Consider the following 72,089-nt stretch of genomic DNA (forward strand, 5'->3'; position numbering starts at 1 on the left):
TCACCTTACAACATATTGATCTAAAAATGACTTCTATTCCACACCAATTTTTTGGTCAAAACTCACCTCACCCATAGTGGGACAATAGCACTTCTATTCTGGGTGAATGACTGTAAACCAGGTGCCTAGCACACAGGTTCTGTTCTCATTATTTCTCTAAGGTTGTTTTCAAGCATGGAAGACAAACCATTTTCCCCAATGGAAGCAATGCCATAAACACCCACATTAACACCTGACCTTGTACAGGGACAAGGTGACAAAGGGACAGTCCATAGGGAGCACTGAGGTCTTGTAGGTGTTCATTATCTTGTAAATCCATTCAGGAGAGCAAATTTTCTTGAAATACTCAGGCAGCCAAGGAGAGCTGTCAGTTCCCCTTTGACAAAGCTGTATGTTCCACATTTGAGATGTTACACCTCTCTCTGCTATTTAATGATGACATTTGCAGTTTAAGTGCTTTCACCAGAGCCTTGTCTGTCACATTTATGTTTCACTTTCAAATCCTTGAAAAGGTAACTGCTGCGTTTATGGTATTTGAAACTTATGAGGAGCTATAGGAATTTGAGTTCTTCAGTCCTCTTCTTATCATAGAGGACCACATTAAAACTTTAATTATGGAGCATTTTTGATATCATGTATGTGGAGGATTAACAGTATTCCCACCACAGCCAACAACAAACACTTCACTCACATTTATAATCTCCCCCGTCCCTGTCTGATTAATTTGTTTTTGTCTATACCAAAACAGGGTCTAAAAAGACAGTTGATGCCAGGAATTAACTTAATGATTTGATTTCTCAGGAAACAGAAATGAAAACTTACTAAAATGGAAGATGATGGTTTGACTTACCAACATCTGAGATCATGTATTTCAGGATTTCACCGTCACATCTATGACTGTGATACAAATATCTCTCTTTAAAACCCTCAGTGTGCTCCCACATCTATTGGTCCTGAGCAACTTGAATGAAGAACTCATGCTATTTGCCAGTAGCTCACACTACTATCTTAGCTATTCAGAAGGCTGAGATCTGAGGATCAAGATACAAAGCCAGCTCAGGTAGGAAAGTCTGTGTTACTCAACTCCAGTTAACCAATAAAAAGTCAGAAGTGGAGGTATGGCTAATGTGGTAGAGCACCAACGGTAAAGGAAAGAAAGCTAAGGAAGAGCACAGGACCTGAGCTCAAGCCCCAGTACTGCCATGCCACAAAAAAATCATATCAGAAAGGATATTGTGTACAACTTTCAACATGCTTGGCTATTCACCCAAACAGTCTTGGAGATATCTTCCAGAGAAAAGCTCCTAGCAAAAATATTTAGAACACAAGTGGAATAAGAAATCAACATTCTACAGATTTGATTACTATAAATAAAAGATACTTCCTTCAATTGGAGGCACTGATACATATTTACTTATACATTAGTATTATGTCATCTAAATATGTAGTCTTTTTCTTGCATAAAATTCCTACTGGAATGTGAAAAATCTTTTCAATTTCTATAATTAATATTACTATATTATTTTTAAGTTGATATGTGAATATCACAATAATTCTATTTGCCTAGACAACAAAGAAATAATTTTACATTCAACAACTACTAATTGGCCAATAATTTAATGCCAGAAGTAAGATTTTTCAATTTCAGATATTTTAGAATAATGTTTGCATATACATATACTCTAAGATATCCTGGGAATGGGACCCAAGTACAAATGCAGCATTCATTTATGTTTCATTCACATATACCTTATTACATCCCTAGCCTGAAGGTAAATTTGACACAGTATTTATATTAAGCATGTGTTTGAACTGTAATCCATCACACTAGATATAGAATTTCCCACTTGTGGCATCATCCCATTTCCTGATACATTTTAGAGTTTGGAGCATTTCAGAATTTAGATTTTCTAATTAGGGATATTCCATCTGTATCTGACCTAGTTAATTGCAAGTCAGTGAATTATGACTGGTAGCAATGAATGCCAGCAGCAAATAGTTTTCTGGAGTAAAGTGCATAGATGAGGTTTGCTTCTATTGAGTGGCTCACATACGTTGGGGTAACCACTTTTACCTAAATTACAGAACTTAGCTACACAGACTCAGGCACTGGTGATTCATGCCTATAACCCTAACTATTCCAAAGGCTGAAAACTGAGGACTGAAGTTTGAAGCCAAACTGGACAGGAAAATCTGTGAGACTCTTACCTACAACAAACCACCAAGAAGCTAGAAATAGAGGTGTGATTCAAATGGTAGAACACCATCGTTAGTGCCTAGGACCTGAGGTCAAACCCCAGTACCAGCACACACACACACACACACACACACACACACACACACACACACACCACCACCACCACCACCATCAACAACAACAACAATAACAAACATTAATAATAATAATAATAATAAGCTGGACACCAGTGTCTTATGCCTGTCATCTTAGCTACTCAGGAGCTGAGATCTGTGGATGGCAGTTCTAAGCCAGTCCAGGCAAGAAAGTCCATGAGACTCTTATCTCCAATAAACTACTCCCAACAAGGCAGAAAGCGGAGTTCTAGCCCAATTGGTTAGAGCATTAGCTAAGAACAAAAGAAGGTCAGGGACAGTGGCCAGACTCTGAGTGCAAGCCCCAGAACCAATACACACACAAAGAATAATAATTACACAAAGCAAATTTGAATTCCATTACTTGGTTTGAATGGAATGACAATAATTTTAAATGTTGATTTGTTGTGTAATCAAGGGAAAGGAAGAAGAATGCCTGGCAGAGTCAGGTGCTGGATATCACTGAATATTCTTGTAGAAAATTTAAGATATCAAGTGAAGTGCTGATGACTTAGAACATTCAGGTACCTTTTAGACCCCAAACTCCCAACAAACCTAATCTCCATGTTGAGTGTAAAATTCCTTCTGATTACCTCAGCCATGATTAGAAATCCTGTGTTGGCCTCACTCAATATGTGCATTGAACAGAATATCCTTGTGAAATGAAATGCTCAAAGTCATCAACCTTCAATCTATATCAAATTGCAGTGTCTCTTAAGGAACAGATTTCAATGTAAAGTTAGAAAAAGTATATAAATTAAGTCAGATGTAGTAGTCCATGCCAATAAACCCAGTATTGGAAGTGGGAAGGGCATGAGTTTGAGGCCAATTTGATCTATTAGCAGGCCAGATTGGGGTGCATAATGAGTCCTGTCTCAAAACAAAAAAAACCAAGCCCCCTATAAGGCACAGAAATTGAACAAATTGTATTTTGATGGTTGATATTAACAATGGAAAAATTAGTGGGAATAGATAATTTGATCAGTTTGTTAATGGAAGTGAAAATAATATTTATTTTGAAAAGAATATGCTGGTCCCAGTAACTAAGGACTATAATCTTTCTTACTCAGGAGGATGACATCTGAAGAATCAAATTTCTAAACTAGCCCATGCAGAAAGTTCCATGAGATTTCATCTTCAAAATAAAAAAGTTAGGCTGGAGGAATGGCTTAAGTGGTAGAGCACCAGCCACAAATAGGAGGCTCTTAATTGAAATTCAGTACCACCAAAGTAAATAAATAAATACACACTCAGTAAACTGAAATCAGTCATCTCTTAGGGTGAAAATGATTTGAAATAGATATTGATAGTACTAAAATAAAGACAAAAGATACTTGTAATTTGGGTCAGAATTATTAAAAAATAGAAAAACGTTTTCACTTCAATATATAAAATAAAAAGATAACCTTGTCAATGATAACAACAATATAAGCTGTACAAAAAAGGTCTCACCTGATAAAAGACTTCTACCAACAAAACAAAATGTGAGAGGAGTTTTGCACCTTTGTTCATCAATAACATTTCCTTTAAATTCCTTTGGTGGGTGTGTCCTTATCTAGTTTTAATTTTAGAGTAATGTTGGCCTCCAACAGTTTGGAAAAACTTTACTTTTATTCTTTTTTTTTTGTTTTACTTTTTTAAAGATATTTTTGTTGTAAAAATACTGTACAGAGGGGGTACAGTTACATGAGCAAGGTAATGAGTACATTTCCTATCAAGCATTGTTACCTCCTCCTTTTTCTCCTACCATTCCTTCCCTCCCACCTCCACAACTACACTCCCTCCCCCCCTCACTCACTCCCTCCTCACTAATTTTTTTTTTTTTTTTTGGGTTCAGTCGTGGGGCCTGAACTCTGGGCCTGGGCACTGTCCCTCAGCTCTTCAGCTCAAGGCTAGCACTCTATCACTTGAGCCATAGCGCCACTTCCGGCTTTTTTCTTTTTGCTTATGTGGTACTGAGGAATTGAACCCAGGGCCTCAGGCATGCAAGGCAAGCGCTCTACCACTGAGCCACCTTCCCAGCCCCCTCCTCACTAAATTTTAAAGTTTGTTTTTCAACAAAGTGTCTTGTACATCTTATTGTTACAATGGTCAACCTGTATCCCTATTTAAGCATGTTGTTTTTTCCCTACCCCTCTCAAGGTTAGAGAAGTGTATATATAAGATGCAGGGCACCGACATCAAATATGGTGAAAACAGGGGTTATACCGTGGGAGAGGAACATACAAAGAAACAAAAAAAAAATCACATGGTACATTATAAATATGTTGGAACAATAGCAAGAAAAAAAAAACACTTGTGTCCCTATCTTGGGGTTCATTTCACTTAACATCATCTTATATGGTAATATGTACATAACTTTTGAACTTTTCTGCTTGTTCCAGACATATATTAGTCATTGCAAATAAGGGAAACCACAGGACCTATGTTCCTTTGGGCCTGCCTTACTTCACTTAATACAATTTTTTTCAAGTCTTTCCAATGCCTAACAAATAGGGCTGTGTCATTCTTTCTTATAAAGGCATAAAATTCTATTGTACATATATACCACATTTTCTTGATACATTCATCTACTGAGGAGCATCTGGGTTGGTTCCATATCTTAGCTATGGTAAATAATGCTGCAATAAACATAGTTGTGCTGGTAGTTTTAGTATGGTCTTGTTTGAGATCATTTGGGTAAATGCCCCAAAGTGGGATTGCTGGGTCATAGGAAACTTTATGTGGAGTATTTTGAGGAAAATCCATACTGCTTTCTAGAGTGGTTGAACAAGTTTACACTACCACAAACAATGCAGTAGGGTTCCCTTCTGGCCACATCCTCTCCAGCATGTGCTGTTATTAATTTTCTTGATTATAGGCATTCTAACTGAGGTGAAGTGGAATCTGAATATTGTTTTGATTTGTACTTCTTCTATGGCTAGAGAGGTTGAGCATTTCTTCATATATCTATTAGCCATTCATATTTATTCTTCAGAGAAGTTTCTCTTTAAGTCTCTAGCCCACTTATTTATAAGGCAGTTGTTTCTTAAAGTATTTGTTGTTGAAGAATTTGATTTTTTTGAGTTGCAAGTATATTTTCAATATAATCTTTTTTATGCCCAGTGAAGATCTTCTCCCAATCCATGGGCTTTCAATTGATCTTGCTAGCTATGTCCTTTGCCATGAAGAAGCTCTGCAGCTTCATGCAATCCCATTTGTCCAGCCATTCTTTGTTTTGTTGTGATTCTGGGTCTCTATTGAGAAAATTTCAGCCTGTGCTTAAGAGATTTAGCTTTTCCCCTCTTCTTTCCTGTTATGTTTCCAGGGTGTCTGCTTTGACTTTGAGGTCTTTGATCCATTTAAAGTTGATTCTGGTGCAGCATGATATATAAGGATCTAACTTTAGTTTTCTACAGGTATTTCAACAATTTTGCCAACACCATTTACTGCAGAAGTCTGGCAAAAGAACAGGCTGCCTTTCTTCCATTCTATTTTTTTAGCTCCTTTATCAAATATTAAGTGGCTATAGGTCTGTGAGTTCATTTCTGGGTTTTCAATTCTATTCCCCTGGTCATCAGGTCTGTTCTTTTGCCAGTTCCAAGATGTTTTGATTACTATGGCTTTGTAGTAGAGTTTGAAATTTGGTATTGATATTCCTCCAACAATATTCTTTCTGTTAAGGATTGTTTTAGCTATTCAGGGTCTTTTATTGTTCCATATGAATTTTTGGACTGCTTCTCCTATTTCATTGAAGAATGAGGTTGGAATATTAATAGGTGTCACATTGAATTTGTAGATAACCTTGGGAAGTATTGCCATTTTCAAGATATTGATCCTTCTGATCCAGGAGCATGGGAAGTTTTTCTACATCCTAAGTTCTGCTTTGATTTCCTTTTTCAGGTTTTTAAGGTTTTCATCATAGAGGTCTTTCACTTCCTTAGTTAATTCTTAGGTATTTTATTTCTTGTGGGGTTATTACAAAGGGAATTGCTTTCCTGATTTCAGCCACACTTTTCTCATGGTTGACATACAGAAAATCCATTGATTTTTGAGGGTTTATTTTATACTCTGCTACTTTGGCAAAATTTTGAATCAACTGAAATATTTTTTTTTTGGGTCCAGTCAGGGGCCTGAACTGTGGGCCTGGGTGCTGTCCCTCAGCTCTTCAGCTCAAGGCTCTACCACTTGAGCCACAGCACCACTTCTGGCTTTTTTCTTTTTGCTTATGTGGTGCTGAGGAATCGAACCCAGGGCCTCAGGCATGCAAGGCAAGTGCTCTACCACTGAGCCAACTTCCCAGCCCCAGCTGAAATATTTTTGGAGTGGAGTCCATGGGATTCTTTGAATGCAAGATCATGTCTTCTGCACACAGGGAGAGTTTTACTTCATCTTTCCCTATTTGGATCCCTTGTATGTTTGCATAGTGTCTTATTGCTCTTGCTAGGCATTCTAATGCTAAACTGAAGAGAAGCAGAGAGTGGACGTCTTTACCTTGTTCCTGAGTTTAGAGGATATAGCTTTAGTTTTCACCATTAAGTATAATGCTGTCTGAAGGTTTGTCATATACAGCCTTTATTGTACTGAGGAATGATCCATGGATTCCTAGTTTTTCCAGCGCCTTCATCATAAAGGGGTATTGGACCTTGTCAAATGCTTTTTCTGCATTTATTGAGATAACCATGTGGTTCTTATCCTTGTTCCTGTTGATGTGATGAATTGTATTAATTGATTTGCGCATATTAAACCAGCTTTGAATCCCTGAAATGAATCCTGTTTGATCATAGTGTATGATTTTTTTATGAATTATTGAAGTTGATTGGCCAAAATTTTGTTGAGAAATTTTGCATTGATGTTCATCAAAGTAATGGGCCTATATTCTCTTTCTTTGATGAGTCACTGACTGGATTGGGGATGAGGGTTATGATGGCTCATAGAGTTCAGTAGTGAACTTTCTCTTTCAATTTCATTGAAGATTTGGAGAAGTATTGGTGTGAGCTCTGCTTTGAAGGTCTTGTAGAATTCTGCTGTCAATTCATCCAGTCCTGAGCTTTTCTTAGATGGGATGACTTTTATTGCTGTTTGTATTTCTATGGTTGATATGGGTCTGTTAATTTGGTTTAACTCAACCTGTTTCAGTTTCTGCATGTAGATATGTGCTAGGAAATTGTCCATTTCTTCCAAATTCTCAAACTTATTAGCATAAAGGTTTGAGAAGTATTCCCTTACAATGTTCTGAATATTGGTTATTTCTGTGGTGATGTTTCCATTCTCATCTCTGAGTTTGTTTACTTGGGTGTGTTCACTTCTTTTCTGAAAAGATTTGCTAAAGGTCTATCAATTTTGTTATACTTTTTGAAGAAAAAACTTTGTTTTCTTGATTACGTCTATTTTTTTAATTCTAATACATTTAATTCTGATTTAATTTTAATTATTTGTTTCCATCTGCTGGATTGGGGTTTAGCTTGCTGCTGTTTCAAGGAGCTTCATATGTCTCATTAAATTATTTGTTTCAGATCTCTCCAATTTGTTGATTTAAGAAATCAGCATTATGTATTGCCTTTGCTGTGTCCCAGAGGGGCTTTTCATTTGTGTGTTCATTTTTGTTGAATATCATGAACATTTGAATTTCCTTTCTAATCTCTTCCAAGACCAATTGGTGGTTCAACATTGTGTTGTTCAGACTAAATAGGTTACAGGACTTTCATTGGTGGCTTTTGGTCTTGAGTTCTAACTTTATTCACTTGTAGTCTGAGAGAATGCATGGCATAACTTCAATGTTTCTGAATCTGGACGTTTGCTTTGTGACTTAATTGTGTTCTATTTACTGTTGAAAAGAACGTGTATCCTGATGCTACTGGGTGAAATATTTGATAGATGTCTGTTAAATCTAGTTGATCTATTCAGTTGGTTAGATCTGTGGTATCTCTGTTGAGTTTTTACCAGGTTGACTATCTAGTGGGAATAGTGCTATGTTAAAGTCCCAAACAATTAATGTCTTTGGATCTATATGCAATTTGAGGGAAAGTATTGTTTCTTGGATAAATTTGAGTGCTCCGTTGTTTGGTGACTAGATATTTAGACTTGTAATATCCCTCTGAAGGAGAGATCCCTTAATTAATATGTAGCAATCTTCTTTATCTTTTCTCACTAATTTTAATTTGAAGTCTATTTTATCTGCTATTAAGATTGTAATTCCCACCTGTTTATGGGAGCTGTTTGCTTGGTAGATTTATTCCAGCCTTTCGATTTCAGAATATGTTTGTTTTTATGGGCAAGGTGTGACTCTTGATGGCAGCAGATAGAAGGATCTTGCTTTTTAATTCAACTAGACAGTCTATGACAGTTAATTGTGGAGTTAAGTCCATTAATGTTGAGAGTTAGGACTGAGAGATGTTTGGTAGCTCCTGTCATGTTATTCACCTTCTTGGGAGATGTGACAATTGGGTTCTTCCTATGGTTCTTGGATTCTCAGTTTGGGTGCAGTTTCTTGGCCTTTATGTGGTCTTGTTGGTTTTCTATGTGTAGGACATCTTTAAGTATCTTTTGTAGGGCTGGTTTGGTGGAGATATATTGTTTCAGTTTTTCTTTGCTATGGAAGTTTTTATTTGGCTTTCTGTTATGAAGAAAAGTTTAGCTGATACAGAATTCTTGGTTAATAGTTGTTTGTCTTTAGGACATAGCATGCATCATTCCAGGTTCTTCTCGCTTTAATTGTCTCTGCTGAGAAATCTGAAATTACTCTAATTGGTTTCCCATTATAGGTGATTGATATTTTCTCCTTGACAGCTTTAAGGATCCTTTCCTTGGTCTGAATTGATCCTGTGTGGATTATAATGTGACAGTGGGATGCCCTGTTCTGGTCTGGTCTATTTGGGGTTCTAAAAGCTTCTTATATCTGAATAGGCCTTTTTGCATGTTTGGGAAGTTCTCTGCTAGGATCCTGTTAAATAAATTTTCTAGAACATTAACTTCTATCTCTAGGTGGTCCTCTATACCTATTATCCTCAGATTAGGCCTTCTGATGATGTATTCTAAATGTTGAATAAATCTATCATATTTCCTGGATTTGTCTAGGATAGTTGTGTGTTCTTTCTCTACAATATCTAGGCTGTCTTCAATACCAGAGATTCGATCTTATGCATGGCCTAACCAACTGTCACAACTTCCTTTCTCTTTTTTTTCCTTTCCTTCTAATTGGTCAGCTTTGATGGCTTCAAATTCTTTGTTGGAGCTTTGTTTTAGATCTTGTATGGACTTCTTTAATTCCTTAATTTGGTGTTCAGTGTTTATTCTTAAATCCCTTAGTTGATTGGTTATGGCTTCCTTGGACTCCCTTTCCTTCTGTCTGGCTCTATTCAGCATTCCCTTTGTGGTCTCCCTTGATTTTTTCAGCAGGCATTCCACGAATGCCTCTACTGATCTTTGTCTATTCTCATCCCACTCATGCAATACCTGTATTACTCTTTGATTAGCTTCCTCATGCTCATGCAATTCCTGTATTTCTCTTTGACTGTTCTCAGCCTGCTCACACAATTCCTGTATTAATCTTTGATTTGTTTCTTCATGCCCATGAGATTCCTGTATTAATTTTTGGTTAGCCTCATCATGCTTGCAAAGTTCCTGTATTAATCTTTGGTTAGTCTTGTCTGGCTCCCTATCATGCTCACACTGAGTACTTTGCAGGTTTTCAATCTTTTCATTTATCATATTTACCAATAGTGTTTTTAGAACTTTTTGGGAACTCTCCTCTGGATTATTAATTAACTGTTCTGTCATCTGATTATCATGAGTAGTAGTTGAGATACCTGGACTTGACATTTTTCTTGTGTTTTTCTGGTTTGTTCTGTGGATTTGGTATGAAAGTAACACTAGTTTCACACTAGAACACTATTTTAAGGCAAGTATCCACTAGAGTCCGGTAGTTGCACAGTCAAAATGGTTGCAGATCCTATCTAGTTCAACAGATACAATCTATTCAACATGAAACAACTATGGATTAATTGGCTAAGAACATCAAAGAGCAGCAGACCATAAGTTCATAGGTTTAGGGAGAATTGTGGGGTAAAATAGGATTAGAGGGATGTGGAGATGTAAGGAAAGAGTGAATTTAACCAAGTCCTAATCTCAGAGAGGAAATGGATAGAACAGAATGAAAGGAGAGAGATAAAGAAACAAGAAAAAAACGAAAAAACAAAAATTTAAATTTAAAAAATGAAACACTTAAGAATTATGTAAGTATAAAGAAATAAGAAATAATACTGATAGAAAAAAGGATAGGCTGAGAGGAGGAGAGAGATAAGGAAAATGAAAAACATATAAAAATGGAATACTTAAAAATTATATAGGTATAAAGAAATAATACTACTATTAAAGAAATTAAGCCTGGGCTGGGAAGGTGGCTCAGTGGTAGAGCACTCACCTTGTAAGCATGAGGCCCTGGGTTACATTCCTTAGCACTACATAAGTAAAAAGAAAAAAGCCGGAAGTGGCGCTGTGGCTCAAGTGGTAGAGCACTAGCCTTGAGGTGAAGAGCTGAGGGACAGTGCCCAGGCCCAGAGTTCAGGCCTCACAACTGGACTCCCCCCCCCAAAAAAAAAGAAAGAAAAAAATGAAAAAAAGAAATTAAGCCTAACAAGTTGTGAATTGAGTAATCCATTTCTGAATTAAGTATGTACACAATTAACGATAAGATCTAATAATCGACAATGATTATATATCAGGATGAGCAGAACAGCAATTAAGTCATGCAAAAAAAAAAGACCAAAAGGTTAAAAGAGATTAGCACACGAAAAAATAGAAAACAATTTTCTTAAAAATTAAAATAATACATAGTAAAACAAGTTATTTGATTTTTTTTTGGGGGGGGGGAGATCTTGTATTGTCCCTGTGTCTATTACCAGTCTCTTGGTGGAGTCTCTGGTTTGCTTGTGATGTTTGTTTTTCCTGTGGCTTGATTGGTTTCTTAAATCAGTTTGTTTGAGTAGGCAGAAAAATGCTTTCCTAGGACTTTGCCTTACCCAGGACTTTGTGATCCTCCTCCCAGGCTAGTTCAGTGGGAGGAAGATCTGTTTTGAAAATCACAAAAGAGGGAGATAGCTGTTTCCTCTATCTTGGGGTTGCTGTCATGAGACTAGGTTCTGGGTAGGGTTGAGACCTATAGCTCCTGTGACACTCACAGAGTCCAGCCTGGAGCCATTCTCAGGATTTATACTTACTGAGTTTCAATTGTTTGTCTCTTACCCCTCCTGTTGCTGGGTGGGAAGCTGCCTAGACTGTAATGGGGAAGGGCAGCCTCTTCCTCTGTTTACCCAGTGAAGAAAGTCAGTCCTCTGGCAGCAGAGCTACTTCTGCCTGGGAAGGGCCATTTTTCCCTGCGTGGAGCTGAGCCACACAGGCCAGGTCAGGTTCCTGTGACCTGCTGAATGGCTCCTATTGTTCCCTTCCAAGGTCTGAGTTTGAGCTAGCTGCTCAGCCGGGTCTTTGTCAGTATTAAAGATGTAGTTCTTCTCTGGTGGTGTGTGAGAGGCCACCTTCCCACCGTTGCTCCATGAGATGGGTTGAGAATGTCTTGAGGGTACTCTTGGTTTCTGGGCAGTCCCTGGTCTGCGATCAGCAAGATGAATATTTCTGTTCCTTGTTAGTTCTTGCTGGTGGTGAGTAAAATCCTCTGTCACACCATGTCTGGCGACTTTGTCCCGGACTCTCTCTGTTGATATGGTGGCCACTGTTGCAGCTGCCACCACAGACACCAGCAAGTGCTCAGATAGTCTCCTTGACCAAGCTTCTTGGATTTTTCCTCTCTGGCCAAACTCTCTGTACTGTGATGGCACACCTGGTGTGATTCCCTAGCCTAGGACTGTTCACTGGAACACTGAAACTGCTTTCTATGCAAGAGCTTGTGTAGCCTCCAGCTTCTCCTTTGCTATCTTCTTCTGGACTCTTTTACCTTTATTCTTTATGCAACAATTAGGAAAATACAATATTAATTCTTCTTTGTATGTTTGGTAGAATTCAGCAGTGAACTTTAGCTTAAATATTAGTGTAGTAGAAAGACCCCTACTCTGGCAGGCAAGCTCACCTAGTGGTCTGAAGTGACAGAGCCCACCACAACAAAGTTGTTAACAAAGAAGCAACTACACAAAGAAGGTTCCTACACTGACAGGTCAGGGCCACAGCACAGGCTCAGGAGCTGATACTGCAACCCCAAGCAGCCCACATACGTTGGTTTTTAAAGGCAAAATCCATGTGGTGGAGCCTGGTCATGGGATCATAACACACAAAGGATTTTACATTCATACCAGACCACAAAAATCTGGCCAATAGGCAGATTGTACCTCAAGCGTGTGCAAAAGGCAGGGTTTACCGTAAGTATGTGTTGTTGCCAGTTGGAGCCAAATTACAGTCTGTTTCCTGGGTCAGTCAACAATCAAGGGTGGGTTAGGTTGTTAAGGGGAGGGAGACCAGATGCATTTTTTCATTCCAGGAACTAGGCCCATCAAGTCTAAAATACATAAAACAAAGGCAAAGCTCAAAATGGAATCATACCAGCTGGGGCCCCATCTCAAGGTCCACTTCAATTAGAGGCTTCCTTCATTAGTGAAATGAGTCTCTCTTGGTCTTATAGAAAAAATTACAGGGGAGGAAAAGTGGGAGAAAAATGAGGGAGGGGATAACAAGTTCGACAAGAAATGTACTCCTTATCTTATATATGTAATTATAATTCCTCTGTACATCACTTTGACAATATGTTTTTAAGGGTATAAGAACAATATAGGAAAAAAAGAAAAATTGCTTGGCCTAAAGTTGGAAGATCTTTGTTCTGATCCTTGATTATTGTTCAAATGTCCACAATACTCAGAGCACTCTACAGATTCAATGCAATCCTTATCAACATATAAGTGAGGATATACCAAGGAACTAGAGGAACCATTCCAAATGTATGAGACAAAAAAAAAACAAAAACATTTAAATAGCCCAGTAAGTCTTGAGTAAAAAGAAAGTATAAAAGTAGTACTGGGCCTGGCTTTAAAACATACTATAAACATGTGGAAATTAAGCATCATGATACCAATAAAAATAGGAACATAATAAAACATAGAATTTAGACCTTAGAAAGAAACCCATATATCATAAAGGTGTTAAATAAAGCAATGAAGAAAAGTTAGTCTTGCCAATAAGTAGTATGGGAAAATTTAGCATCTACCTGCAAAAGTTTGAAGCTAGCCTCCCATGTCTCACTATATACAGAAATTTAAACAGATAACTGTTCTAAAAGTGAGACATGAAACTGAAAATCTTAAGAGAAAACATTTCAGAACATGGCACTGGAATTTCTTCTTAGATATGGGCCCTAAAACTTAGGAAACAAATACAAATACAACAAAATAGGATTTTATTAAAGAATAGTGCAGAATAGTACAAATTTCACAAACTACATATCTGACAAGGGAGATTTAGCCAACGCAAAATGATTTAACTACAGCTGTGCAACAGATGTAAACACATATTTTTCAGGAAAAATAGACAAATGACCAACAGCTTGTATAAGAAAGACTCAACATCACCAGCCATGAGAAAAATTCAAATCAAAATAAAGTGAAATATCACCTTACACCAATTAGAATGACAGATAAAAAAGGCAAAAGGTAAAATGTATTGGTGCAGATGCTGATAAGAAGGAGATCTTGCACATACTTGGTTTGAAATGTAAATTAGTACAGCCATTGTAGAAAACAATATGGAGAATTCTGAAAAATAGAAATAGAATTACCATATGATCTAGTAATCTCACGGTTGGGCACATATCCAAAGGACATTTTAACTCAGCAAATATGGAAACAATATAAAAGTCCATAAATTGATGAGTCGATAAAGAAAACTGTGTTAAATACATGCAATAGAATACTATTCCACATTGAAAGGATTCACTCTTGTCACTTACAACAACATGGATAAAACATGAGGTCATTTTGTGATATATAATAATTTAGGCAAGTACAAATATCACATAATTTCACTCATATAGATCTTATGGAAGTTAAGAGATGAATGGTAGTTTCTGGAAGGTGAAAAGTGTAGCAAGGGGAGAGGGATGGACATAGTATGATTAACAGGAACTAAGTTATAGTTAGGAGAAAGTGAAGGTAACCTAGGAGTTTTGATAGATTATTTTTTAAGAGGAAGAAGCTATTTGAATGTTTTCACCACAGAATAATGATAAATATTTGAAAAGATAGCCTCTGTCCTAATGTGGACAATGCATGTATTGAATATCACATGTGTGATCTTTATGTATCAAATTGAATAAACAACAACTCAATTATAGTTATTTATAATATCTTATCTGGTCCAGGCAGGTCAGTGTAAATGTTAAAAGTTCTTGCTGGTGGCGCTATTGGAGGCGAGGGTACAGAGGGCTCCTGTGAGATCCTGCCATTCATTATTGTCCATTCCTAGTTTATGTATTTATTTGATGGCATCACACCTATGTATCTATGTATCTAAGGCCTTGGTTTGTCTACAGTACTAGGTATTTTCTTTACTACAGGCTTGGAGAAAATAAGGAGCAAATAATGCAGAAAGTTCTATAGGGAAAATGTAAAATATAATCTATCTGGGAATATAAGTCAAAGTATAATTATCTGATACATAGTACTGAGCAATTAAACATGTTATGATTAAAAATAGAAATATTATTCAATAGTTTTTCCTTGGTTGCAGTACTGAAGACTGGAGTTAGGGTGTCTGCTGCTTGGTAAGAATTCTTCCATTTGAACTGTCTTCAGCCTTCATTTTAATACTTCGTATTCTTTAAAAAAATAGAAAACCCAGTATAGTAGTGCATGCCTGGAACCCTTAAATAAGAGGTTGAATTAGGAGAATACTGAGACCAAGATCAGCCTGACTTACTGCTGAGACCCTACTGCTATCTTAGAACCTAGTAAAAATAGAAAAAAAAAATCCACAGGTATTGCTCAACCCTTGCAATTATCTGGTTGCCCAAATACATGCAATATTGTATAAGATTAAAAAAAAGTGCAAATGACTGAGAGGCATCCACATAAATCTGTGATTTAGTATAAATTTATGATGTACATAAATAACTTTGCCAATAATTATGATAGAAATATAAATGACTTAAATCTGCTAGTCTCTTACTTGACAGGCACATCATTAGTCCGTTGTGAGTAATGCACCATATCTGTCAACTACCCTTGTGAGAGATGCTGATATCACCATGACCTACTCACATATGATAGATCCAGAGGACAAATAATTTAACCAAGCTTACACAGAGGAATTTGTGTTCAGACAGCCTGATTCCAGAGTAATGTTTCTAAACAATTACCAATGGCATAAACATATAAAACATATAAAGGAAAACTTAAAAAATGAAGCAATAAGAGCCCAAAACAGGTTTATGTCTTGATTTCTGTCTATAAGCTCTACTCTTTTTTTTTTTTTTTTTTTTGGTCGGTTGTGGGGTTTGAACTCAGGGCCTGAGCTTTGTCCCTCAGCTCTTCAGCTCAAGGCTAGCGCTCTACCACTTGAGCTACAGTGCCACTTCCTGCTTCCTGGTGGTTTATTGGAGATAAGAGTTTCACAGACTTTCCTGCCTGGCTGGCTTTGAACCGAGATCCTCAGATCGCAGCCTCCTGAGTAGCTAGGATTACAGGTGTGAGCCACCACCATCCGGCTAATAGGCTCTACTTTTATACCAAGACCCAGATTCCTGATTATTATCAAATATTGCTCTGGAAAGGGTAACCCAGTTTAAGTTTATCAGGTTGGTTTCTTTCTGATTTGTTTGTTCCTAGTAAAATATCTACAATTCACTTCATAGACTTAGTTTAATTTTCTATCAAATGTTTTGTTTTTCTTGAGGAACATAGAAATGATGAGGACCTAACCTTCACATTCAAAATTTCATTATAATACATGGGAGCAGTTATACAAATCTTTACAAAATAGACCTAAGGCAAACTTGATCCCAGCAAATGGGCATCATTTGAACCTTGAATCATTAAAAAAAGAAATGGATTTTTGCATATCTCCTTCTTATAATTGGAAATATTAAAAACAAAGAGAACTGAGATTAATTCGGTAGGTTCTGTACAGCAGTTGCATTTCTCCAGATGAATCTGAGTAGGAAGGAACATCAGAGATAGAGTAGGGAGAAGGACAAAAGCACTTATTGCAGGCTTAATCTGTACAAAGTAGTTATATATACATTACTTTTAATGAAAGTACTAGAAGTCATATTCAAATGGAAGTCAGACAATACATAAAATTTATTATATTGTCATTCCTCATGGTTTGTATGTATAAAAAATGAAATTTGATGGATATGTTGAACTAAAAATCTTTTTACTCTTGTCTTTCTGTCCCTCTTTGCCATTTTATCTTTGTCTCTGTCTGTTTACCCACTGTCCTGAGTTAGCTTACTTAAGACTGAGTTACCTGGGCACCGGTAGCTCATGCCTGTAATCATGGGTACTCAGGAGGTTAAGATCTAAGGATTGTGGTTCAAAGTCAACCTAGGCAGGAAAGGCCATGAGATTCTTATCTCCAATAAACCACTCAGAAATCCAGAAGTGGTGCTTTGGCTCAAGTAGTAGAGCACTAGACTTGAAGAGCTGAGGGACAGGATCCAGGCCCAGTCAAGCCCCACAACTGACCAAAAAAAAAAAAGACTGAGTTAGTTAGCTATAAGTAATTTCTTGGGAAGCATCATTACCCTATGTTTATAAGTAAGTATAATGTTTTTTGACATGAAGTAGAAAACATCTGCTAAAATTATGTTTTGAATAAGACATGAAAATCAAGGAAACCCATAATCCTGAAAAGAAAATGAAGTCGCTGATTTCTTTTCTTTGTATATATTTTTATTATAAAGATACTGTAGAGAGGGCTTACAGTTACATGAGTAAGGTAATGAGTACATTTCTTTTTTTTTGGGGGGGGGGTCCAGTCGTGGGGCCTGAACTCTGGGCCTGGGCACTGTCCCTCAGCTCTTCAGCTCAAGGCTAGCACTCTACCACTTGAGCCACAGCACCACTTCTGGCTTTTTTCTTTTTGCTTATGTGGTGCTGAGGAATCGAACCCAGGGCCTCATACATGCAAGGCAAGCACTCTACCACTGAGCCACCTTCCCAGCCCCGAGTACATTTCTTATCTAGCATTGTTACCTCCTCCTTTGCTTTTCCCTAACATCCCTTTCCTCCCCACCTCCTCAACTCCTCCCTCCCCTCCTCCATGAAGTTGTAAAGTTCATTTTCAACATAGTGTTTTGTACATCTCATTATCACAATGGGTCAACCTGTATTCTTATGTCATCATTTTGTTATTTCCTTTCCCCTCCCCAAATTAGAAAAATGTATATACAAGATGCAGGGCACAGGAAGCAAATACAGTGTAAACAGGGGTTATACCATGGAGAAAGAATATAAAAAAGAAACATAAAAATCACATGGTACATTATAAATACATTAAAAAACAACAGCAAGAAAGATAAAGCAAGAAAGATAAAACCCCAATCTTGGGGTTCATTTTGCTTAGCATCATTTTATATGGTCATATGTACATATCTTTTGACCTTTTCTGCTTCCCCTAAACATATATTAGTTACTGCAAATAAAGAAAAACAATGGGACCTATGTTTCTTAGGGTCTGGCTTACTTCACTTAATATAATTTTTTCTGAGTCTTTTCATTTCCTAACAAATGGGGCAGTGTCATTCTTTTTTATAAAGTTATAGAATTCACCTATATACATATATGTGTGTGTGTGTGTGTGTGTGCGTGTGTGTACATATATATATTATCACATTTTCTTGATCCATTCACCTACTGAGGGGCATCTGGGTTGGTTCCATATCTTAGCTATGGTAAATAATGCTGCAATAAACATAGTTGTGCTGGTAGTTTTAGTATAGCCTTGTTTGTGATCATTTGGGTAAATGCCCCAAAGTGGGACTGCTGGGTCATAAGGGAGCTCTATGAGTAGTCTTTTGAGGAACCTCCATACTGCTTTCCAGAGTGGTTGAACAAGTTTACACTCCCACCAATATAAGAAGATTCCCTTCTGTCCACATCGCCTCGAGCATCTGTTGTTATTAGATTTCTTGATTATAGTCATTCTAACTGGGGTGGGGTGGAATCTAAATGCATGCCATGTCTTAAAGACAAACAACTATCAACCAAGAATATTGTACCCAGCTAAAATCTTCTTCATAACAGAAGGACAAATACAAACCTTCCATTATGTACTCGTTATCTTGCCCATGTAATTGTAACTCCTCTGTACAGTACTCTCACAATAAAAAAAGAAGAAAAAGAAAACCTTCCACAGCAAAGAAAATTGTAACAATATATCTTCACCAAACCAGCCCTACAAAAGATACTAAAGATGTCCTACACGTAGAAAACCAACAAGATCATGATAAAGGCAAAGATATAGCCCCCAAACAGGAAACTGGGTTCCTAAGAGGAACCCAGTTGGCACAGCTCCCAAGAAAGTGAATAACATGGCAGGAACTACCAAACACCTCTCAGTCCTAACCCTCAATATCATTGATTTCTTGAGGTAGCATGTGTTAGCCTACTTATTATTTCTATTGTAACATTGATTGACATCATATAAATTTCATCACTTAGAGAGGGGTGTGCCTGGCTTCCGTAGTACAATATTTTTATATTTCTTTCATCAGTAAAACATGAAGTAAACAAGTTTCCAGAGTTTTGGTCTAGCCCTTGATAATACATAGCAAAGAAGTGATAAAGTTGTTTTGTGTTGGATTTGGTACTAGTTCATGCCTTTCAAGTCAAATTAATTTCTTTTCTCTTTTTTCTGTGTTGGTCATGGGGCTTGAACTCTGGGCCTGGGTGCTGTCCCTCAGTTCTTCAGCTCAAGGCTAGCACTCTACCATTTGAGCCACAGTGCCACTTCCAGTTTTCTGGTGGATTATTGGAGATAAGAATTTCTCAAATTTTCCTGCCTGGGCTGGCTTTGAACCGCAATTCTCAGATCTCAGCCTCCTAAGAAGCTAGGATTACAGGCATGAGCCACCAGTGCCTGGCTTCAAATTAATTTCATATTATAAAATAGTACTCACAGTTTCCAATGCTGTGCATAGACACATGTTAAAATTCCAAGTTAAAATACTCTTGTCTCCAATCCTTGGGATTCACAAAGCAGTACTCACAGAGCATACCTTCCACAACTCTTCCCACTTTCTAAGGAGATATGCCCAACCTTTACAACACAAACAACTTTCTACCTACATTAAGTGTCAGAAGGGCTGGGAAGGTGGCTCAGTGGTAGAGCACTTGCCTTGCATGCCAGAGGCCCTGGGTTTGATTCCTCAGCACCACATAAGCAAAAAAAAAAAAAAAAAAAAAAAGCCAGAAGTGGCACTGTGGCTCAAGTGGTAGAGTGCTAGCCTTGAGCGGAAGAGCTGAGGGACAGCGACCAGGCCCAGAGTTCAGGCCCCATGACCAGACCCAAAAATAAAATAAAATAAAGTGTCAGAAGACTTTTGAAAAGCTATCGCTATGTAGATTTACCCATAAAACAATGTGTCAATAGATAGATAAAAGAAGACAGAGAAGCACACAGAGATAAATGATAGATGCTATGGGTAGATAAGTTAAAGAGAAATGTGTATTCTACACAATTAACAAGAGAGAAAGGGTGGGTAGGAGTGGTATGGGTGATAATGTTGAAATAGGTAGCATCAATAAAGATATATCCATAAATTGCTTTTTTAAATTGCAACTCCTTTGTACAACTATACTTAATAATAAAAGGAAAAAAGAGATCCACTGAATATTTCACCCAGCAGCATCAGAATACATGTTTTTCTCAGCAGCACATGGAACATTTTCTAAAATATACCACATTTTAGGCCACAAAGCAAACTTGTCCAAATTCAGAAACTTTCAAGTTATACTTTGCATTCTTTCTGACCACAAGGAAATAAAATTAGAACTCAACACCAAAAGCCACCAAAGAAAGTCCGGTAACACATGGAGGCTGAACAACACACTGCTTAATCACGAGTGGGTCATGGAAAAGATTAGAAAGGAAATTCAAATGTTCATGCTATTTAACAAAAATGATCACACAAATTACCAGCTCCTATGGGACACAGCAAAGGCAGTACTCAGAGGCAAGTTTATAGCTCTGAGCTCCTACATCAACAAATTGGAGAGATCTGAAATCAACAATTTAATGACACATCTAAACCTTCTTGAAAAAGAGCAGCAAGATAAACCCCAATCCAGTAGACTGAAAGAAATAATTAAAATTAAATCAGAATTAAATGAATTAGAATCCAAAAAAAACAATAGAAAGAATCAACAAAACAAAGAGTTAATTCTTCGAAAAAATTAACAAAATTCACAGACCCTTAGCAAATCTTATCAGAAAAAGAAGAGAACACACCCAAATAAATGAACTCAGAAATGAGAATGGAAACATCACCACGGAAACAACCAAGATTCAGAACATTATAAGGGAATACTTCACAAAACTTTATGCTAATAAGTTTGAGAACTTGACAGAAATGGACCTTTTCCTAGCAAATATTGACATGCCAAAACTAAACCAAGATGAGTTAAACCATCTTAACAGGCCCATATCAAGCATTGAAATAGAAACAGCAATAAGAGACCTCCCAGCTAAGAAAAGTCCAGGACCAGATGGTTTCACAGCGGAATTCTACAAGGCCTTCAAAGCAGAGCTCACAGCAATACTCTTCCAACTCTTCAATGAAATTGAAAGAGGAATTTCACCATCGAACACATTCTATGAAGCCATCATAACTCTCATCCCAAAACCAGGCAGGGACTCATCAAAGAAAGAGAACTATAGACACATTCCTTTGATGAACACTGATGCAAAACTTCTCAACAAAATTTTGGCCAATCGACTTCAACAATTCATCCAAAAAATCATACACCATTATCAAACAAGATTCATTTCAAGGATGCAAAGCTGGTTCAATATACACAAATCAATTAATATTATTCATTACATCAACAGGAGCAAGAATAAGAACCACATGGTTATCTCAATAGATGCAGAAAAAGAATTTGACAAGATCCAACACCCCTTTATGATGAAGGTTTTGGAAAAATTAGGAATCCATGGATCATTCCTCAGTACAATAAAGCTGTATATGACAAACCTACAGCCAGCATTATACTTAATGGTGAAAATTAAAGCCATTTCCTCTTAACTCAGGCACAAGACAAGGATGTCCACTCTCTGCACTTCTCTTCAATCTAGTATTAGAATGCCTAGCTACAGCAATAAGACAAGATGCAAACATAAAGGGGATCCAAAGAGGGAAAGATGAAGTAAAACTTTCCCTCTTTGCAAATGACATGATCTTGTATTGAAAGAATCCCATAGACTCCACTCCCAAATTACTCAAGCTGATTCAAAACTTTGGCAAAGTAGCAGGGTATAAAATTAAACCTCAAAAATCAATGGCTTTTCTGTATGCCAACAATGAGAAAAGTGTGGCTGAAATTAGGAAAGCAACTCCATTTTTAATAGCCCCACAAAAAATAAAATACCTAGGAATTAACCAAAGAAGTGAAAGACCTCTATGATGAAAACTTTAAAAACTTGAAAAAGGAAGTCAAAACAAAACTTAGAAAATGGCAAAACCTCCCATGCTCCTGGATTGGAAAGATTAACATCATGAAAATGGCAATACTTCCCAAGGCTATCTACAAATTCAATGCAATACCTATCAAAATTCCCACCTCATTCTTCAAGGAAATAGAAGAGGCAATCCAAAAATTCATATGGAACAATAAAAGACCCCGAATAGCAAAAACGCTCCTCAATGGAAAGAACACTGCTGGAGGAATATCAATACCAAATTTTAAACTCTACTATAAAGCCATAGTAATCAAAACAGCTTGGTACTGGCATAAGAACAGACCTCAGGACCAATGGAATAGAATTGAAAACCCAAAAATGAACCTACAGACCTATAGCCATTTAATCTTTGATAAGAGAGCTAAAAAAAAATAGAATGGAAGAAAGACAGCCTCTTCAGTAAATGGTGCTGAAAAATTGGTTAACTACTTGTAGAAAACTAAAGCTAGATCCTTATATATCACCCTGCACCAGAATCAACTCCAAATGGATCAAAGACCTTGGAGTCAAAGCAGACACTCTGAAAACATTACAGGATGGAATAGGAGAAACCCTAGGTCTCCTTTTCTTAATAGAGACCCAGAAACATAACAAGTCAAAGAAAGGTTGAACAATGGGATTGCATGAAGTTGCAGAGCTTCTGCATGGCAAAGGACATAGCTAGCAAGATCAATAGAAGAAAGCCCATGAATTGGGAGAAGATCTTCACTAGCCATACAACGGACAAGGGTCTCATATCTAAAATATACTTGGAACTCAAAAAATTAAACCCCCCAACAACAAATCCTCAAAGAAACAACTGCCCAATAAATAAGTGGGCTAAAGACTTAAAGAGAAACTTCTCTGAAGAAGAAAGAAGAATGGCCAATAGACACATGAAGAAATGCTCAATCTTTCCAGCCATAAAAGAAATGCAAATCAAAACAACATTGAGATACCACCTCACCCCAGTTAGAATGGCAAAAATCAATAACTCTAATAGCAACAGATGCTGGAGGGGATGTGGACAGAAAGGAACCTTACTTCATTGCTGGTGGGAGTGTAAACTTGTTCAACCACTTTGGAAAGCAGTATGGAGGTTCCTGAAAAGACTTCACATAGAGCTCCCCTATGACCTAGCAATCCCACTTTTGGACATTTACCCAAATGTTTACAAACAAGACCACACTAAAGCTACCAGCACAACTATGTTTATTGCAGCATTATTTACCATAGCTAAGATATGGAACCAACCCAGATGCCCCTCAGTAGACGAATGGATCAAGAAAATGTGGTATATATACACAATGGAATTCTATGCCTCCATCAGAAAGAATGACATTGCCCCATTTGTTAGGAAATGGAAATACTTGGAAAAAATTATATTAAGTGAAATAAGCCAAGCCCAAATAACCATAGGTCCCATAGTTTCCCTTATTTACAATATCTAGTATATGTATAAGTCAAGCAGAAAAGGTCAGGTAATGTGATGCTAGAAAAATGAACCCTTAGATACATATTTACATGTTTTTTTCTTCTTTCATGCATTTGTTTCTAACGCATTTATAAGATTATTTCTTTGTTGTTTTGTATGTCCCTCCCTCACAATATAACCCCTGCTTTCACTAAATTTATATCAGTATAATTTGTGGAGGAGAAGGGGAAAAACAAGTCGTTTAAGGATACAGGTGGACCCATTTGAACAATGAGAAGTACAAGTTGACATGTCGAAAACGAACTTTAAAGCTTTGGTGGGGGCATAGGATTGGGGGGGGCAAGGGAAGGATGGGAAGGGATGGGATGGGGAAACAAAGGAGGAGGCTGCAATGCTTGATAAGAAATGTACTCATTATCTTGCCCATATAATTGTAACCCCTCTGTACAGTATGTTCACAATAAATAAATAAATAAATGTTCAAAAAAAGAAGAGAAGATTGGGAATATTAGAGAAATACAGTTTATCTTTGCCATTGACTTTGAATTGGAAATGGTACTGATATTTAAAAGCACACAATATTGTAAAAGAATACTTGCATTTTGCTAGATTTACAAATGTACTGACAAACAACAAAATAAGATGTCTTACATCAGAAATATTTTTCTCATCTGAATTATTTATTTTTAATGAGATTTACTTTTTATGTCTTTTATTATATTTAAATAGTTGTACAAATGGATTTCAATTTACTATGTCAATGTATGAGGACAACACATCTTGATCAGTGTTTTTCATCTTCAGAAGGCTCATATTTCAAAATTTCTTATAAGTATATTGTTTTAGCATTTTCTTAAGATTCTTGAAAGCATCTACCTGAAGTAGAGATCAACTAAAATAGGATATACAATACAAAATTCATTTGTATTGGAGTTCAGTTTAAATAAGAAAATGTTTTAGAGTTTTTCATTGCATTGTAATATGAATTTAATCCCTCAATAAAAAATAGCCACAATGATAACATTTTTCATATTAAATGTAAGCCAAATGGAAAAATAGAACAAATAAAACACTCTGCATGGTCAACAAAAAGAGAGAGTGACAGAGTCATATATTTAATGCAATTCTGAATGGAGTTATTGACTTTTCTATGCTAGACCATTGTAGCTAATAGTGAGACTATCATTACAAAGATGATATTATAGCTGATAGTCTATAAGTTTATTGAATAGATTGTAAGTTAAAATGTATACTCTTTTAATCAAATACATTTAAAGGTTCAAATAGTTTTAATTCTACCATTAGAATAATACTAAAATGTGGGCTTCTTTCCCATCATGCCCACAGTTCACTGGCACTCCTTGTCCCTCCACCCTCTTTTTGTTCTGCTCCAGTCTTGTTCTTTCTTTCTTTTCCTAAATTCAGGTGGTTCAACCTGACTCTCTTATAGACCTGTGGCCTTCAGGTAAAATGAATCTCTTTACCTTCTTCCATTTCAGAACATTAAATAATATGCACTGCTAAGGCTCCTGAAGCAGATATCATGCTGCTACCTTAGCATGCTGGTGCTACTGCTCAGAGTCTAGAAATCCCAGCACCCTTACGACCTTACTCTTTGTGAAGAGTGACAGGTAAGTCTTCCTCTATGATCAATTGCCATGTTTTGAGGAGCCCATACCAAGAAAACACTCCCTTTCCCAAAATTATAATTATAACATGTCTAGTGCTAAATACCCACATGGTTGCTAGAGTTGAGCTTTTGTTTTAGCTTTTTTGTTGTTTTCATTTTTCAAAACATAAAAATACTCTTTGTTTAGTTTTTAATATTTTTATTGTGAAGATACTGTACAGAGGGGTTACAGTTACATGAGTAAGGTAATGACTACATTTCCTATTGAGCATTGTGACATTCTCCCTGTTTTTCCCCTACTATCCCTTCCCTTCCCCCTCCTACTCCCTCCCTGCCCCCACACCGAAGTTGTCAAGTTCGTTTCCAACATAGTGTTTTGAACATCTCATTGTTACAATGGGTCAACCTGTATTCTTTTTTTTCTTTTTTTCTTTTTGTTGGTCACAGGGCTTGAACTCTGGGCTTGGGCGCTGTCCCTGTGCTCTTCAGCTCGAGGCGATTGCTCTACCGCTTGAACCACAGCACCACTTCCGGTTTTCTAGTGGTTTATTGGAGATAAGAGTCTCACGGACTTTCCTGCCTGGGCTGGCTTTGAACTGAGATCCTCAGATCTCAGCCTCCTGAGTAGCTAGGATTACAGGTATGAGCCACTGGGGCCCAGCTCAACCTGTATTCTTATTTCATCATTTTATTATTTCCCTTCCCCTCCCCAAATCAGAAAAATGTATATACAAGATGCAGGGCACTGGAATCAAATACAGTGACAATAGTAGTTATATACCATGGGGGACGAACATACAAAAGAAACAAAAAAAAATCACATAGTACATTATAAACAACAGTGACAAAGAGAAAACCTCTTGTGTCCCTATCTTAGGGTTCATCTCGCTCAGTACTGATATTTTTTATTCAGTACTGGGGATTCAACTCAGGGCTAGGGACTGTGCCTTAGCTTTTTCACTCAAGGCTGGCATACCACTTGAACCACAGTCCCACATCCAGCTTGTTGCTGGATAATTGGAGATAAGAGTCTCAAGGACTTTCCTGATTGGACTGGCTTCAAACAGCAATCCTCAGATCTCTGTTTTGTAAATAGCTAGCATTATAGGCATGAGTGGTCGATGCATAGTTCTCATAAATACTTTTTATCTCTACTATTAGAGTCAGAAAAGAATTTCAAATGATAAACCCTGTGAGGTTTCTATGAATTTGCTTTGAGATCAACTAATATGCAGAACACACTCTTCAGGGCAATTTCTTATCCAGAGATCTGTTTACCCCTTTAGCAAAGTGATTTTGCCCACAAGTTACCAGGAACATTTTTTTTATTCCATTTTTAAAAATATGAAAGGTAGTGTATTGTTATTTTTTCAAACAAAATAAAAGTGTTCGTTTATAGGCTGCTAAAGTGCCTTTGTACTCTCAGATTATATTGTAAGAGACTTCTGTGTTTTACTTTGAATCATTAAGATACAGACTTTGAAAAAAAATTGAATCATGAATGTATTTACATTTGAAAATCTAATTTCTCCTTTATCTTATGTTTAAAAGAAGTATGCAGGGCTTAGAGGCAATAACCGTGTGCATCACATTCTATGCCACCTCTCCAAATTGCTGAGCATGGGAACAGGGGCCCCATAGGGGTTAGAGAAACCCTATCCTAGCATTCCAGCATTACTGCCCTCATTTAGAAGTATGCAGTTATTCAATACTGAGCTTCACATCATAGCTCAGGAGCCTGAACCCACCAGTGCCAGGTCTTCCTGACAGCAAAGACTTGTATAGCTATCACCTGAAAAAGATAGAAATTGCTATTAGTTGGCATCAGTGAAATTCCTCCTCAAGTAGGACACTAGCCTAGTGACAAGCTGATTTTGAATAAGGAGCTTTCACTATGTTGATGCAACCTGAATGATTATCACCTATAATATCCCACCACACAAGGTCACTTAACACTAATCAAAATGCGCCCAGTCACCAAGGCTCACAGTGCTACATATGAGAGACAGATAGACAGACAGACAGACACACACACACACACACACACACACACACACACACACACACAGAGAGAAAGAGAGAGAGAACTACATCCCTCTGTTGGAGGTCTGAATGTAGAAAAATATCTCAACTTATTTTAAAAAGTTATAACAGGATTCATATGATTCATACACAGAAACCCCCCAAAACAGTCATCATATGAAATACTGAACTTCAATTCAATTCTACTTAATGGCATCTCTAAATTTTTCCAGGCTGCTAGTAATATTCATCAATATCTTTGTGTTTTGTGACAATCCCTCTTTAAGCAATACTGGATAAACAACACACTTTTAAAACACAATGAAACACTGAGGTATCAGCCAGCTGAAAATTAATATTTATTTATATGTCTTTTCCATTCTCCTGTTGATTGCAAATTTGTTTTACAAAACTGGGATATTTGATTAGGCTAGACTCACAGATGTAGTTGTCGCTTCTAGGTCACTAGACAATTCTATTCTTTTCCTCCATGATGTAATGAAGAGAAGAATTGTTCATTTGTAGGGTACTAAAGTGCCTTTGTACTCTCAGATCATATTGTAAAAGTCTTCTGTGTTATGCTTTGAATCATTAAGATATTGACTTTGAAAGTCCACCAGGCACACTAAGTGTTTACAGGTTTGTACCAATGGGTCCCTTAACACCACATCATGCCACAGAATAAGCAAATTGAACCTGAGCCAGACTTGATGTAATTAGTTTTGCCTATTGGAAATCACGGGAGCCATACAAAGAGCTTCTTTGCTCCTCCAGAGCTTATTACTTGGCCTTGCTCAAAATGCATTTTCTGCATCAGGTTATTAATAAAAACCTAGTATAACTACTTACGATCATGCTGTCAGTCAGGGCCATCCAAGTGGCATTTTGGAGTTAGGGTAATTACTCTCAGCAAGAAAAAAATGTCTTCTAATTTTCATCTTTGCTATGATGGGAAAGATGACAATGGTAATGTTTCCTCTCTGAAAGACTCCTGTCACATTTTTAAATCTCGATCTTTCCTGATATCCTACAAAATGGATTTTTATGTCTATTTGGTACAAGACAGATTTTGAGCATGTTTTACCTACAAGGTATACCTTGCATAATCCACATAGGGTTACAAGTCTGGTTCTTTCCTTCTCATTAAAAATCAGTCTAATTCCATGATATGATTTCTTCAGTTTCTCATGTTTCCTTCCAGAAAATGAAGGAACAGATTTCTTGCACAAAAGCTGATACTTCCTGATTAAAAGTCAACTACAAGCAAGTTGTAAATCTGAAGGTGAGAGACATACAAAGCCTCTGTAATGAGTATAGGGGCAATGTATAAGCCAGAATAATGCAGATAAGCAGAACCAGGAAAGAATGTTGTAAAGAGGCTTCCACAGTGAAATGGCTCAGGTGATTGTGAAGGGTGGTATGAGTGAGTTTTGAATAATTCAAAAATCAGTAGTGTCCAAGTCCCAATTTGGGACCCAAGACAATAAAAGAAGGTATTCCAGGCTCAAGTCTTCACTTGCACGAATTCTCTCTTATTTTTAGAGATTAGCCACTTTCTAAGTTCTGTTGTGATTTCCTTTTTCAAGATTTTAAAGTTTTCATCATAGAGGTCCTTCACTTCTTTGGTTAATTCCTAGGTACTTTATTTTTTGTGGGGCTATTACAAATGGAGTTGCTTTCCTAATTTCAGCCCCACTTTTCTCATTGTTGGCATACAGAAAAGCCATTGATTTTTGAGGTTTAATTTTATACCCTGCTACTTTGCCAAAGTTTTGAATCAGCTTGAGTAATTTGGGAGTGGAGTCTATGAGATTCTTTCAATACAAGATCATGTCATTTGCAAAGAGGGAGAGTTTTACTTCATCTTTCCCTCTTTGGATCCCCTTTATGTTTGCATCTTGTCTTATTGCTGTAGCTAGGCATTCTAATACTAGATTGAAGAGAAGTGCAGAGAGTGGACATCCTTGTCTTGTGCCTGAGTTAAGAGGAAATGGCTTTAGTTTTTCACCATTAAATATAATGCTGGCTGTAGGTTTGTCATATACAGCCTTTATTGTATTGAGGAATGTTCCATGGATTCCTAATTTTTCCAGAACCTTCATCATAAAGGGGTGTTGGATCTTGTCAAATTCTTTTTCTGCATCTATTGAGATAACCATGTGGTTCTTATTCTTGCTCCTGTTGATGTGGTGAATAATATTAATTGATTTGCACATATCGAACTAGTTTTGCATCTCTGAAATGGATGTCTGAGTCAAGCAGAAAAGGTCAGATAAGGTGATGTTAGGGAAATGAACCCTAAGATATGTATTCAAATGTTTTTTTTCTAACACATTTATAAGATTATTTCTTTGTTGCTTTGTATGTCCCTCCCCACAGTATAACCCCTGATTTCACTGTATTTCATGTTGGTATAATTTGTGGAAGGGAAGGGGAAAAACAAATTGTTTAAATAGGGATACAGGTGGACCCATTGCAACAATGAGATGTACAAGTTGTTATGTTGAAAACGAACTTTACAACTTTGGTGCGGGGGTGGGGAGGGGAGAGGGGGAAGATTGGATGGGGGAGCAGGGGGAGAATGGGAAGGGAGATGGGAAGGGGAAACAAAGGAGGAGGCAACAATGCTTGATAAGAAATGTACTCATTATCTTGCCCATGTAATTGTAACCCCTCTGTACAGTATTTTCACAATAAAAATTAAAGTATGGATATTCAAAAAAAATAAAAAATAAATTTTTAGAGATTAGCTTTTTGTTTGATTCAAGCCTTCAACTAATTGCTTTGGGCTCACCATATTTTGTTTTGCTCAGACTATTGATTTAAATGTTAAACACATCCAAAAGCATTCTTCTCAACATACTTACAATGATGTTATGCCTTGTTTTACCTTGCTGTTTAGGTTTATTTTGGAGCCCCTTGCTGGCTGGCAGGAACCATGTTTCCAGCTCTTTTTTGCAACCATTCATGTTAAGGGTCCCTCTTCCTGCTCCAGTGTTGACTTGTATGAAAATCCTCCTACTTTTTACTTTCTGCTGCAGCTAGCATGGCACATACACACCAGAGAACCCATATATTAGACAGAGGAGGTCTTGTATGTATGCCAGGGTTGGACTCTAATCTCAGCTCTCTTAATATTATTATTTTCTTAAGAAGCTAGATTGCAGGTGTAAGCAAATATCCAGTCATGTCATGATCTAGTAAAGTTGACACATAAAATTTACCACCACAGATAGTATGTTACATAAATATGGTTAAGTAATGTATATCTTATCAGGCTCTGATCGCAACTGTAATATTAGCTACTCTGAGGCTGAGAGCTGATGACTGCAGTTTGAAGCCAGCCCCACAGATAAATCTCAGAGATTCTTACTTTCAGTTAACTAGCAAAAAGCTGGAAGTGGAGGTATGGCTCACATGATAATAAGGCAAGATAGATTTGGGAAAATGAGGCACAGAAAACAGCAGCCAGGAATTCAAAACAAGCATTGTATTTAGAAACCCAAAAGCACTACCTTTTTTTGTTTGAACTCTTTTTTTGTACATTTTTATTGGAAAAAATGCTGTACAGAAGGGTTGCAGTTACATGAGCAAGGTAATGAGTACATTTCCTATTGAGCAGTTGTCTCCTCCTTTGTTTTCTCCCTACCATCCCTTCCCTCCCCACCTCTACAACTACCCCCCCACCGAAGCTGTAAATTTTGTTTTCAACATAGTGTTTTGCACATCTCATTGTTACAATGGGTCAACCTGTATCCTCATTTAAGGATTTTGTTTTTTCCCTTCCCTTCCCCAAATTAGAGAAGTGTATATACAAGATGGAGGGCACTTTATACTCCTTCATAAGCTGCAGTATTAGTGCAAGGAAAAAGAGAGGAACAAGAGCAGCTTTCTCCCTCTGACCTTGCCTGCTGACCCAAAATATTTAGTGTACTCTGAAAACTGAGCAAGGAAATCATAAAAAAGTATATCCTGGAAAAGCAAATACTTGGGAAAAAACATGACTCCTGACACAAAGTACTTATTTCAAAGATGAACATCTGGCTTAAAAATGTAGGCAGAATGCATCCTTTCCTTGAAAGGATGCCCAAGCATAATGATCAAAATTTAATGAGCAGATCAGTCTTAGAGACCCTGAACTCGAATGATAAAAGTATACCACAAAGAGTTGCTAAATATTCCATATGTGAGAACAAAGAAAATCACTGAACCTATGACTCTACCTTTTACTATCTATGCCTCTGATGTCAAAAGAGCTCACTGTATCTCCCTTTGAGCACCCACACTCTGTTAGCATGTGCCTCTGTCTTTATGCTTGTCTGATTGCCTACTTCCTTACTTGATAAAGCTCCACCAAGTTTTCTTACCAATGTGACTTATCTGGAAATGGCTATTCTACAGCCGAAGTCAAGGGCCTGCAACAAAATATCTAAGTGTAGGGCCCATATTTCTTGAGGAAAACTTCACAAACTACTACTTAGAATTGGTGACAGTAACACACCAGCTATGAGAAAAGAAGCTGAATGAGAGGAAGAAGTGAGTTCAAGGCCCAGTACCAGCACCAAAAAGAAAAAGGAAATGTGTATCTCTCATTTTTAATATTTGCATATGTTATTTTTGTATTCAAATGAGATATAACTGAAAAATACAAATTGTTTTATTTAAGTTGTATAACTTTGTATATACACACACACATATATACACATATAAAACATGCATAGATATGTATTGAAAACACATTATGGTGTATGTGTGTGTGTGTGTGTGTGTGTGTGTGTGTGTGTGTTAAAAGCTTATTATTAATTGTTTACAGATTGTCTTTATCAGATGTAGAATGACATACTCTTTGAAAAGAGGCCATCCCTCACATTTTCCACAAGAAGATATACCGTACCATGTAGGCTGCAGGAGAAAGAGCAGGGTCATGAGGAGGCAGAAAAACACTAATATTGGAACCAATACCAGTATTGGTATTGGAAGGGTACGGCAAGGTAGGGTAAGCACACTGGCATTACTGACTACATTTTATAGTTTTGGCTGTAAGTATGGTCACTAATAATCAAGTGCCTGGTCCTGAGAGGATTTAAATAAGAAAAAAAATTGGCTTGGTATAGGTATATAAGAGTTAGATTAAGGAGGAAATGGGGACATATTGGATTTGTTGCTTTATATATACGAAGTGTTTGCTCAGTCAGTTCTGTGGGAATTAGCTAACCCTGGGAGGGGAGAGTTTTTCAGGAGTAAGAATCTAAGTATCAAAACATTGCAATATAGATAAAATAAGGAACATGATTAATGCAAGCACCAACATAAATTATTTGTGTTTCTTCTGTGTAGGGTACTGTGTATTTTCTTCTTTATTCACTTGCTATTTATTACTTCAATCATTTATATTACTAAGGGCCAGTATTAACATGAATTGTCACATCATTGAAGCAAAAATGTCTAAGAAACTGTTATCAAAGTCTCTAGTGAGACATGATAACTACATATAGTCTGGAGCATAGAAGTAACATTGGGATGAAATTAAGGAAATCAGGGTTAAATAAGGATTTTGCTTGGTTTCTTTGGTTATAAATCTGTGATGTATTGATGTGGCATATTGGAGGTAAATACAGTTGGGTATGAAATATATAGAATCTCATGGTCTTTAGCACTCTGTAATCTGAAATTATTTAATAAAAAGGTTAATTTTAATTTTTGTTGCATTTCCATATAATTACAATGAATATATGGGAATCAAAACTGAGGAGAAACTACCATTTATGGTTGTTCACAAAATTACAATAGGCATAAATTTAACAAACATGTACACAATCTGTATACTGAATTTACAAAGTTCAGATGAAAGAAATTTAAAAAGACTAAAAGATATGGAGAAAACCTATGTCCATGCATAGTATTTCTCAACTAAGTAAAAAGTATCAACAATTTGCACATTGACCTAGAGTTTTAATACCGGCATAATTAGACAAATTTATTTAAAAACATATGAGAAAACATGGAATATTGACCTCATATAGTTAAAGCAATTTGACAAAGAATAATATGGGAACAATCTCTGTTCCAGCTCCTTAACAAGTCATCAAGACACTTGCATTGACAAAGAGGTAGATACTTTGACAGGTGGAATTAAATAGAGAATAGAGAAATAAACCTATAGAAGTATTACTGAGTTTTGACAAATCTGCACAATTGGGTGTAAAACTGATAGCCTTTCAAGAAAATGGTGCTCGAGCAGGCATAAGGAAAATGAAAAACACTCATTTTTAAGCACGTTTTTATAGAAAGTATAGGAGAAGAAAGCTATTTTGATGATCACACATATATAATGGCTATTAAAACATTTAAACACATTTTTTTGCCTGTTTTTCAGGTTCCAGGCTATAGAGACATGCTACAAACATTACCTTCACTCGATTTCTTTTTCTACCACCCTTTAACGGTTTTAAGTAGCTCACAAACATCAGTGTTTCCCAAGCAATAGCATGTGAGACCCTCAAATATGGTAATATCTGAGGTGTCAATAAGAAGATTGCTTCTGGGAGTCTCAGACTTAATGGCTCCAAAAATACAAGATTCCATGCAGGAATATGAGCATAGCCAATTACTAAGACATTCTGTTGAATGGAATGGTAAAACTATAGAATAAGACCCTGTTAAGCCATGGCTATATTCAAAGAAATGCCTACATAGGATATAAACATAACACATCTTTCCAGTTCACACTCTTCTTGAATGTATTGTATCCTGTGCTTGGCTAGCTTGGTAATAAAGTTTGTGATCCTCTTATTCTTTTTTCTTTTTTCTTTTTCTCGGTTGTGGGTCTTGAACTCTGGGCCTGGGCGCTGTCCCTCAGCTCTTCAGTTCAAGGCTAGCACTCTACTATTTGAGCCACAGTACCACTTCCGGTTTTCTGGTGGTTAATTAGAGATAAGAGTTTTATGGACTTTCTTGCCTGGGGTTGCTTTGAACCATAATCCTCAGATCTCAGCCCCATGAGTAGCTAGGATTACAAGTGTGAGCTACTGGCGCCCAGCTATCTCCCCCCCCCCCCCCAATTCTCTTATTCTTGACTCATCCTGAAATTCTTTTCTGCAATGAAGTCAAGAACCTAGGGATTAGTTTTAATTTTACCTCTCCCAGAAACATCTTTATACACTTAAGGAGTCCTGGTGGAGATTTGTGAATTTAACCCAAAAAATGACAGAGTTCAATATAAGACACAAACACATGACAAAAAAATTAAGTAATGTGACATAGAGCTTGGTGATAAGTTCTCAGACTTGATTTCCAAAGCACAATCCTAAAAGAAAAACATATTGAATTATATTATAATAATTAGTCTCTTTTCTATAAAAGTTTCTTCTAAAAGAATGAAAAGACAAACTATGGATAGTCAGAAAACATTTGCAACTCCCATGTTTTCAACAAAATATGTGTGTCTAGAATACATGAACAATTCTCAACAGTACAATAATAATTACAAAATGGAAAAATGGCTTAAAGAGATAGTTCTCTAGCACTTGAGCATATGAAAAATATGGTCAACATCATTAACATTTGGAAAATGCAAATCAAACATTATCATATATCTGATTATTAAAATAAAAAACAAAATCTGATACTACTCAAAGTTAAAGTTGTATGTGAAAAATAAAACTGTAGCATTCACATCATTGACAGGCAGGGAGATGAGACAATATATTCATTCTAAAAATAGTTTGATAGTTTCTTACAGTTATCCTATGAGTCAGCAATTTCCCTCTGGCTATCCCAGAGAAATAGAAATGTATGGTCACATTTTATTTTATGTATAAGAATATATGAATATTTTCAACAATTTTACTTGCTAAACCACACGAACTACCCAGATGTCCTAAAACAAAGAAATAACTAAAGAAACACGAGTGTACTGATACAATAAAATACCATGCAGCAGTGAAAAGGAGGAAACCATAGTAGGACACCCTGTGGATAACAAAATCTGGGGTGCTCAAATAATATATAAAATAACACAATAGGGGCTGGAAAGGTGGCTCAGTGGTAGAGCGCTTGCCTTGCATGCCTGAGACCCTGGGTTCGATTCCTCAGCACCACATAAGCAAAAAGAAAAAAGCTGGAAGTGGCCTGTGGCTCAAGTGGTAGAGCGCTAGCCTTGAGCTGAAGAGCTGAGGGACAGGGCCCAGGCCCAGAGTTCAGGCCCCACAACCAGACCCCCCAAAAAATAAAATAAAATAACACAATATCTATTCAAAACTTCTTATCACCCTCCCATATTTTTTGTTCTCGATGACTTATAGTAATAATACAATATGTAAATGTTGTATAAATATCTGTGCTGTATTTTTTAGGGAATAATAATAAGATGCATTTTTCTGGGATTTTTTTTCCACAGTGGGTTAGACCTCAGACAGTGCCCAAGGAAATGAAGGGCCAAGTGTACTTTATGCGAACAAAACTGGATAGGTCTCAAGGAGCTTTGTTAAGTAAATAGAAGTCAATCCCAAAAGGTTACATACTTCAAGATTCTACCTAACTAACATCTAAAAATGATGATAAGCTTGATGAAGAGATGAGGGATGATAGATGGGAGGAGGCTAAGGCCTATGCACAGCAGCACAAGGGATCCTTGTCATGGAATTGGGTGATGGGTGGGTTCACCAATCAACATGTGATAAAATTGTAAAAATGGCATATGCACACACAAAAATATGTATAGATGCATGTGAAACTGATGAGATTTGAACAAGGTCAATGGATAATGTTAATATCAAGGTCCTATGGTAGTAGCATATATAAGTTAACTAAGATATCAACAGTGGGTAACTCTGGTTGAAAAGCATGTGAGCTTTCCTTATATGATTGCCCTCAACTAAACATAAACAATTATGTGACCAAAGCAAATGAATCCTTGAATCATTAAAGTCACACTGTATTTTAGGCATATATTTAAATCTAACGTTCTTATGAAGTTCTTAAAATTATCAGATATGATTATTGTTCATCATTTATACTGAGACATGTTTCTTTCCTCTCCCCTCCCTAAAAGGTGAAATCATTCCTCAGAGTGTGGATTCCTTCTAATGGATTATAAACTCATGTGTCTTCTCAGAAATCAGAGAGAATGGATTGACAATGAACTTCACCCTTATTTGAAGCTGTGTTTCACTTAAGCCCCACCTTTGTAACTATCTACACAGAAGCCTATTTGTGATTCATCAAGAATTATTTCTTCCACAAGAGCCACATTAATAATTTATATTGTCACCCATGTGTTTCGTTTCTGTCATAACATTACTAATTAGGGACAGATTTCTATATTTTCTCCAAACCTGCCAAGTGTTTTTTACCAAGTGTTTTTTGTTGTTGTTGTTGTTTTTGTTTTTGTTTGGGTCCGGTCCTGGGGCTTGAACTCTGGACCTGGGCGCTGTCCCTCAGCTCTTCAGCTCAAGGTTAGCACTCTACCACTTGAGCCACAGTGCCACTTCCAGCTTTTTTTCTTTTTGCTTATGTGGTGAGGAATCGAACCAAGGGCCTCATGCATGCAAGGCAAGCACTCTACCACTGAGCCACCTTCCCAGCCCCAAACAGCGTCTTTTAAGATTTGAGTTGTTAAAACCTCTCCCTCAAGTTCATGGATATGTTTCTATGAAAAACCAAAATCCACCCTTATAGTATAGTTATTTTATCTGCCTGCAGATAGTGAGTCCGAGTTTTTGTTCCCCAATCATCAGTCACGTAAATAGTAGAGTTTTGAAATTTAATCATTCAAAGAAGAGCCAGAGATTTACCCAGCTAAATCTTTCTCACTGACTTTCCAGAATACTGTGGATTTTTTTAAGAAATCAATTTTAAAAAAAAGAATCAATGATTCTTTTATCTTTTTTGTCCCTCAGGGGCTAATATGTCTTTGAAATAGCCCAACTTATCATTATGACTGCTAGCTAAAAACAGATTTAAAATAATTCCTTTCCCAAATGTTAACCATACAGAGTATGTTAATGTCTTTATATTTTTTCTTCAGTTGACTTGGTTCTTGTTCTTGAGATCTATTTTTAAGGTGATCAGTGTTGTTTGTGTAATTTTATATTTCAATACCCAAACCACTATTGCAGACCTTTCATGTTTAATGGGTCTCACGTTTAAAACTTCTAAGTGAAGCTGGGTGGGGATTAGAGTGGGTAGATCCATCTTGGTGATTCTTAACCCATGATCTTGTTTCAATAAAGCAGGCAAGCACTTTAGCTCTTATTAAAATGTAGGGAATGATGAAAAGAGAACCTCATGTTTTTTTCAACTATGGGAGTTTTATGCCATGTAGTATTTCCTTTCATCTTTTCCTGGCATACTAACTACATTTCATACATAATCTCTCCATTGATTTCATTGGCTTAGCCATCATAAACATTTCATATGATATGGAAAGAATTTTTGTCTTTGATATAGGAAGCCTAAAGCTTAAATTTGAAGTGCATGATTTATTACTAATTTTTTAACATGCTGAAACATATTTTGACAAAAGTTATATACCACAAACCAGAATATATACTAGTTTAAAGTTACAGAGATAAAGTCATTATCACCATTAAACTCATATTGTTTTGCCATGAGCACATGAAAGTAAAAGAGAAGAGGAGAGAGGAATGGGGGAGAGAGATGAAGGCAGAAGATTGATCCAGGTATGCATGCATGGAAGTCTCAAAATAAAATATCCTTTGCACAACTAATGTATCTTTAAAAAAATCCTTAAAATAATACAACTATATCATTTAATTTTCTAATTTGCATGATTATGTGTGATAATGGAAATGAAATAGTCTACTTATATTATGATGGCATTTTGAATAATGTAATTTTAGAAATAATTATCTCTACAAATGGAAGAAAAATAGAGTGCAGAGAATTCCTTATTAAGTTTAATGACCACAGCTTCTGTGTGGACACAGCTTTGCAGTTAATGAAGAGATTGCATAAACACTATTATCATAGCAAATCACACTCATGTATCTTTCCAATTATACAATATGAGCATGAAATAGGTCAGTTTGGCTCAATAGATTTTCTTTGAGTGCAATATCCATGTAACTCCCAAGTTCCCATTAAGTGATTTTCAATTCATCTGGCAGTTTCATAAGAAAAGGCAGAAGCAATCTGACTTATCACCATTACTCAGTGTGCAGGTATGTCCCGTGATGAGCTCTAGCTGGAGATTTAATGATATCTGTCAGTGACTTACATACCCATATTGCATCCCCAGCAAGAACTTCACAGGTCAATATTTTGTTTATCATGTAGTTTTCCATTTTTATTTTTAAAACATTTCATTATTTATCTGCATTACTGAGTCTATTAGGTGCACACTTAATTTTTCATCTAACAGTAACAATAAGCATGCCTAGTAAGTGAATCGATCCATGCAGACTTAATTTAGCTTAGTGTCATTTCTCTTCCATAATCTATTTTCACATTCACACATCACTGAACAATACTAGAATATGTTTCATGGTACTACCAATTCATTAACCTCAGTCTAAGGCTCAAAAGGATTAAACACAACTAGAAGCAAAAAGATATGATAACATTTGCAGCAATAAATAAACAAAAGCTGGGAATCATAAGTGTGAATGGAAAACATGACTCATGGGATGCAATTTGGACTATGCATGAAAGTAAGGTAAATATTGCAAGGTAATGACTAAACACAGCCATAACAGATTACTTGTTTGAAAAACTTGAGGACTTGAGTTCAAACCCTGTAACCACACACAAAAAAGGTACAGATTTTGCAGAATATCAGTAGTTTATGGCTATAATTCTACCTCCTCTGGAAGCTGAGATCTGGAAGATTACATTTAAAGCCAGTCCCAGAAGAAAAGTACTTGATATTCTGTCTCTGACTAACTAGAGGACATTGGGCTGAATTCATAGCATGAATGATAGAGCACCAGCTGAGCAAGCAAGCATAGTGGGTGCTAAGGTATTTGTCAGGTTGAGATTCAAGGATTGAGCTTCAAATCCAGTCTGGGCAAGAAAGTCTGTAAAACTCTTATCTCCAATTAGCCACCAAAAAAATTTAGAAGTGGAACTGTCATTCAAGTGGTAGATAGAGCCATCAGCTTTAACCAAAAATTCTGAGGTATAACACTGGATCCTGAGTTCAATTGCCAGTAACCATACCAATTTAAAAAAAATAAGGAGGTGAAAATAAGTGGTGAAGCCATATGCAAACACATAGTAGTTCACACACATATACTAGTTGTTTAAAGGGAAAATGCTCACTCAGTGCTTTTCCCTACATGAGAAAAGCATATATTTATTGACCAATATTTTTGTGAGCTATGACTGAAATTTGAATGAGGCTGCAATTCTAACACAGCAAAAGTACTTCAATGCCAATCAGACAATGAGTGATGATGGATCACAAGTTGGATGGTCCAAGGCCCAATTGAGGGCAGAAGAAGCAAATGATTCTAGCCACCAAGAATAGTCAGTTCACCCTGTGGCAGAAGAATCAATGAGCATTAGATCAAATGTGATACAGACTTTTGGGACTTGAGGCACTTAACTTACCCAAGTGAGTAATAAGATTTTTAAAATCCTTCAGATAGTCATGCCTTCTTGAAAAACCTAACCCTGTCATTTCAGTGCTAAAATGATGTTTTGTTTTGTTTTCTAGTATTGAGAAAATGCTATCATCGTTTCTTAGGAAAATGAAGATGATTGAGACATGAAGAGATCTAACAATGAAATAGTTCATTGAGTTCAATGCAGTTACAAAGCCCATTTTAAAGCCATGTTTAAGGCTTTCTGGTGTAGCTTTCTGGGTACAATTCCTGTTTAGCATGCACAGGCCTTAGATTTCATCCCCAGAGCCCAGAGTATAAATAAAATGAAACTGGGCTCAAATTTACAACAAACATGAAGAAATGTATTTCAGATCTGGGTGCAACCAAAGTCACAACTGGAAATCCAGGCCTTGTTTTCCTCCAGGTGGAAGTATTTATTTTCTCATCTACTGTGGAAATTATCTCCAAAACTTCCTTCTTTTTCCTAAGAGTATGATTATGAATTTGAAACGTCTGCCTTCAATTAAGACTAATTAGAGAACTAACAGCATGTTAAACGTCACTTATGAATAACAATCTCTCAATGAGTCTATTACAAATTCAAGTGTCAAGAACCGCAAACAAGATGGGCACCAGCCACTCACATCTGTAATCCTAGCTATTAAATGGTGGAAATCTAAGGATTTCAGTTCAAAGCCATTCCAGGCAGGAATGTCCGAGTCTCTTATCTCCAATTAACCAACACAAACCTGAAAGTAGAGTTGTATCTCAAGTGATAGAATGCTAGTCTGGAGCAAAATAGCCAAGAGACAGTACCCAGGCCATGTTCAAGCCTTATTACTGGAAGAAAAAAATAAAAGAAGAAAACAATAGAACTTTCTGAGAGTGCACAACAACATAAGCACACACACACACATGCACATATACTGCATACCACAACTTAGTGTTTCTTTCCTGAAATTTGTTATTTTTTATGTACAGAAAACTTGATGAAAGAGTAAAGAGAAGGGAGAGAATGTAGTCAAGAATCTTCTGTATATTCCTATAAAATTAAGAGAGAGGGAGGGATAGGTGAAAATGTTGAAAGGCCTGACATTGATCAACATATATTGTATTCATAAACTGTTTTGATAAATGGCAATTCCATTTTATAACTACTTCAAAACAATAATAATAATAATGAAGAATTTGTCACAAATATTTGAGAAATAGTACTCCAAATTTGGTATACTTTTATTTTTACTTCAACATAATATAATGCAGTTAATAACTGATTGAATATTGTCATTAATTAATCAACTATTAACAAGATATTTGACTTTCGGATGGGCAATTCAAGCAAGTGAAGACCATTTTATTCTATTTTAGGAATGTTATTCACTGCATGCATAAACAGAGAAGTAGCTCCAGATATTCTCATCACTGTTCCATGTACTGTCCTTAATTTCTAAGACAATAACAGTGAATTGAGTTCATCCTGGATGTCATTCAGGACTTGCAACTCAAAATTATAAGTTCAGATTTATCCTAAGGCAAGAAAGCTTATAGGTAAAATTAAGTACAAATCTTTTCTTTTTTTCTTTTTCTGTTTGTCATTCATGGGGCCTGAGTGCTGTCCCTGAGCTCTTTTGCTAAAGGCTAGCACTATCTCTTTGAGCCACAGTGCCCCTTTCAGTTTTCTGGTGGTTCACTGGAGCTAACAGTCTTAAGGATGTTGCTACCTGGTCTGGCTTTGAACCATGATCCTCAGATCTCAGCCTCCTCAGTAGCTATTACAGATATGAGCTACCAGTACCCCACTAACTTTTTAAATTATATGTTTAGAAGATAATATTGTAGAAACAAGGAAGGGGGAAGGCTAGAACAAGTGATGAGAAAATAGTGACCTCAATGTGAATTTGTTAGGTTTAATAATTTTAAATACAGCTGTGTGTGTCTACCAAGTATGAATGGTGTGTATTTATTATTAATATTATTGTTGTTGTTGTTTATTTGTTTGTAATGGAGCTATATAGAGCGGTCACAGTTACATAAGTAAGGTAATGAGTATATTTCTTGTTGAACATCGTTACCCACTCTGCTTTTCTCCCACTATCCCTTTCCTCTTCCACTCCCCTCACTTCGACATTGTAAAGTTAATTTCCAACATAGTGTCTTGTGAGTATCAATACTGCATTGGGTCACCCTGTGTCCTTATTTCACCATTTTGTTATTCCTTTCCGCCCCAAATCAGGTAAAAGTATATGTAAGACACAGGGTAAATGTGTGTATTTCTATAGTTTTAGTATAAAAATATGTATTTCTGAGTTTGTACAGGGGTACCTAGGATTCTTAAGAGGCCAAGAAACAAATATATCCCAGTTATCATGAGCCTCTGGAAGCCCTTTCCTGGAGTTCCCATCCCTGGGTGAAGTAAAGGACTGGGAATTCCTTGGGGAAACAGCAGCTATTCCTAGGGCTGAGGTAAAGATGACAGCAGATGAGACAAGGCTATTTTGTAGTGCCAGAAAGGAAGGGAATGCTAATAAGCAAATTAATAAGTAAAGGTAAAATGGACACAGGAGATGCCTATAGTTACACTCCCTGGCAAGTCAAGATGGGGAAGATCGCATTTCTAAACCAGCCTATGCAAAAGATGAGATATTGAGATCTTAGTGATAGATTTTCCAGTAGCCAAAATTGAAAACACTTGAGTGACAAAACAAATATAGTAGTATGGAGTGACCATCCAAAGTATGAAATAATATACGTGGGTGCTTATCAGTATAAATAAATAAATGAAATAGAGACAACTTCCCAAATTTCTATTTCTGTTTCAAATAATTTAGGTGGGTGCTTCCCTTCAAAAAGCTAACACATCCTTTAGGACACTTAGTGATTTGCTCTCCCAAAATACAGTCCAACATTGGAGAAATAACTTCCCAGGAAAGAAGCCCACCAGCTTTACCTTCATCAGGGGAGCAAAGTTACCATTGATGTTAATGTGGAGACTTGGATGTGATATGTTGAGAATTGTACTTTCTTCTGTCATCTTCCTAGCCCAAACACAAGACTCCAAACAAGTCCAAGTGCAAGAACATTTTGGGACTGCCACATCAGTACTCCCCGCATCTTCCAAGGCCATCAAAAGGAAAAGTGTAAGAACTGGCAAGTCTCAGGGAAGCCTGAAAAGACAGAATAACTTAGTGAAAGACTATATTCCAGAAAGGAGTAGTGGAGCAGACGGGAACAATGAGAAAAACTAATAAACCAGAATAAATTATCAAGGGTAATTAAGAACACAAAGAAAAAGGTCATTCTTGTTACTCTAGAAAGAATGATAATAAGGAATATGCTTGTCTCCATAGTAACTACTCTCTTCAAAATTAACTTAGTTAAAAATCCTATATTTCTCAACCTTCCTTGTGTGAACATGTTGTCTCTATTTACTAGCTAATAAAATGTAAGTTGTATTATATAGGACTTCTGGGAAATCTGTACAGAAGATGTTTCAACTAGATGTAGCAGGACTTACCCATCAAGTTTTTCTGCAGCCTGAAGAACAGATATGAGAAAAGGAGTTCTGGAAGCCACCTTGGGACAAATAGTGACATAGAAGATATACCTGTACTTTGAGGCTGGTTAATCAGGATGAAGGAGCCCAAATCACTGATAATTATGGTACAATCACACCAATCTTTTATACTCTATCTGTGAATCCTTATTTTGTAGGAAAAAGTGAGGCTTTACATATCAAACTCATGAGTTTTCTGCAATAAATAGCTTCATGTTACCACAAATAACATGGATAGTTCAATTGTGAGCCACATCATGACATTTTGGTCAAGGACAGACTATATATATGGCTGTGATCCAATAATACTATAATGGAGCTGCCTAGTATGGAGGAACATGCCTGTAATCACAGCTACATGGAAAGTAGGTGTGAGATGATCCTAATTCTAGGTAAGCCTATACAAAATAAGATTCTGTGATTTTTATCTGAAAAAATAAGCTGGATGTAGTGCTGTCCATCTTGAATACTCATGAGGTGGAAGTAGGAGAATCGCACAAGGTCAGCTCTGTGCTGGAGTGGGTTTCAGGTGGCAGAGCCCTTGCCAAGCAAATACAGAGCCCTCAATTCAAACTTTAGTACTGCCAAAAAGTATCCTAATGTATGGTGACATCATGGCCATGATAACATTCTGACATGATGCACTGCTTACCTGCTGTGGTGATGCGTGTTGGTCATTCAACAGTAACTCATGCAATTATGCATAGTCCAAATAATATACTAGTTTAAGCAGTTACTATCTTATCATTTCATTATTTATTGCTTACTCCTACTTGCTTTGTTACACTGACAAGAGTCGCAGGCCTCCTATTCACTGTTAATCTTGGTTGCATAGAAAGTTGGTACACAAAAGTGACCCAGCTATATCATGTAGGTTTGAGTAAATACACTCTGTAGATCACACAAATACTGAGAGTCTAACAAGAGGTTTCCCAGAATGCACCCTGACTTTAGGCAGCACACAATTCTAGGGGATCTGAGACTTCTATGTAGAGTACTAAAGTGTATTTTGAATCATGTGAAACTGTTTTTGTATAGATAAAATAGTCAAATATTATTTGATTCATCCTAAATCATGTTGGTGTAAGCAAAAAGTATAAATCTGGCTTTTTCCAAATTGTGTTGGTCTAAGTAAAAGTATGAATTTCTAAGGTGTAGAAAGAGAAACACAAAAATGAGCTGACATGTTTTGCTGATGGATTCAATGGACTGTGTGTCTCCCTGAGAAATGGAGCATGGCCCCTGACTTCTGTATTAGCAACTAAATGAATGCTGAGCTTTTCCAAGGACAATCTTCCAGAGCAGGATGTCTGTGAAGAAGAGGGAGCTGAAGCTTGTGTTCAGTCAGGCTGGCAGTGAGTGCTGTGGCCCACAGTCTCCTCAAGCTGGGCTGGGTCCCAGGACTGCATCTTTGCACCACAATCTCCTATGTGTTTTACTGTTACTTCTCATATCTTGTCCTAAAGGAAAAAAAAAACATAAATTTATTGTGTCATGATGTTATTCACTAATGCACAGAGACACAAAACTGAGTGTTAGACCAGGAGTCAAAGTCTCTATCTAGCCATGTGCCGATTCTAAGACAAAAGTGTGCTAAATCTAAAAAAACCTTACCCGAAAGGTACTGGGAACACTTGCATTAGGAATACAATTGGGCAAATAATCTACTACAAAAGCTATTTAGACTTAAGTAGTGAATGACTTTTATAAATTATTGAGGTTTTTGGTAGGTACTAAAGAAAATGGAAAAGATAGAGTATCATGGGTACACTTTTACAATAGATCAAAGTCAAAGAATCTTAAACTGAACTATTACAGGTTGAGGACCATCTGCATGCATTCTAATCTCTAACAACCTTTGCCAAACCCCTGGATTCCTTCTTTCCTATACAATCTGTCATTACCAATTAATCTACATGCACCCAGCTTTAGTTATACCTCTGAATCTTCTATCTATGTATCTATCTATGTATCTATCTATCTATCTATCTATCTATCTGTTGTTGATGGTTCTGGGGTTTAAACTCAGGACTTAGTGCTTTCCAGACAAACTTTTTAGTTCAGTGCCAGGCCTCCAGCCCTCTCTGCTTTAATTATTTTTCAGATGATGATTATGTGTTCTTCCAAGTCCTGCCTCATTCTTATACTCTTATGTGTTTCCCCACATAGCTGAGACTGTAAATGAAAAACACTACAGCCTGTTTTATTTATTGAAATGAGATTTCTAATTTTTTTGCTCAGATTGGGGTCTAACTGCAATCCTCTTACCTCTTCCTCCAAGTGGCTGGGATTATAAGTGTGAACAACTCCTTTTGGCTCTAGCACTACATACTCTGATGCTTCTCCAAATGTTTCTACTCCCACTTGCTTTTATTAATATATAAATACCACCTATTCTACCTGTACATCCCGCCTCATCATTTAATTTCAAAAGGCCTTCATTTTGGTCCTGCTTAGCACTGAATTATTGCAATATGCCACAGAAAGGTCAAAATAGTATGACAGTTGAGCTCATAATTCTGCTGCCTGTGAGTATTATGACAAGCTGGTTTACTTCTTGGTAGAAAGAATCTTGCCTAAGATTTAGTGTTTTCTAGTTAGTGTTCAGTTTGGTAGTTATCATAGTTCTGCAAGCATAGCTTAAGCTTAAAAATAATTGCTGCCACTCCTTAGAGTGGTTTGCCAAATAAAGGCACTCTCTGGAGTAGACATAATTACTCATTGCTAGTCATTTGAACCATGTTAAAATAAGGCAAACATTACATGTATTAATTTATTGCTGTTTTGATAAAATATAAATACAGGTTAGCAACCCCTCTTTTGAAATGCTAAGACTTGAAATGCTTTGAATTTCAAGGACATTTTTTACAATTTTGAAGTATTTTCACATATATAATGAAATATCATGGGGTTGGGGGCCCATATCTAAACATGAAATTTATGTTTTGTAACTACCTTTTCATGCAGCATGAAGCCAAAATCACAATATTTTTATTGTGCCTATTTTTTTCAGTTCCAGGGTTTGAACTCTAGGCCTCATACTTACTCAGCTTGCTTTCTCAAATGGCACTCTAACACTTGAGCCATGCTTCCAGCTCTGCTTTTTGTTGTTATAATAGAGATGGACTCTCACAGACTTTTCCAATGAGCTGACTTCAAACTGCAATTCTTCTGATCATCCCACTGAGTAGCTAGGAAAAGTCACTGGCACATACCCTATGCCATTGTTTTGATTGTAACCTGTCACACTCAGTCAAGTGTGAAATTTTTTACACATGGTAACATGTCAGTAACACCAAACTTTTGTATTTTGGAGCATTTTGAACTTTAGATTTTTGACTGATGGATAATGAATCTGCTTTTCCATATAGCACACCAATACCTGACATAATTTAACTTAACTTATGGAAAGTCTGATGAAAGTAAATATATAATATATAATACATATATATATATATGTACATATCAATAATTTAAACCTAAAAATGTCAACAGAAATCTTCTTGCATTGATATTATATCCTATCTTATACATTTGAGAATGGCTAGACCTCAGAGGAAGATGTCTTTAAAGGATTCTTGAGCTGAATGTTGTGTAAATGCTAGAATGGAATAATTGTATCATCTTTTTGATATGGAAGATGACTCTGTTGGCCAAGAGGCTGACATTAGTGTCCTTTCCACATGGAACACATGTGCTATATAACTATCTGCTCAAGACCTCACTCGCCATCCTCAAGAATGATCTCTTCTTATTTGGAAGCCTAGCTCTTCCAGTTACAGGGATCTGTGGCATGTGATCAAATCAATCGGTTTCCACAGAGGTAGTATATCTCTTTTCACTGACAAAAACATATCACTTGAAGAAGTCAATCCTCACATTGAACATTAGATTTTTTTATTTTTATTGTGTGAACATTAGACTTTTTTATAGAAAAAATGCCTATTTTTAAGTCAGCCTTTCCTCAGTAGTTAAATGCAGTATATACACTGTCTTACCAGGCTCATTTTTCCTTAGGGTATCCGTTTTGTGTACTTTTTGCATCCTTGCTTACAACTGGTCTACTTTGCTTTGCTTTGATACAGCTGTGTTGGGTTTTGTTATCCTTGCTGCTCTGTTTAAATTGGTAAAAAATATAGTCATATTAGATCTCTGAAAGATTATTACTCTACTGTCTTCTCTATGACAGTGACAATGTTATCAATATTTTACATATAGAAAAGCTATGACTAAGCAAAAAACAAGTATCTATGGTTAATATATATATATATATATATATATATATGACACACACTAAAGTCCAGCTCAGACATATTTGTGCATCATTTTAGAATTAACTAATTTATTCTGCATTGCACATTTGCATGTCCAATTCTTCTTTACCTGTGAAAAAAGATTCTGCTCCAAACAATGAGTTATTATGCATGTAATTTACTTAAAATGAATAGATCATAGAAGGATAAGAACTAGTAAAAATAATACTTGGGATATGCCTGATGCTTGTAATATAGTCATGTCAAACTATAGGTCCCATTTAGCATTTTGCAATAATCTGAATATCAGTGGCAATCAGAATAACATGGCAGGATGTGTGAATTTATAGAATTCAATCTTCCCTAGCAATCATATTCAGAATGCATAACTTCTTGTGTTTAAAATCAAAGGTAATAAATTGGGTTTGACGTAGGAGTTAGGGAGGGTGTTAGGAAAACTGATGGCTGAGAATGATGGCTTAAATGTTGATCAAAAAAGGAAATACATGCTGGCCCAGTGACATTAGGGAAAGACTCATGATATATAAGATCTCGCTGAACCACAGCTCTCCTAGCCATCAGAAAATGGCTAGAATGGCCCTTGTCTAACCTCACCTCCCCCATCTGATGTATTGAAGGAGTTAATGACACATAACTCAGTGTCCTGTACTTAATGATGTAAAACCCAGTTTTCCAGAAATGGACACTTTCATGTCTGTAGATCCAGCCAAACTTGAGGCCTTGGGACAACAGAACAGCCACTTTCCTTGGTTTTGGGTTAATAAAACCTCACCTACTGTTATCTCCTTTGTGTACATCCTTGAGTCTTTTCTCCAACTAGACCAATAACCTTCTGGCCCAAAACCCAGTGACACAGATCTGGTAACAGTCTAACATAAATAGTTCTATTTGATGTATATGTGTTCCTTTTAATGACCTATCCAATAACTAATGATTTCTACTTTACAGGAAAAAAACCTTAACTACACTATGAAAAGCAATCAATGAAATTCAATATGAAGTTCACAATCAATGAAATTTAATAGTGAAGGACACAGACAATGTCCCTGAGGTTTTTCTGTAAGGTGACTTTTGGCAAACAGAATAGTCCAGTAATGCTAACTGTGTGTACTTGATTAGGCCTATTGTCTAGCTTTCTATCAATGATGAAAGTGACAGTTCTAAAGCCTGTCTTTAACTTTATTGATTTACCTAATGTGAATTAAATATGTACTGTAGCAAGCATTATATGGAAACAGGACTTTTCAAGAAACTTCACAAAGCTCATCATAAAACACATGTGCTATCAGTTAATACCACTAAGCCAACTTATCTTTTTATTTTGACTTTATCCACACAAGTTGCTGTTCATGACAAATATTTGTCAAGCGAGCATACTTGTCCTTGATTAGGCACAAGCTTCTTAAACATGGACCAAAGGCTGAGTAAATATTGTTGATGTCAGGAGCCTTTGGTTTCAATGTAGACTTAAATAGCAGAAGGCAAATTTAATGAGTTACATTCTTATTTTTATAAGTGTGGAATCATCCTGTGTGTAGCATTTATTTGTTCTTTTCTATTGTAGAGACTCACGCATCATAAATTAACTTTACTGTTACAAGAAAACTAGTCAAAATTTAAAGGAATTAAAAGCATTGTTTTCTATTGGTACTGATGGATCCTGAAAAAAAAATGCTATTGTTACTAATTTAGTTTCTATTCTTAATTTTCCACATGATATGACTCTCATAACTAATATCTGACCAGAAATGTTTGAGTGTCTATGCATACTGCTATTCTCCTGGGAACAGCCTCTACTTACATGTATTTAAAAGAAATCACAAAACACACTATAAATTTTGTAATATTTTACAGAGATTTTGCTACAATAGCAAAACAAAAAAATCTGTATGGATAAGTTTTATAGAAGCTAAGATTTAAAATAAACTCTGTTTAATGGAAAGATATTAGCAGGGGCAGGAGTAGGGAATAATGAATAAGAATCACACATATATGTGTATATGCACTTTTATGTCTATAAATAGCATAGTATGTATATATTATATATATATATATGGTCAAAGTAGATTATTTTCATGTTTAAAAACAGAACAGTAAGATCTTTTGGAATTTATTTTTAAGAAATGGAATAGAATAAGAAGCAGTGGTAGAAGGGTTGAGTTGATGGTGTGCAAAATTTCACAATGAAAGCCTTCTTTTTTAAAAATTCTTTTTCCTCTCAATTTTATTGTTTTTTAAATTGTGAAAATACCATACAGAGGGGTTACAATTACACGAGTAAGGTAATGAGTACATTTCTTATCAAGCATTGTTGTCTCTTCCTTTGTTTCCCCTTACCATCCTTTCCCACCTCTCCTCCTGTCCCCCCTCCATGCCAAAGTTGTAAAGTTCATTTTTCAACATAACATCTTGTATATCTCATTGTTGGAATGGGTCCACCTATATCCCTATTTAAACAATTGGTTTTTTCCCCTTCCCCTCAACAAATTATACCAACATCAATTACAGTGAAAACAAGGATTATACCATGCGGGAGGGATGTACAAAGCAACAAAGAAATATCATATAAATATGTTAGAAATAATAGCAAGAAAGAAAAACCATTTGAGTCCTTATCTTGGGGTTCATTTTGCCTAAGATCAACTTATCTGACCATTTCTGCTTGTCTCAGATATATACTAATTATTGCAAATAAGGGAAATCATGGGACCTATGTTTTCCTTTGGGCCTGGCTTACTTCCCTTAATACAATTTTTTCCAAGTCTTTCCATTTCCTAACAAATGGGGCAATGTCATTCTTTCTTATGGAAGCATAGAATTCCATTGTGTATATATACCACATTTTCTTGATCCATTCATCTACTGAGGAGCATCCGGGTTGATCAAATGAAAGCCTTCTTAGCCAACTATTTAAAACAAAGATATGAAATTTGTGTGATATCTACTAATCTTAAAATGTAGGTCTTTTCTTATTCATTTCTGATAAAAGTAAAATTAATAATTTAGATTTTTAAATGCTATTGATGAGCCAATACATTAATGCATGATGTCTACTTACCTGAAAAAATTATTTTTTCAGAGAATATGTAAAATCCCTTTTTAAGAGTGTAAATGTTTATTTTTGATCCAATATAAATTTTATGAGAGATAAATGAACTAAACTGTCTCAGTATTATCTGACTGATTTAATTTCTAAACTAAAAGTAATATTTATTTTTAATCTATCAAATATTTACTTTTGTACCCATTTAATGAAAAAATACTCTTTCAGGTAGCTACATTGGTTGAAAATCAACAGTACCATGTAGACAGTATTTACACCGAAGACCCATAGTGATTCAAAATTTAATACAAAGACTTGATTTCTGTATGCTTATATGTGATCCTTTTATCCGTGTTTGGTTTCACTAGGCCAATATTCACATATAAAGGATATAGCCAAGAACTTATTGTCACCAGTCAATGGGACTTGAGTGACATCTGAGTCATCAGAACACCAGCTATAAGTGTCCTTATTGCTAAAATTAAAGCTTAAAAACTTTATTGCATTCATATATTGATGCAAAAATATCATTATAAAATAAGGTAGGAAATTCACTTCCTTTTTCTTTCATAAAGTTAAACCAAATGGGATATTTAGGTCTCTCTTCTTTTTTGCCAGTACTGGGGCTTGAACTCTGGGACTGGGTGCTGTCCCTGAGCTCCTTTTACTCAAGGCTAGTGCTCTACCACTTGAGCAGGAGGTCCACCTTTTTTGAGATTAAAACCGGATAATCTCACAGAGTTCTCTGCCTGGGCTGTCTTCAAACCACCATGCTCAGATCTCAGCCTCCTGAGTAGCTAGGATTATAGGCATGAATCACCAAAGCTTGGCTATTTATCTCCTTTTAAAATAATTATTATCTTTTTGGTATTTTATTAGAAGTTTTAGAATAAAAAAAATCTGTCCAGAAGAAAAAAATAAACTTTTTAATAACATGGCTTATTTCAGTCTTCTGACTTTCCTTGTGGTAAAACATTATGATTAATTAAATTTAGATAAAATCATGATAAATCTGAAAATGTGTACACTCTAGAAAAATTAAAGAACTTGGTTAAAAGCTTGGATTTTAGAATCAGGCTTGGGTCTAATTTGAGTGTCGTGTCCTTTTATTTAAACTTCCAGTGTGAACTTTTACTTCCTGAAAATGTGTGCCAGTTTGTTGAGATAACATATGAGAAGCTATTGGTACAAGGCTTGGCACACAGCAAATGACAATTAACTGATAGAAAGAAGTTCTGTTCCAGTAGATTAAGGGCAGAGTTTTCATTGCAGGTCAGTATGAAACAAATGACCCCTGAATTAACCTTGAAATACATGGAGAAATGAGAACACACTGCAAAAAAGAGGGGTGAGGGGTTAATGAAAGACGTCGGTCTGGCCAAACACAGCAACTGAGAGACTCAGGCCATAAGTACTAAGAATAGACAGAATTTTTTAAACCTGGAATATTTTTCTAATTATAATTAATGGATATGGTAAAGTTTTAAATAGGAAAATGATTATAGAATATTGATGCTTCTTTAATAGTCAGTATGGCTGCTGAGAAGCACAGGATATCATCAATTGAATGAGAACAGTATGAAATAGAAATTTGAAGTATTAATTCACATGGTAAGTGGGGGAAAATATACTTAACTTAAAACTGTACTAGTATATTGGAGTGTCAGATAAAAAAAAAACAACAATACTTAAAATTGAGGTGTGCAGACTTTTACGAATAGTACTTTCAGGGAGAAGAGTAATGACCCTTGTTTAACTCTGAACACCCCCTCTCATAAAAAGAAAAATAGAAGTCACTAAGTCAGTTCACACATGACTGTAATTTCAGGAAACACAGCACATCCAAAATTTTAAAATAAGTAAATACCAAATTAAAAAAAAAACTGACAGCGGTCCAGTCCACCCCATGTATTGCTGTTGACTTAGGAAGGCAGAGAGGGAGACTCAGGAAATACAAGAATATGATATCAGATGTACACCTGAAAATCACATCACAGAGAAACCATTAGGCTAGTTTGCAAAAATAAAGCATGTACAGAGGTGAGGTAAATTCAATTGCATTCAAAAGACTAGAACAACTGCAGAAACATTAGAGATTTGAGGAAATTATATCAACTGTGACATCTGGCAGCAGGAAACTGGTGACTGGCTAGGGGAAAGTCAGAATGTTTCATAGGAACTTGATATGAAAAACAGAGAAGTTACATTTGGAGAGATCGAATTGGGAGTCCTCATTAGAAAGCCAGCGACTGCAGAGGGATTTCACTCTCAAAGACCTACAGCCAAGAATTACATATAACATTTAACTTTTTAAAACTTCACAAATTTCTCCTTGGGTTTCAGTAGTGTAACCTATTTAGCACTCTGGTTTGCAAAAGCAATATCCTGTCTGACTGGAGTACCTGATTGTTAGTGTCCCTCACAATGTCTAAATTACCTCTGTGAGCTTTTAGACATCCCTCAATAGGGACATGATCTCAGGTTCATGCCCTATAGGGTACAAACCTCTTTTCCTGAACAGATGAATTTATGTGGCTAGTGCTAGATCAAAATTCACTGCCAATTAGGATTTTGAACAGATACTGGGGGGTGGAATTTTTGTTAACTTTAAGTTATCCTCCATTTGACATCCCTAGCATTTTACTACCCACTATAACACATGCGTGACAGGCAAGGGTGTAAGTTCCTATCCAGTCACAAAGTAGACAGACATGGGCATTAGATAAGCATGCTTATGAACTACTTCTTATGACCTCCTGGTTATGATTAATTTTGAAGGGCCAAACAGATGTGACTCCATTAAGATGTGACACTATTCTTCTTATCTGAATAGTGTCTTCTGACTGCCACTGGGTGTCCCCTTGCTGCCAGAACAAACTTTGTCCCAGGAGTGACTTCTCCTTGCTAGGATAATGCCCCACTTAGCATTTCCTTACCAACGGCCCCTTATTCCCAATTGTAGCACCAAGAAGATCAATAGAAATAGATTTTAAGCAGGGCTTACCTAGATCTTATTAAAAATCAGATGTCTCATTAAATTCTTGATTTCAGATCTCTCCAATTTGTTGATGTAGGAACTCAGAGCTATAAACTTGCCTCTGAGTACTGCCTTTCCTGTGTCCCAGAGGAGCTGGTAATTTGTGTGCTCATTTTTGTTGAATAGCATGAACATTTGAATTTCCTTTCTAATCTCTTCCTTGACCCACTCGTGATTCAGCAGTGTGTTGTTCAGCCTCCATGTGTTACCGGACTTTCAAGCAGAAAAGGTCAGATCAGGTGATGTTAGGAAAATGAACCCTAAGATATGTATTTTAAATGTTTTTTTTTCTTTCATGCATTTGTTTCTAACGCATTTATAAGATTATTTCTTTGTTGCTTTGTATGTCCCTCCCCCACAGTATAAGCCCTGCTTTCACTGTATTTGATGTCCGTATAATTTGTGGAGGGGAAGGGGAAAAACAAGTCGTTTAAATAAGGATACAGGTGGACCTGTTGCAACAATGAGAAGTACAAGTTGTCATGCCGAAAAGAACTTTACAACTTGGGGGGTGGGGGGTAGGAGGATTGGGTGGGGGAGGGGGGGGAGGATGGGAAGGGATGGGAAGGGTAAACAAAGGAGGAGGCTACAATGCTTGATAAGAAATGTACTCACTATCTTGCCCATGTAATTGTAACAGTATTTTCTGTATTTTCTCTGTACAGTATTTTCACAATAAAAATAAATAAATAAAAATAAATAAATAAAAATCAGTTGCATCTTACAAACTTGTAAGAGTTTTATGTCCCTCTGTGGGCCAGCCTGTAATTGCTATAGAAGATCTGAAATGGCATAACTGAAACAGCAACTGAACAATCATATTCTCTAAATTAAATATATTTTAATTTAATTTAAATAAATTAAATTATTTATTAATTTAATCAATTACATCAAATTAATTAATTAAAATAAGTTTAAATAAATTAAATTTAAATAAGTATATTTTAATTAAAATATATGTAATAATATATTTAATAATATATGTAAAATATATAATTACATATACTTTAATTTAATTAAAACATTTTTAATTAAATATAGCACTTTAGGACACTGATTGAAACCATTTCTACTGTCAATCTTTGTGATTACTATGAAGAATGCAGAAAAATGGCTCTGTATCCAAGGCAGCTCATACTTCGGAAACATATTAGAGAGCAAAAAGACCTTGACATAAATATGTAAATGAACTTTGGTAGTTCTAATTTCCTCTTTTCCACTTTGAAACAAACATTTGGGACAATGTTTACTTGCAGATTCCCTTTATCTAGGAGTCTACTTTTAATCCTCTTTTCAAAGCCTTTATTTAACTAATTTCTCCTTTAGCACTTCACATTCCCATTGTTAATTTGCATTTTAATTAACCCTTAGAAATCCTGAAACAATTGGTAATGTCCATTTACCTGTTTGTAGCCTGAATTTAAATCTCTACCCCATTTTTTTATTCTGCAGTCTGAATGAACTCTTAGAAAACTTTGAACTCAAATGATATAGTTTTTCTACATCCAAGAATTATATGTAGTCCAGACTTAAGAAACTTAAAGAATCTCAGACCATCTTTTGCTTTTTCCAAAATGTATCTAATTTCAAAATAATGTTGAAATTTAAAGTTCTACTTTTAGGCCATGGTACTGTACATGCTAACTTATATTGAGAACAAATTATATTACACAGATTAGCCTTTTTCCTTTTTAATCCTCATTTTTAAACTTTTTCCAGTTTTTTAATACATCTCGAGAGCCAGTTTATAGGAATACTAATCACATTATCCACATTACTGTCAGGTTTTCAGTGTCTCTCTGTATGGAAAAGAAAGAGAAGTACCTTTATGAAATGGACATGGACAGCCATTCAACTAAATGGACCATGCCTTACATAATGCTAGTCCCCTGGGGCTGGATGAACTGCATCTTTTCACCAGCTCATCCCTACCCCTTTTAGGGCTGGATAAACTTCACCTTTGTGCTAGCTCATCTCTCACACCTTGAAGATAGGTAACACCAGCCCATCCTATGGCTGGTCACTAGGGCTGGATGAACTGTACCTGTGTCTGTCAGCTCATCCTTTTCCAAGATAGGCAACACCAGCCCATCCTGTATTGCAAGACCAAAACAGTTATAGACAGTCAGTATAATGTCTTTCACAGTGATAAACAAACCTTAATATTCAAATTCATGATACTTAGCTCCAAATCTTAACAATGGAGAGAAATGAATCTTAAACCCTCAAAAATTTACATTTTTTCTACGTCAGATAACCCTTGATTGCAGTGCTAACAGCTTTTATCTTGAACATATCTACACATTCACAAATACACACACACACACACACACACACACACACACTTGTGTACAAACGTCTTTAAGTGAGTAAAAATGATTATTGGCTATATATTTTCTGGAATTCCAGTGGCAAGATATACTTATTTTTATAAATTACCAAAATTTGAAACAAATTTTGCTAACAAAGCATATTAGTATCTCCCAGCCTCATTTTTCCAAGGCTTACATTTGCAAGCAAGGCATACTAGCATATGAATTGACCTTTGAATACCTTTAGATGGAATTAGGGTAGAGTTCACCTGAAGCAAAACTCCTAGCCTACCAGTTAGCTTCACTCTGACTTTTACCTATTTTACACTAGAGCACTTTCCCAATTCCAATTTGCCAAGGTTAGCTAGAGGTCTGAACCAGTCACATACCACCCTCACCATACCTTCAACAGCCAATGAACATAGGTGGCATAGCAGGCCTATGATCCCAGAAGACACCAGAACTTTGATTTCCCCCATAGAGATGTATAACTGAAGAACAATGACACAGAAAACAAGGATCCACATTACAAACTGTAACCATTTTTAAGAAAACAGAATGAGACAATACCAAGACAAAAACACAAACATCAAAGCCAGCTGTGTGAGTTCTCTTGCACTATGGGTGGGCTTCTCCCACCTCAGGACCCTAAAATCTTCTGTTGTCATCACTAACCTTGATGCCTGATTGGTGGAACAGGGGCATCTCAAATGCATCTGCGCCCCTTCCCCAACATTTCTAAATGGATCAATTGCTAGATTGATAGAAAAATAGGCAAACAGAAAACAGGTTAAAGAAAAACAGAGACTTAATTCTGAAAGATTCCTGAGTGACTCCAAAAACTTTAGTGGCCTGTCAAGCATCCACAAGCTGGCTGTCGGGGAAGTGGAAAGATCATGGGGCCCTGGAACATCTCAGATAAGACCTCCCCTGTGAGGTTCACATCCCTTGGCAGCAAGCTCATCAAGGCCATTTACCAATGGTTTCAAGGAGCCCAAATGCTTCCCTTTGCACTGGGATCTCGCTGAGGCCTCCTAATATTATACTGGAACTTAATCGTGAGAAACAGAGAAGTCACATCTTGAGAGGATGAGTTGGGAGTCCTCATTAGAAAACCAATGACCGCAGGTGGACTCCAGTCTCAAAGACCTGCAGCCCAGAATAGAGCTAGGACCAAGCTTTTAAAGACAAAATCCAAGTGCCAGTGAAGCATTCTCTGGATAAACAGCATAACATCTGAATATTGTCTGAAGCGGAGCTCTTCTAGCTCTCCTGAAGGTAAGCATTTATAATTCAAAGAAGGGCTTGTCTCACCTCTAGGCTTTTCAGAGCAGAGTGAAAAGCCCCTTGACTTAGCTTGGTGCCAGAATGGCTGTGAGGACAAGAGACATTATTTAGATCCAGTATCCAAATTTCAAGAAGAAAAGTATATTTTTTAAGTTATGTGCTATGGTTGTGTTGTGTAGGTATGTTTGTGTGTGTGTGTGCCTGTGTGTGCGCGCGTGTGTGTAAGCTTGGAAACTAAATTCTCTCAAGATGTTTTGCCTTGTGCATTTTTTTGCCAATGAGAAACTTCATGATAAATACTCCAAGGCATCAAACACTTAAAAGAATTGTATTTGAAGAAAAGGAAGTTAAAACTGAAACATTTACAAAGAAGAGAAAGATGACTAGAATAAGCAAGGTATTTTCATTTATTCATACTCTTTTCCATCCAAATGGATTTAAGAGAACTTTCAAAAATAGATTAAAAATCAATAAACTGGAAGTAGAGGAAAAAATGATTGATACAGTTCTCATCAACAAGGAAGAGGTAAATGGGAGGTCCTACCTTCTTCACCTCCGGGAATGTATCTTCTATTAAAACCAGTCATATCTCCTGATTGGTCCAGGCTGAGCTACTGCCTTTCTAATTGTATTTCCTATCAAATGACTTTGTGGCTAAATATACAATTTAATCAGTCTTCTTCAGATCATCAGAAACAATCTTAATTCTTTTTTCCTCAGAGAAATAATAATTTTTGATATTTTCTTGTAAGATATTTTGATTTTAGTAAAGTTTTAGATTTGTAGAAATTACTGGTAAGGTGGAGCAGAGTTCCCATTTAAACTAAACTAGAATTTTCTCTCTAGGAACTAATTTCCCAAACCTAATCCCTAGTTTCCTCAATTGTGAATATCTTACACTAGAATGATTCACTTGTTAAAATTATTTTTAAATGTTGCCAAATTATTATCTAAAATCAGTACATTACTCAAATGTCTTCAGGTTTTCTTCTAATGCTCTTGTTCTAATGATATAGTACACTATGTAGTTAAGTGTTCTTTGGCCTTCCTGTCTCTTGGCTTGGACATTTCTCATATCTTTTTAATTTTGAGTTCCACAACAGGTAACAATTACTGTTCAGGTATTTTGTCATATGTCAATCAGTTTGAATCTGCCTGGTATACTTCTCATGATTAGATTTGGATTACAGATTTTAGGTAAAGAATTCAGAGGAGCCGGGAACCGGTGGCTCACGCCTGTAATCCTAGCTACTCAAGAGGCTGAGATCTGAGGATCACGGTTCAAAGCCAGCCTGGGCAGGAAAGTCTGTGAGGCTCGTATCTCCAATAAACCACTAGAAAACCAGAAGTGACACTGTAGCTCAAGTGGTAGAGCGCTGGCCTTGAGCTGAAGAGCACAGGGACAGCGCCCAAGCCCAGAGTTCAAGCCCCACAACTGACAAAAAAAAAAAAAGAATTCAGAGGAAAAGGTGACATTCTCATCAGGTCACATCCAGGGTAGATGACATTGTCACGTCCAAGTTATCCTTGATCTGGTGTTTAGTGGAGGAAGTTTTGATCAGTATTCACCACTGAAAAATTATTCTCTTTTTTCTCTCTTCCCATACATAGTGTGCACTTTAAAAGAAAGTCACCATGTGTAGGGAACTTGAGAAATGGAAATTACGTTTTATTTCCTTATGAACATAAATATCTGTATAACTTGGAATTCTGAGGTGAAGTCAATTCTTCCCTACTTATTTAATAATCCAAGTATATATTTATAGCAGTATGAAAGTTTCAGTATTTATTTTACTACAAAATGTTTCTTTTGTTTTCAAATTTTCCCCCCTTGGCTACTGATAGCATTCAGGTGACTCCTACAAGTAACCCAGAGTTCTCTTTAAAACTTTCATATTTTCCAACTATTTCATATGTTTCCTGCCCCAGCTCTAGAGTCATTTAGTCCTTTTATTCTTGACAAAGCTTCAGCTTTGGGTTTTGCTGACAGAACAAGCAGACGTAGATGTGTGCACACAGACCTAAACATGCTTCCATGTATAACTCTCTATATGCATTTCAAGATATACATGAACTGGTACTGACGTCTTCGACTTGTATTCATCACAAGGAAAACTCTATCCTTTTCTTATGTTGGTGTATAACTTTCTTTGCTAACATTGAGAAATACAGCTCTACCATCACTTACTCAACTGTGCATTTCCAGTATTGGTGCACATTTGTCTCAGAACCATTAATCCATTTTCTCTAGGGAACATCCCTAACAACCAGAGTATAATTCTTTAACAATATTTTAATACCATTCCATGTGCACAGACTCCATTTTCATTTTCATAGTAATTTTAAATCCATCAGATGGTTGTTTCTTACATTTTTCTACACTAGAAAATTATTTTGTAGTGTATAGTCCATGAATATGTCATCCAACCTCCTAAAATGGCTTTAAAATTTGTATACATAAATGTATACTCTGTGCTAGAAGTTTCTAATAGTTCTCATGAATACATGATATATATCTACTGCTAATATAAAATGTGATAGCATTACTGTTCTGCAAATTGCCCTGAATTTTCCCTATTTAATTTTCTCCCAGACATGGTGCCTGAGCTCCACCTGTTCACTCCCCCCCCACCTGCTCACACTCCACACACACACACCAAGACCCCCCACAATCATTGTTCTTTCTTATTGTGGATGCTTTTTCTTCTGCTAATGGCACAAACTGAAAGACATATAATATGTAACTTTTTATGGCTTGGTCTCTTTCACATATGAATATGCATTTAAGATTTTTCATGTTTTCATTGGTTTTATAGCTCATTGCTCTTTATCACATTGTATAGATAGCCCACAGCTTGTTTATGGATTCATCTCTTCAAAAAACATCTGGGTTGTTTCTAGCTTTGAGAAATTTTAAATACATCTGATAAAATGCTAGACTGAAGGGTGTTTACAGACCTAAGCTTTCAGGTGAATTGAGTGAATGTCTAGAAGTGACCTAAAACCATATAATGGTTAGTAACATTATGCATTCACATTGTCTGAGTGAAAACTTCTTGGTCCTCCACCATCATTTAGTATTGTCAATGCTTTGAATTTTAACCATTTCAATAGCTGCACAGACAAATCTTACTATACCACTACCCATGGAAAGGGACTTGAACTCAGGGTCTGCCATTTTTGCTCAAAAAGTTGGCCTTCTACCACCTGAGCCTTACTTCCTGGTCCCTTTCTAAGATGGTGGCAAAGTTTATTGATTTAAAAAGTTTCTTGATTCAAAACTTTGTTTATTTTCCTAAATGAATTAGAAAGTTATACATTTTCCAAAAATCATTGTTTGGCTTGCTCCAACACATTTCTATTAAATATATTTTCTTTTTCATAAATTTCTCTTAAATTTTCTTCTTTTTCTTTCTTTGTTTTTCTTTTTCTTTTTGCTTTTTAAATATATTTTTATTTTCTTTAGGTAGTTGTGCAAAATAGTTGCCATTCAAGAGTGCCTCTTGATCAATGTCACTCCTTCAAACTTCTGACCCTCTACTCCCACCCCATCCTTTCCCTCACTTTTTTTTTTTTTTGGGTCCAGTCATTTGGCCTGAATTCTGGGCCTGGGCGCTGTCCTTCAGCTCTTCAGCTCAAGGCTAGCACTCTACCACTTGAGCCACAGCGCCACTTGCGGCTTTTTTCTTTTTGCTTATGTGGTGCTGAGGAATCGAACCCAGGGCCTCAAGCATGCAAGGCAAGTGCTCCACCACTGAGCCACCTTCCCAGCCCTCACTTTTCTTAATTTTTAGGTTATATATTGAATTTTCCGCCAGTTAACAAAGCAACTTATATATACAATGCATCTTGATCTGTGTCATCCCGGCAACATCTTCACTCTCCTCCACCCACCCCTTCTATGGCATATACAATGAGTAGAATTAAGTTGTCTTCTCTAACCCACATGTTATTTAAAAGCAAATTGTTTAATTTCTAAATTCTATAGGACTTCTGGTGTCTTTCCATTAATTTTTACTAGCTATAGAAATTTTTGTCTTGCACAATACTTCTTTTGTGATTATAAATACTTTGTTCTATTCTGTACATTGATTTTCATATATTGAACTTTCCTAGCATTCTAGAAACACACCAAAATGGTCATGGTGTAGTATCCTTTTGATGTGGTTGGATTATGTTTGCTTTTAGTTTTTGAAGATTTCTGCATACATATTCATTAGTGACATTGATTTATACTTTTCTCCTGCAGTTCTTTGTCTGGCTTTGGTATCAGAGCAATTCTGACCTCACAGAGTGAATCTGCCTATCTTCTGTCCTCTTCTTTTTTCATTGGAAGAATTTAAGGCAGATTGGTTTTAGTTCAATTCTTCAAAAATGTTCAAGGTATTCTTTATGGTCTAGATTGTGGTTTATATTGATAAATGTCCAAACATTGAGTTGAATGTATATTTTTCAGATGTTACATTTAGAGGTGTATAAATGTTAATTAGAGCATCTTAAATGGTCATACTATCTGGCTAAATTTTATCCTTTTTTTCTGAATGTTTTGACATTAGAGTACAAATGTTGTATTTTGACATATTCAACCAAAAAATTAGATTGGTCTATTTCTCCATTCAACTCCATCAGCTCCTGTCACCCATATTTTGAAGCCCTATAGTTTTATGCATACATAATTACAATTCATACATTTCCTTAGAAAATTGGACTCTTTACAATTGCATGGCACTTTGTCATCTCATATTGTATTTGTCTTGCTCTAAAATTTCTTTGGTGTGTGAAATTAGGGTAACTGATCCAATTTTATTTTGATTACTGTTAGTATTATATATTATGTTAACATGGCATTTCTTTCTCAATCCTTTTCCTTTTAACTGAAGGTTTCATTTTAGAGGTATATTGATTTACACAAGTCATAGTCAAGTCTGTCTATTCACACATACTAGCAGTATCTTTGGATCAATATTAATCGTGTTTGGAATTCTTTTCTATTACTAAAAAAGGCTTCCTTTTTTGTGTAGTATAGTGTCATGTATGATTTGTATGTTAACTGTCTTCCAAGATCTGATGTGTGGGAAGCTTCATAACCAGGGTTGGTGTTATTGGGAAATGGGGTGATTTTGCTGGCATGGCCTAGTTAGAGGAACTAGGGCATTTTTCACCAGTGACATGGTTTTGAAGTATATGTTAGGACAAAACCCCTTCCTCTCTGGTCACCAGCAGATGGATAATTTCTTGTCATAGGCTCTCTTACCTGATGCTCTGCCTTAACACAGGCCCAAATAGCCAGAAGGCTTAGTAATCATGGACTAAAACCTCTGAAACCATGAACCAAATTATTCTGTCCTATTTAAGTTGATTCACACAGGTATTTATTATAGCACAGAAAGCTGAATAACACATATGATTTTAAATAATCAGTTTTATGTGACTCTACTACTTCTCTCTCACACTATCAAATACACTTAAAATATTATAGCTTGGGGCCTAAGGATTGGAAATATGATGCCAGTATGGACTACAAATTCATGATCCTGTTTCAAAAAATGGTCTTTATCTTATTCTTTATAGTTTACAACATATATTTTTAATTATTTAAAATTTGCCTTAAGAAAATATTCTTCCTATTACAAGTAATTTATGATTAAAAAAAAAAAGCAAATCCTTTCCTCTCCCCTATTATACATTCTTAATGTTCATTTAACATCTATAGGTTGTAATCACCCAATGTTTGTTATCATCACTACACAAAGTAAACAATTATCTTTTAGATAAATTATGAATTATAAAAACAAAATAACTTAATTAGCAATTACTATTTATCAGGCATTCTGTCTTTATGAGGACCTTAGGTTGTTGACCTAATGAGAATTTTACCATTGTTTGATTTCCTACCTTTGTTACCCTTCAAGAAAATGATATATGTTACAGAGGAACACTGCTTGTGGCTAAAAATGACTTCATACGTAGATTGTTTCTGTTCAATGACAATTATAAGTTGCCTTGGGGTCTTTCTATCCTATGGCTTTCTTCAGTGAGGTTACAAGTGATTTAACAGATCCTTAATAAGAATGTGGGACTGTGCTTAAGAACTTAAAGGTTATTATTTTTTTTTTTGAGAATGAGGAGAGAGTGGTAGCTTCTAGGTCAAGGGAGCTACAAAACAGTGCCATTTTTAAAATAACAGTCCATATTTATAGTTTTGTATCCTCATTGTCTTTTGGATGTATCTCATTACAGAAGAGAATCAATTCTTTTCAGTAGGTCTGCTTTCTCTTTTCTAAAAATCTTGATGCACATTATAATGTAATCATAGACTTCTTTCTCCAGTATTAGTGACTATTATTTTTCTTAGACAAGTATTCTATAGATTTAAATGTAGGCTATATTAACCATCATATCATGTATTTTCTTGATAGTGTACTAAAATATTACATCTTAATGGACAACACTAAGTAGATTATTGAAGGATTGTTTTTAAAATTTAGGCACTCTTAATCAACTTTCAAGTAAGTGCTGTTTACATAGTAGGTTATAGTTTTATAGTGAGCTTACATTGTTTTATGTAATTAGTTGTTTTAGCTTCATTCTCTTAAATTAAGTTCACTCTCTTGAATAAAAACATGAATATATTTCTACAGCTAAGGTCAAGCTAACCTTGTGTGCATAATTGGAGAGTACCTTCCCTGATGAGGAAATAGAAATTACTATGTAACATTTTCTGCATAGATTATTGTCTAAGAGAAGAACACTAAAATCTCTATATGGTGAGCACTGATTGGCTGGTAACTTTAAAGGTCAAGACTTCAAAGGTTACAGAAATTCAGTGAGATCCAAATTAGAAACAATGTTCTCTGTTAGACATATTTTTATCTCTAGTCTCTATAACATTAGCTGAATGTAAACCATGGTTCAATAATTTATTCTGTAGTCATAAAACTGATTAAAATTTGATCTTTGAAATTTTTGGGATACTTTGATATTGAAAGCTCCAGCCCAGAGGACCATGCCGACACCAAATAGAGGGACAACAAAGTTTATTGCTGACAAATAAACAATGCTGTGCTTTTCAGGCTAAGCACAACACAGTCGTGTAAAGGGCAAAGCTTCATAGGTACAGGGGCTAGGGATGGAAGAGTGCGGTTTACAGCTGTGGTTAGGTCTGAGCTGAAGAAATTCTACTACTGTACCTGAAGGCTATCAGAAACAGGGGTGGGGTTAACAATTGTGGTCAAGTCTGTCTCACCTGATTTCAGGAAAGGACTGAGGACCTAAGATGGAGGTTTTTAAGTCAAAATGGAAGAGGATATGCTAACAGATGTATTGACACTAAAGCATCTAATATCTATATCTTGCAAGGAAATATGGAAGATCATATCACTATAATATTTATGAAAACTAGACACACTCTCGAGTCTTACAGAAGTGTCTCTGTATGAAGCTGTTCTCAATAAAACAAAGAAAAAGCACTGCTATTAAAATTAAGAAAGTGTATTATAGAAAATGATATGGATAAGATACCTCACTCTCCTCAAATCTGTTCTTTCCACATTCTCTGAAACCTGATGCATTAGAGATTACGTGAGGGTTGTTAGACACACCTGCTGCTATTTATGACTTGCTAGTATGTATATTCGCTAGGATTTTGCAGTAATAAGTCATCTCTTGTTGATTGAATTTTATTTATTCTCCACTTTTTCATTCTTTACTAATAGAAAAATAAAATACGGGGCACCAATGGCTATATGAGGCTGAGATCTGAAGATCATGGTTGAAAGAAGCCAGAACAGGCAGGAAAGTCCATAAGACTTTTAACTTCAATTAAAAACAAAAAAATCCAGAAGTAAAGCTGTGTTTCAAGAGATAGAGCGCTAGCTTTGAACAAAATCACTCAGAAACAACACCTATGCTCTGAGTTCAAGCCCCAGGACTAGCTTACACACACACACACACACACACACACACACACACAAACACATGTACACATACACACATAATAAAAAATGGAAAAAAATAAGAATAAGAAAAAGAAAGATTTTCATAAATTGTTATTTACAATGATTTTTTGAAAATCCTTTAGGAATCTCTACAACTATACTAGTATGTTTTCAAAACTTAATTACAGAGGAAGGAAGGAAGGAAGGAAGGAAGGAAGGAAGGAAGGAAGGAAGGAAGGAAGGAAGGAAGGAAGGAAGGGAGGGAGGGAGGGAGGGAGGGAGGGAGGGAGGGAGGGAGGGAGGGAGGGAGGGTGGGAAGAAGGAAGGGAGGGAGGAAGGAAGGAAGGAGGGGAGGTAGGAAGGAAGGAGAAAGGAAGTTTAAAGTGAAGGAAGAAGGGAAAAGAAGACAGAAGAAGGAATGAAAGATGGAAGAACATTAATGTTTTCCTACCTCCATTGTTGATTATGACTTTCCAGCTGCAGCCTGGACACAGGAAAGAGCTTCTCTGGACCCATCTGCATCATCTTTTCTGGCAATTTTCTTTCTGCTGACCCCGTGAAATCAGTCTCTCGTTCCTAAGCTGGTCTACTTTCCAGGACACTAGGTCTGGGATCAAAATTGGAAATGTCTCCAAAAGAATCAGAAATCAAGAGATGAATCTGAGTCATTCACACAATGCAGCAAGGCTGTGTCTGATACCACCAAACCCATCTCAGTTAACTAGAAACATCTTACAAGCTACAACCCATCTTCTCTTGGAGAATCTGAGAAACCATTCTTTGAGCCATTAAGAGGGAAAATGAAGACTTTGTGCTGTTTTTCAAGAAATTCATCCTGAAAAGTCAGGTCCTGGGGGCTCACCCCTGTAATCCCAGCTATTCAGGAAGCCGAGATCCAAGGTTCACAGTTCAAAGTCAGCCCAGGGTATATGAAAGTCCATGAGACTCTTGTCTACAATTAACCACCAAAAAGCTGGATGTGGAATTGTGACTCAAGTGGTAGAACACCAGCCTAGAGCAAAAACAACAAGCAAGAGAAAGAAGCTGTGAGTTCAAACCCCAGTACCAGCACAAAAAAAGGGGGTAGGATGAAGATACTCATCTTGTTAGCAGTGTGAAGGGCTTCACTCAGGGCATGTCTAGTATTCAGTCCTTGAAGAATGTTAGGCATTCCTGTGCCCTTCTACATGTTCAGCCAGTTCTCACCACCTCTACCATTTCAGTTTTGTCATTTTTCAGTTTTTATTTTTGGTTGGTCTTGGAGCTTGAGCTCATAGCCTTGGTGCTGTTCCTGACCTCTTTAGCTCAAAGCAAGCACTCTACCACTTGAACCACAGCACCACTTCCTCATTTCCATTTTTGAAATGCATATTTTTGAATAATTTTTCACTACTGAAATGTTTCATAGCTCTTGAAATTCCCTATATATTTAAAATATTTCCTTAGAATTTAATCTTATTTCTAAGAATGCTGAACAAACCTAGTTCTAAAATCCTTTGGAGAAAAATGAACATTTGCAAATTGAAATGAGCTATTTGTTTCTGGATATGTTTGTTTGCCTATGTAAATGTCTTTAGGTAAAACTGGTGGAATCTTAGAAATAACATCTCTTTTGCAAAGAAGGGTGATGCAGATTAATAAAATACTTTATAACTTCATGAATCCTAATTCCGGAAGAACTCAAGAATACATAAAGTATTTTATTAACTTTCAGCACTTTGCCTAGCAGATTCAAATCTTGAGCCCTTGGCAAATGATTGATCATCTAGGATGCTTTATGATCCAAAAGGTATAAACTCAAGGGTTGTTGGAACTATACACAAATTTCTGGTATTCCTACTTTGATGTAATGATTGACAAACAGTTGTCAGGAGTGAGAAACTGAATCAGTTAGAAAATTTTGTGCCAGTAAAATAGAGTGATACAGCCATAAATAAGTGATGTATAGAAATTGTGACCACCTTCTTATCTTGAGAGCAGGATGGATTCATATCCAGCCTACTAATGAGAGTGCAGTAAAGTTTCCATCACCTCACTTCTAATAAGATTAGATATTTTCTTCAAGTTACCTTTTTGATGTGGTTGGATAACTTCAAACTCCTTCCTTATTATAATAAACTTGTAAGAAATCATGTGTGCTAGGCAAGCACACCAAATGAACACAATTATTTGTAATGGTTCCAAGTGTTGCAGGCACCAGTGTCTCATGCATGTATTCCTAGCTACTCAGAAAAATTAGATCCAGAGGATCACAGTTTGAAGAGGTATAATACACAAGACTATTTCCCCAAACCAACAAACCAGACTAGAGGCATGATTCAAGAGGTAGAGCACCAAATAATCAGGCCAAGCAAGTGCAAGGCCCTGAGTTCAAACCCCAATGTTTACTGTCAAAAACTGTGTTGTTTAACATTTGGTTTGTTTGATTCCAGTGAAAACTCCAAAAAACATTACTTATATATGAAAAGGAAAAATTTTCAATAGGATGATGTGTGTGTGTGTGTGTGTGTGTGTGTGTGTGTGTGTGTGTGTGTGTGAAGGGGGGAAATCTACAAGTAAATGAGTGCCCTCTAAGATATTGTTCCTTTAAATCATTACAATTAGCTACTAACCTCTAAAGAATTTCCAGTTGTAGCTAGAGACAGATCTAAGATCTGAGAATCAGAGCTCAAAGCCAGACCAGAAAGGAAAGCCTGAAAGTCTCTGTAAGTCTCTTAACTCCAATTAAACACACACACACACACACACACACACACACACACACACACACACACACACACACACATATCAGAAGTGGAGCTATAGCTCAAATGGCAGAGTGCTAGCCTTGAGCATAGAAGCTCAGGAACATGACTCAGGCCCTTAGTCCAAGCCTTAGCACTGGCACATACAAAGAAAAATGAGAAGAGGGAGAGGGATAGAAAGAGGAAGAGGAAGGAGGAGGAGGAAGAAGAGGAGGAGGAGGAGGAGGATGGGAAGAAGGAGGGGGAGGGAGAAGATGATGAAGAAGGTGGAGGAGGAGGAAAGAAAGAGAAAGAGTAGAGGAAAGACAGAGAGGGAGAGGGAGAAGAAGAATGAGGAGGAGAAAGAGGAGGAGGAGGAGAATTTTCAGCTGTTGAAATAAGTTCACATATTTCCAGAGAAATGTCTGACATGATGAGTTCTACAAAGAGCCATAGAAAAACTATAACCTGTTCAAAGCATCTGAGTCATAGGAATGTCAGTGCCATAGATACTTTTTCTTAGGTGGGAACAAACAGGAGGGTAAAATGATATGCACCAGGGACAGGAAGCCTGATTTTTTTTGTAGCACAATTCCATGTATTGTCTTCATTTTTTTCTACAGCTACAAGACTCCTTATTCTAATTGCACCAAACTTTAGCCTTCAATTTTTCATTTCTGTCTGTAGACTCTCCAAGTATTCCTAAAATAATTATTTACACTAAGGCAGGGAATATTTCTAATTTTCATTACAATCTCAATTGAGTCAATTTTGCATTTACAGGTGTATTTCCTAAATTTCTTGCTTCAGGCACTATTTGCTGATAAAACCAACCGATTTCCAGCTTTCTTTGCATTGGCCACTTCAACTAGCAAATATTTCTTTTAAATATCTACAGGTGACTATGATTTTGTAACTAGCAGCAACCCTAGAGATAGTGAGGAGAAACACTTCTCATTACGGTTAGACTGTATTTTGAATTTGTAGCCCAAGGAAGGCTGTACTTGAAAGCTATACCAATGACTCATCTACTGACATAGAAAGTTCATCTTGTTTTCAAATTATGTTCTATACTAAGTATTGTCGGACTTCAATTTTTAATGAATCAATTTGTTTCGAAAGTACCATGGTTGGCTCACTTAGCTGACAGTCTATTATTTGAACTACTCCTCCAGTTCTGTCCTTTTGTGGTTATTTTGAAGATACGGTCTTGTGGATTTTTCTCCCCAAGCTGGCTTTGAACCTCACAATATTCATCTCCTGAGTACCTAGGCTTAATGGTGTGAGCAATTAGAACCCAGATATGTATTACATTTATATTATTACATTTTGGTAGCATTACTTTGGTTTTCTGTTAAAATTGAGTCGATTTTTGTATATTTATATATCTTACAGTCACTTTCAGGGAAAAATATCATTTTTATAGTTTTGATATTGAAACAAATCTCTTTGTTTATATTGCTTGTATTGTCAGTGGGGAGAACTTTATGAGATGTCTTAAGTTCATCTGACATAATGACTCAAAGAAGATTGTGGGGCCTTTGTTTCTTCCTTTACTCTCTTCCTTCCTGATCTTGAGGTGAGAAGTTTCTTCTACCACCTCTAGCTAGTATTCCATCAGCGACCACAGCCACAGGTCTGATGGACCCTGGACTGCAACCTCCAAAAGTATGAGACAAAATAAACTTTTCCTCCCTGTAAGTTAATTTTCTCAGGCATCTCATCAGAGGGACAGAAAATTAACACAATTACTACACAATTTTTCATGTATCTTTTTAATATTTTTTAGATAGTCTTAGTATATATCCTAGGCTGGTCTCAAACATGTGATCCTCCTGCCTCAGTCTCCTGAGTGCTAGGTTTACAATAATTTTCTTTATACATTGCAAAGTTATCATTTGGGAGATCTTCATTCACTATACAGCATGTCTATTTTTGCTTTATAAAGTTCCTTTTAAATTCTCAATCTGTTTTAATGAAAGTTAGGTTTTTTTCCTTTAAAACTATTGTGTATTTTATACAACTATTGTTTTATTTTCAGATGTGGGTGTGCATAAACCTAAGTACTTTTGTTAGTTTTAGGTCAATGTAAAGGACAAATGGCTCTGTGTCCTATCATTTATGAGATAGTCCATTATTCTTCATAGATTCACCTATATAGTTATTACATTTCTGCATCAACCTATCTCTACCCTGCTCTGTCTACATTTTTACCTCTTTCCATTACTTTAGTAACATTCTGGTTTGTTTTTTGTTTGTTTATTTGTTGTGCTTGATCTCAAGACCTTGAGCTCTTCCTTGGCATTCTTCTGCTCAAGGTTGGAGCTGTAACATGAGTCACAGTTTCACTTTTGGCTGCTTTCTGGTTTATTGGAGATAAAAGAGTTACTCAGATTTGTTTCACCAGCTGACTTCAAACACTGATTTCCGTCCTCAGTAGTTAGGACTTACTAAAAATTTTGTTTTATACCAGTTAGCTTCCCATGACCAATGTAACACTGAACACCAAGTTAGGTATCATCATCACCTCCATTTTCCTCCTGATCATATATGATCAATATTGCATTTGACCTTCAAAAGTAAGTATTGTCCACTATTTTAGTTTTGCCTTTGGGTTTCCAATAAATCATCATTGTTATTGTCAACAATATTCAGATTTCATATAGCCAATGATTAATTAACTTTTCATTGATTGAGACTTAAATTGTAATCCATTTTACTAAAATTTTCTCCATTGGTCATGTTATATTTATATTTTAAAATGTTTATTTAAAGCAGGACTCTAATGGCTCATGCCTATATTCCTAGCTACTCAGGAGGCTGAGATCTGAGGATTGTGGTTTAAAGCCAGCCCAGGCAGGAAAGTCCATCAGACTCATCTCCAATTAACTACCAAAAAACTCCAAGTGGAGCTGTGGCTCAAAGTGGTAGACTGCTAGCTTTGAGCAAAAAGAGCTCAGGGACAGTGCTGAGGCTCTGAGTTCAAGCCCCATGACCGACACAAAAAAGTCTATTTAAAAATACAGTATGAGTATTATCTATCACTTAATAGAAATAATTGAATATTATGGACTTTTTTTTTTCTTGTACTCAAGGCCTCAGGCTTGCTTACCTGACTGGCAATTTTCCTTTTGAGCTACATCTTTAGTTTGATGTTTTTGCTACTTATTTTGGAGATGGAGTTTTGTTAATTTTCTGCCCAGGCTGGACTCAAACTGAGATCTTCTGTATTTCTGCCACATGAGTAGCTAAGACTATAGACCTAAGCCACAAGTGTCCTGCTGAGATTTAATTTTTTTCATTTTCTTTTTTTTGTTAGGGTTCCAATTCTGGGGTCTGTTGTTCTTGTGTGTGTGAGTGTGGGGGATTGCATGTGAATTTACATGGGCATGATTGCGTGCACATGTGAGCATGTGTTTGTGAGTCTGTCACTAAGTTTATGTGTACATATACTTGTTTGTGTTGATGTGCATGTATGTACATGCATGTAGACGCTGTATGTAGTTCTTGACAGATACAAGTGTCTTAGTTTACCTGTTTCAAACACTGTTTTTCCTGCTGTGAGGATTTTCTTTTACTTTTTGGGGTTTTTTTTTTTTGCTACATTGGGGTTTGAACTTACAAGTGTGGGTACTGCCCCTGTGCTTTTTTATTCCTGCCTTCGGTGGCTTCCAATCTCAGTACTCATGTCTTTGCCTCTTGAACAGCTGGGATTGTTGGCATGAGCCACCATTTCACAGATTGTTTTTGGTTTGGAAATTTTTGTGTGTGTGTGTGTGTGTGTGTGTGTGTGTGTGTGTGTGTGTGTGTGTGTGTGTGTGTTAACAGAGTAAGTTTATTTGAAAGTCACAGGGAAGAAAAGAAAGTAGCAACAGAGACTCTGTGAAGAGAGGGGAGCCCCAGAGTTGGGTATCCCTTGTTTTTGTTTTTGATTTCTTTTTTAACTTTTTTGAGGAGAAGGAGATTGAACTCTGTAGGTTTGAACTCAGTGCCTGGCACACACTCAACTTCATTTGTTTGCTTAGCTGGCTAATTGTCACTTGAGCTGCCCCTCCAGCCTTTCTGTTAGTTATTTTGGGGATGAAGTCTGAGAGTCTTTTGTGTACATCCATACACTCACATATGTACACACATATATGGTTATTATATATTATACTATATATGTAATTCAATGTAACCCACTAAAACTGGATAAAGTGAGAGAGGATTAAAAATAGAAATTAAAAAATTCATTTGATAAAAATACTTTATATGCATATATGAAAATATCACATTCAAATCTCTTTGTACAATATGCTAAA

At 36.3% G+C, this 72,089-nt stretch overlaps 1 long non-coding RNA gene across 1 annotated transcript; it reads left to right on the top strand.

Annotated features, from left to right (window-relative positions):
* Positions 1-32,236: 32,236 nt before the first annotated feature.
* Positions 32,237-53,285, top strand: LOC122113933. The gene is made up of 3 exons (XR_006148488.1): positions 32,237-32,247; positions 38,488-38,493; positions 53,195-53,285. It is a non-coding gene; the product is annotated as an uncharacterized LOC122113933 (long non-coding RNA).
* The last annotated feature ends 18,804 nt before the right edge of the window (positions 53,286-72,089 follow it).

This window comes from Dipodomys spectabilis, unplaced genomic scaffold (genome assembly GCF_019054845.1).
Source record: "Dipodomys spectabilis isolate Male_0828 unplaced genomic scaffold, ASM1905484v1 ptg000099l, whole genome shotgun sequence".
NCBI lineage: Eukaryota > Metazoa > Chordata > Mammalia > Rodentia > Heteromyidae > Dipodomys > Dipodomys spectabilis.